We start from the raw sequence: 72089 nt of genomic DNA on the forward strand, positions 1-72089 counted from the left end.
GAGATAGCTACCCCAAGCGAAGCTAACAAAACAAAAAAACAAAATTGATTATTATATAAATTATAACTTTAATAAAATAGAACTTTTAATGTAAAGAAAATATACCTATTCCAGAGATCCAAATTCTCAGCCAAATAAAACCAATCTTGTGGCACCCGATCGTTAACTTCTTTGCCCAAAAAATCTTCACACAAAATATATATCAAACATACTCTAACTGCATCAAAGTCGTCAAGTGCTAGGAATGTTTGATTTAAAATTAAACTTTTCAGGTCGCCGATTTTCACCGAACTATTAGTATGGTCCGGAAATAGCCGTTCACGCAGTAAACATCTTTTTTTACTGCTTATTAATGTTTCCGACCCTTTTCTCCCAATGTTTTTTGGATACTCCCCAAAATTGAAGTCGGTAATCAAACAAAACTCTTCTGGCCCATAAACCATTTTGGTATTGCCTACTCGAAAATATAAACGTTTTATTCCATCTGGAGATAAAACAGGGTCCGGCCGGATCTGATGAAGGAACATTTTGTGAAACAATAAAGCGTCCCCTTGTAAACGAGGGACATCAATAAAATAGCCAAAGACGGTATCTCTGAAATAACACGTCGGGCATCATCTAAAACTTCAAATACTTCCCATATGTTACCGCCAGAGCCTTTTAGGTTCGCAAAGGCTTTCGTATTCATTAAACTAAAATGATGTTGCAAAAAAAAACACAAAAACAAATTAGATAACTAAAAAATAATTTTTTTTTTAAATATATGATTACGAACTGCAAATACAATTTCTTAATTACTAATATATATATATATATATATATATATATATATATATATATATATATATATATATATATATATATATATATATATATATTTCCGATAAAAAACAATAACATACACATATATAAACAATTTTCCAAGTTATACAATAAATATATTTACGATAGAAAACAATATCATACATAATTATATAAATATTTTATTAAACATATTTTCAACTTAAACGACAAATATATCAACGACAAATTTTCAACTTAAACAAATTTTCAACTTAAACGACAAATATATAAACAATTTTTATCTTTCTAATTAAAACTAACATTTTATAACCATATAAACAAAAAAATTTAAAAATAAAACGACAACCAAACTAACAATTTTGCAAGTTATACGACAACTTTATACAAATTTTCAACTTACACGACAAATACTAACAATTTCTAACAATATATATACGACAAATTTTCAACTTATACAAATGTTATACTTATACGACAAACACAAACAATTTCTAACAATATATATACGACAAATTTTCAACTAATACAAATGTTATACTTATACGACAAATAAATATATATACAAACGACTATTTTGCACTTTATATAAACAATTATACGATAAGAATATATACAAGATTTCAGGTTATACAACAACTAAAAAAACAGCAAAAATAACAAATTGTAAACATTATCTACGCAGTCTCTACTTGTCTCTACTTGCATTTAAACTTCAAGTTACTAAAAAAAATATTAAAACTATCAAACACAACAAAATTACCCTTTTTTACACACTAAATAATACAACAAATTATAAAATAAAGAGATTGTTGACATTAGAAAGAGTTAAAATCTAACCATATTTGCGGAATTGTTGACATAATCCTCTATTTTCTCCAAAAACTAGCAAAAATTCCGAGAGAAGCCCAAAGTTAGAGAGAGTTTTTGTGTAGAGAATGGTGAAAAATGAAAAAAAAAAAAAAAAAAAAAAAAAAAAAAAAAAAAAAAAAAAAAAAAAAAAAAAACGTTTTTATAGTCAAAACGAGGGCATTTCGCAGATGAGGCAGTCATTTCGCAGATAGGGCGTCTCATCTGCGAAAGTACAAGTACCTAAAGCACAACTGTGCTTTAGGTACTTGTACTTTCGCAGATGAGAAGCCCATTTCGCAGATGGGACCTTCTCATCTTCGAAATTGGTGGTCAATTTTGTAATTTCGATTTTTTTTGGCTATTTTTGTAATGCAATTAGTGTAAATGGCTATTTTTGTCATTTTCTCTTAAAAAAATATGATCTTTGATATATAACGAAAAAATACAATATCAAAATTAAAAAAATAAAATAATAGTATTTTTTTAATAGTAGTTTACCATATAAAATACAATGTCAATATCAATAAGCTAGCTTATGAAGATAACTTATTGATATGGTAGCTTATAAACTTTTTTTTAATTTATGGTAAATTACTTTTATAGTTTTAACTGATACTAAACAATAATAAGCTATCTTATTTTTATCAAATAAAAAGTTAACTGAACATGATTGTTTTTTTTTAACTAAAACACATTTCACATAAATAATGTAAAAAATTAGATTTTTTATGAAATATAAGTAATTTATCAAAAGCAAGGTCAGGACAAAGATTTGATGGCATGTGAGTGTTGGAAAGTTCTATTATTTATTTTTTAACATGTAAAAGCCAAAACAATAGGGAATAAATGAATGGCAAATTTAATTTAAACTAGGGAAGAACCCCGCTTTGCGGGGTTGTGTGTCCCTTAAATCAATAGAATGATGAATTTTGAATCCTTATTACAGCAAACATTTTGAATCTTTTTATCACAGATAACAAGCTCTATTGGTGGGCATTGACTCAACAACATCATTCTGGGGACCAACTATAAGTGTCCATATAGAAAAAAAGGAACCTACAAACCACGAGAAATGAGATGATTTTTAGTTGGATGGAATGAAATTTGTCATTTTTAGATAACCATCTTTCAATTCCTTCCTGAATCCTCCATGTCATATTAAAAAAATGTTAAGTTATTATTAAAAATTAAACAAAAGCCAATCTGAAACCTGGCTACCCTTAGATATATTACATTTTTAGTATGCAAATTTATAATATTATATACAGTAGTACATAAACAATAAAGTAACCAACTTTACCAAATATTCAAAAAAATAATATTATATTATTAAACAAAAGTGTTGTTGTATAAAATTCTGGTGGATGCCTAATCTGAAACACAAAAAAAAAAAAAAAAAAAAAAAATTAATGTCAATTATGAAATAAAATTATAACTAACTTGACCATAAAAAGTCAAAAAAAAAAATTGTTACCATTTTCTCATTGAACGGAGACAATTAATTCGGTAAGCAAAACATGGCGACTTACACTACAAGAAAAAGACCCTCTTACGACGCACAAACTACGACACTCGATGATTTATGTTACGCAAAAGAAAGTGACATTAAAAACGTGTTATCTTTTCAAAAAATTTAAGAATTTATGTCACGCATTATTCCGTGCCCTTAAATTTTCTAACAAAAAAAAAAACACGGAGGGCGCCTCTATCAAAATGCGTAACGTCTAAGGATGCCGCTTTATAAATTTGAATGGAACGCGCGTTCCATCCTTTAACAGGGGGAAATGAAATCCTAAAATATTAAAAGCCCCACCTTCCTTTTTTTCTCATTTCCCTCTTGCCCTAATTATCGACGCCACCTACTTCTTCCCTATCACTTCGACCATCGTTACTTGCTATTCCCGGTCGTCCGTCGATTAAGGCAACAGTAGACTTGCCTTTCCATGTAAAACCTGGACCTCATTTGCAGGTTTCCATGTTTGGATTAGCTTATTCTGCTTCTACCGCCTCAATTAGCCTCAACCTTAGTCATTCTCTCTTTTCTCAAGCCATCTCCCCCTGCCGCCACATACTGCTTCGTTTTGCGACCAAAGCTAAAGAAAACAATTTTGATACATATCGATAAGTTTGTTGCCTCATCCCATAAGATGGTTGGTGGGCGGCATTCTCAACTTATACGGTCATTAAAGGTGCTTCACACCGCCTTGCCTTCACCTTCATTCACCTCATTCGCTTTAACCAATTGGAAGCAAGCCACCGCCACAGAAGACTTTATAGTGGGTTTTGCTTCTAGCTTTTCCACTTTCATGTAACAAGATTCCACCTCCTGCTTAGTTTGGAGCGTTAATGGTGAATCACTATTTATACTCCTTCCAATTGATCAACATGGCCTTTCACCAACCTCCTATACTACCGCCTCTCCCTTCTTTTATTCTCACATCGATACTTTGTTTCTTTTGTATGAAACACACATCTTTCTTATACTTCATACCTCCGCCATGGCTCCCAACTTTCCCGATTTTCAATCGGTGCCTCCCTACGATTGGTACAATTTGAGTCGGCGACATTCTCCCTTCTATTATTCTCACCTAATTGGATTTAATATCAACATCGCCATTTTAGTTGTATTGTTATCTTCTCAATTTGAGTGGTTCGATTAATATCCCTTGAACTAACTTGTCGCCTGTCGGGATGTAGGTAACTTTTTATATCATAATCTCTACAAAAGCCCTAATTTGTTTTTTCTCGTTGCCATACGTATTGCTTCCTTCATTCCGTGTCAGTTGAGTGTTCGTCTGCTCCCCCTCTTCACGCTACCGTCTTATGATATTAATTAATCGGTTATGTTGATTCAAGAAACCGTGGTTATGATTTGGTGTTCATCTTTTGCAGGAGATTCGTTTCTGCTACCTAATTCAGGTCTTTGGCTTTCAATTTTGGTTGCTGATTAACAAGTCTGAAAAATATGTTGTTGTGTAAAGATCAAAAGGCCAAGTTTTTAGAGGATTGGAACATCTGGTTGAAAGGGTGGTTGGTTCCCAAATTGATTCACACATCTACCACAATTCTCTGGATCGAGTATCAATCTATAAGGATCATTCTTGTGGTAGGGATCAGATCCCTACAGAAACCATTCAGGTGTGTTAGTTCAAATTGTAAATAGTTCATGCTAATCTTTTAATGGAGTAATCTCTTTGAAAAATTGTTGCAGATCTTGTCTGACCACAAGAGTGAAGTTTGGTTTGTTCAGTTCTCTAACAATTGGGATTATTTAGCATCTTCATCAAGTGATTATACAACAATTATATGGAAGGTAACTATTATGTCCTTAACAAAATCGATACTCTAGAGATTCTATTCTTAGAATATTTGTTGAATTATACGTTACATATAAAAGAAATGTAATCAAATGGGATAAGATACAAATGCATAAATAGATTCTTTCTTCATGCACCAGAATTAGGAGACTAATTTTAAAATCCATAACACTTGTCAGTTCCATTGTTTAGGGAAGTTAACCTTCTTAACTATGCACAACAGGGGAGTTGGGCACTTAGTCTCATAATGGCTTGTGTGTCTCCAACTGCCATTTTAGGTAAGACATATATATACCTGTGAATTTACCTAACTATCCTTAACTTTCATCAGCTCATTATCCTTAAGTTTATTTTCTGATAATTATGAGAGCAGGTGTATATCTGGAATTGAAGTGGTTGTGATCCAATTGAGGTGCTTTATGGTCATTCAATGACTGTAAACTGTGTGACCTGGATTCCTAGGAGACATCAAATGCTAGCATCATCTAGTGATGATCAAACCATTCGCATATGGGGACCAAATCCCTCACAAAAGATACATCTGAAGGGGCTCATATGAGATATGTAATCATAGCTTGTAATTATTATCAAGTCAGAACATCTGTTTCCTTTGTGAATGTGTTGTTGACTTATTTTTGTTCTTGTGCTCTTCTCACGTACTTAATTGATTTAGATGCAGTAGTTCGTGGATGACCAGAAGGGCTGCTCCTATATTGAATCCACACCTCTTCATTATATTAGATGGATATGACAAGCTCAAATCCAAAACATTCAACCTAAATTAAAATGTTCAGAATCAAATTATTAGTTAAAAATGTTGAATTAGATTATGTTTCAGTAAATTTTAATGTCATCTTTTCAGGTTCCAGTTACAAGTAGCAAAGGAGCTGGACCTTCTATGTTAGAAGGGAAAAGTGGCTATGGTTCAACCACGCAAGACTCACCAAAATTCACATCTGGAGACTACCCTGCATCTACCCAAAAGTTTTTCTAGAAAATCATGTGGAAGCTGAACAAGTTCATTGCTAAGGAATCATTGCCCACATATCCCGTGGGCTTTGCAATTGAACCCGATAAAGAAAATGGGTCATCTTCAAATATTATATGGAAATCTTGCACCTGAAGGCTCAGTAGCAAAGATCATAGGAAAAGAAGGGTTATATTTCTCTGGTAATTATCTCATTTTCACATTTTGTTTTGTTTAATTTGTAGTTGGTTTTATTAATAATGATTTGGGAGACTTTTTTTAGGTCCTGCATATGTCTTTGAGGGGGAGGAAGCCATGATTGCAGCCATCTCTGAAGACCCTATGAGTTTTAAGGTTTACTTTTTGGACTCTATTCAAGAAATATCAATGTATTTTCAATTATTTGTTTATTATAGAACATTCTACTTGTATTTGTTTCTATTACAATGTTTGAATAGGAAAAAACGTCTATTAAAGTATAAGCAAATGAAAGTAAGATGTTATAATAAACTAATTAAAAGCATGTTGCTATTTCTTGAATTTAGTCCCTTTTTTTATTTTCTTTATTTGAATTTTTAAATAAAATCTTGTTTCAGGGGAAAGTGGTTGTTATTAGAGGAGAAGGTCCTAAAGGGGGCCCAAGTATGCCTGAAATGCTGACACCAACAAGTGCAATAATGGGTGCAGGTCTTGGGAAGGTAATTTTTAAGGTTTCATTGAAAATGGCTTAAAAAGTTATAATTTTTCTTGTTTCTAACAAATTGTTTTTAAAAGCTATTTAGATTGTGTATATTAGTTATATATTGATGAGATAAAATTTTGTGAAATTTTGCAGGAATGTGCATTATTAACTGATGGAAGATTTTTAGGTGGTTCACACGGATATGTTGTTAGACATATTTGCCTTGAAGCACAGGTTTCATCTTTTTCCTTTTTCTAACTTCTAACCCCATGAAAAATTACACCTTAACAACCACCCAATGGGGAGTTTGTCTTGTCAACTTTACTTTGGAGGAATTCAAGGTCAGATTCTTGATAGATATTTTTATCATAAGTCAATTTGTTATTGACTTTTTTCGAATATGCTAAAAAATGAATCTTTTTCTTTTTTGGTCCCCGTTTCACTGTTTCATAACGCTTTTAGTCCCTATGCTGTTATCTAGACACTTCATCTTTTGAGATTGAAATCTTACTGAGATGAAGAAGATGGGGTCAAAACGGTCATTTTACATGACTTCCATCTCTATGTTGCAGAAACTTTTAGAAGAAGAATCAGCAACAATTGACAAGATATGTAAAGAGGAAGCAAATGTGTATGCTTCTTTCTTCAGGTCCTTATTTTCAGCTTCAAGAATCAAACCTTTTCCTCCAATCATATTTATCTTATTAGAGGGGCTTTGTTTCTACTATATGCCAATATGCTTTCCTGAGACTCTAGTTCTTTTCGTTTCTACTTGGTGGATGCAGGTTTTTTCATACTATATCTTTATGGTTAAGGTTAAACTTATGGATGCAAGTTTTTTCACACTACATCTTTATGGAGGATATATTGGATAGCCTTGCAATCTCAGTATCATAGGTAAATAAATGGAAGATACATCTCTATTTCATCAAATTATCCCTTTATTATGTATTTATATTGTCTTTGTGTCCAATTCAGGTGTGTATTCTTCTAATTGTCTTTTGCAGGTGGTTGGAATTGGACCTAAAGTTGGTTGCTGATATAGGAATAGTGGGTGCTCTAAATGTAGGAAAAAAACATGTTTTTAAGTGTTATTAGTGTTGACATGCAGTGTTGTTTGACATGTAATGTTAGGTCACTTGTTTGACATGTGATATTTTTTTGAAATGAATTATCGTTCTTATGTATGGTATTTTATTTTTGTATTATATTAATTTCAATCTGTTGTTTATTTGAAAATTAGTAATTCTATCAAATATATATATTATTAAAACATTCGAAATTATGACACGCAAATACGTGTCATCTTCACTTATGACAGGGGCTTTAATGATACGCAGTGTGTGTCCTAAACACGCGTCGTGAGGTTACGACACGTAAATGTGTGTCTTCTTCCTTTATGACATGGGCTTCCTTGATACGCATTGGGTGTCGTAAATGAGCGTCGTAAATGCGTGTTGTAAATGTGCGTCATAAATGCTCGTCGTAAACAGACGACGCGCAAAAGCGTGTCGTCTTTTGTTATGACAGGGCCTTCCTTGACACACATTTGCGCGTCGTCTGAGCGTTTTACGACACACATTGTGCGTCGTAAAAGGCTGTTTTTCTAGTAGTGTTAGGCGGTTCAACCAAAGCAAAAAGTGGGGGATTCATCTTCATAAAACAAACTCAATAATCAGTGAGTGACATTACCCTGAAGAAGACCATCACAAATCTGAGGAGTTACATCACGAACATCAGCAGGGCCATGAGGTATAAACACAACAGATGATTTAGATGAAGCCCTAATTTCTTTAACGATATCAAAATATTGAGTAACCAAAACCATATCCATCACATCTTTAGTTGTTGTCCCATGCACATTCACTGAAAATCCCAACACACTGTCTCTTAAACAATAAACAATCGCATATCTCTATCGTCCAATACCCACTCCGGACAAATACTTTGATTTAACCTTCTTTATCTGAAGTATCTTCTCAGCTTCAGCCTTCTCAGTAACTACCATCCTAAACCTTGCAATTAATATCAACAATATTTAGAACGCCAATTCCAGTTTAGAAGCAAACAAATACACATACACATACATACTTTCAGTTGTAAAATTTTGATGACTTACCTCTATCTTTGGTAGGATTGATAGTTGTAGAAGGTCGAAAGAAGTGTGACTAACTTTACCAAAATTACCATACTACAACGAAGCTTGCTATAAGAAGAAAAAACAAATCTGGTTAGTTAATTTCCCCTATCTTTATATATGTCCCTAAAAGTGAATAGTAGTGATATGTAAAATTGATAACAATAAATAATTATTTTAAATGAGATATGTCAATGTAAGAACCCAAAACAGATACAAAGCTACAAATATAGAAGGAACGCAGGAAAAATGAAACAGTTAAAGGATATAACATTAATTTCCTATCTATCACTTTTTATCAGATGGATAGATAGATACCCCTGTGGTTAAATCTTAAATGTGAATGGAACTCATTCGAAAATGTACCTCTATATATGCTTTAACCATCTGAATCTAGAAACATAATTGATTGATAAATCATTCAAACAACCATGTAATAAGGTTTTACCACTATGTAATCATTCATCTAGAACATTATTTGAATAAAATAAAGATTGCAAATATCAAGATGGTTGATATTGATTTGGATATATACTATTGTATTCATAAAATTAGATGTGAAAATACAAAAAGGACATAGATACCTCCATATTAGTTCATCTCCAACATAAGATAAGACCGTAAGAATCCATAGGCATTGGACTATTTTAATTACACCATTGCTAATCCATTATTAATGTAACTACTCCCTTAATTCCAAAAATAGACATAAACTTTTCAAAATTGGTACATAGTTTTTTTGGAATCAAGTCGGTAAATTGGCCAATCCGTCAAAAACCATGTCAAACATGAACATGAGAAATTAACTATTATTTGCAATTTTCATGGAATGGGTGGCTAATGTTTGTAGGATGTTAACAATTGATTAACATAGGTCAATCACATCATCAGGAGGGCGATTAATGATAACACTGTTAAGTAGCTAAAATTATATAGAAGAACATTATATCCGAGTAATTAAGCATGTGTGTCTGATGTATATGTAAGCAATCAAAATAGTTGATACTTTCCAGAAGAACGACGATCACATGGTATCAGCAAAACTCTAGGTACTACATTTAATATCTAGAATCCAACAACTACATTGGGAATTCAAACAAAAAAAATTAAAATGGGTCTTGAATACATGAGAAAGTAGAAAGAGAAAAAAAATTAAACGAACCCTTTTTTGACAATATTGGCATCCGAAAATTGAGAAGTATGAATGTAGTTTGACACAAAGTAATGTAGGATTCTGATTCTGTTGTTGTACGTGATGGGATTTATACAAACAATCCTATGTGTGCATGCAACCCTAGAGTTGGATCTATGTTTTCACTATTAGTTATAAAACTTTATGAACACAAAAAGAAACCTGGCATGCTAGTACTATTTTTGAAATCCACATAGAAAAATAGAATACATACCTCTTGTTGTTATATAGCAATAACAACTAGTTCCTTGAATGTCCTTAGCTCTTGAAAGCAAGTACCAAAAGTGTAGTACCTCTAATGGCTCACAAACACACTAGGTGAAAGGATGAATACGGGAGAGAGGAGAGAAGGGTATCTTGCCCTAGATTTCATCCCTTTTAGGGTTTCCCAAGGCTTGGACGAAATCTTAGTGCCTTAGGGTGCTATTTATACTTAAGGCTAACTAGGGTTTCAAGGTGTAAACCCTAATCCCTTAGCTTAGGGCCTAAGCAAGTCCATGGACTCCTTTCCTTAAGCCCTTGGACGAAAACTCCTAGATCCTTCTAGGATTTTTGTTCAAGCCTTAATAAAGGTGATCCAATGGCCCAAAGCCTCAACTATTGAATAATTACAAAATAGCCCCTGCACTTTCAGTCAGTTCCTTTAATCCCAAAATTAATTCTAAATTAATTTCTAATTAAATACTAATTAATAATGTGATTCCAAATTAATATATTATTCATATAATATATTAACAAATCATATTGATATCCTAGTTTATTAATCTTAACAATAAACTAACCTCTCTCCTCAACAATCATCCTGTCTAGTCACTAGTGTGAAGGCAACCCAAAAGGACCATGCACAATCAGGTAAAGTACATACAAAAATAGTTATGGACTTAGACACTAATCCAACAGTCTCCCACTTGGATAAGTCTAATAACTATTCTGCGTATAACCTCAGATCTTGATTAGCAATCGTAGCTTTCAAAAGCCACTGTCATCTCTGATCTTATCAGAAGCGTGTCCTTTAGATAAGGGATCATATATTCCTCCATTCTAGATATCATATAGACTTGAGACATGGATTTTGATCATTCTCTCAGTCTATGTTTTGTTTCCCGATTTCCGATATATGACGACTGACAACAGACTACAATTGAACACATCAAATTAGTCCCGGCTTGGCCAAGAGCTTATGTGCCATCACTAAATCATCGAGGGGCCCACAGATATTGCTTTCATCCTACTTTGGATAAAAGGAACGGATAAACTTTGATTCAATGCTTGCTTGCACTCACTCACCGAATCACACACAACAATATGTTTTATAACACCAAGTTACTGGTGCGTTTACATATTATCAATGTGTAACCGACTCGCAAGATACAACTCACACATCTCAGTTTCAAGAATATAAGATATAAGGTTATGGCCATTTTATAGGCCATAACCTTATACCCCTCATATAGATCGGCTTCGTGAATGAGGCCTACTAACGGTAAGACTATCAGTTTAAGTTATACATATATAATATTAGACTTTTAATGTTATACATAGTATAAGGATGTATTTTACACTTTTAAAATACTAGGTGGTGTAATTTTATAAATTACACTTTTAATTTAATTAAATATATACCATATCATTATGGATTTATTAACTCTCTTTTAATTATACACTTAATTAATTTAATAAAACCATAAGGGTGTAATTTGAACATTTCAAAATTAGGGTTTTAGAATTTAGACTTTTTCAAAATTAAACCTTTTAATCAAACAATTTAAATTCCAAAACTTGAGGGCAAGTTTTGAAACTTTTCAAAACATAAGCAAGAACATTCTAGATCAAATTACAAATAATAATAATTAACCAATTAATTAGTAATTATCTAAATATGACTTGATTCAATTTCTTGCAAAATAATCTATCAAATAATTCAAATAAATCAAGTTTATCACATAAGGAAATGATTATCTAATTAATTTGACAATTATCTTTTACTTTGGAAAAGATATCTTTTAAATTAAACAATTAATTTAACATAATCCCTTAAATCCCCTAGATTTCGAAATTATGGGATGGGATAAATCAAAATCTTTAATTACCAAATTTTAACATTTAAAGGATAATTACAAGATATGACATAATCCAAATCCCTAAAATTTAATATCTAATCATGGGGAAAGAGGCAATTTCGAAATTCTAGGGATAGACAACCCTAAAATCGAAATCTTGGGGAAAAAGAAAAAGATTTAGGAAATCTTACCAAAAATTTCGAAATCTAGGGTTTAGAAACCCTAATTTCGAAAATCAAGCCCCCAGGGTTTATTAGCCATAAACCATAATATGTCAATTTCATACATTTGAATAAAGCTAATTGAAAACAAAAACCAATGTCTCTGATACCCCGTGTGAAGGCAACCCAAAAGGACCAAGCACAATCGGGTAAAGTACATACCAAAATAGTTATGGACATAGACACTAATCCAACAGTACGGAAAACCAAATCCTCCACCATGGTTAATTGACTGATAGATCTGTTAGCTGGTGATTTTCCTATTATATCATACACATTACTTGAAATTGATCGATTTTGCAAAATAAAAGATGGAATAGCAGCATTTGATTTGGAAGGTTGAAATAAACCAATCATATACACAATATATAATCGAAGCAGTTGATTACCTGGTCTTAGAATTTCCAATCCTGCTTCCCACTTCGGATGGTAAACAATCCCGATACGCCAGCCCAAACATATCATCTTCAACAAACACTATCTAAAATTCCAGGGTTTTCAAAAAGAAAAAAAATTTGGAGATGATTATTAGGAAGGAACGAAAAGAAAAACAGAGAGAGCAGTTGTATCACCTTCAAATTGTGACAACACCATGTTCATCGATAGTTGACCTCTTATTCTTTTGTTCGCGTGACCACACAACTGATGGGTTTTGGTCATAAGACATCCTATGTGCTCATACAAACCCTAATGCTTGGATCTAGGTTTCTCTATTGTACATGATTTGAATCCAAGACTATAAACCCTAATTCTAGCATATGGAAATTAATATTAACATATAATTAGGTTTAAGATAGTACCTTGATTGTTATGTAGCAATAACAATCCCAATTCTTCCTTGAATTGACTTTGGAAGGCTTAGAGTCACAAGTGTCACTCCTCTAATGGCTCACAAACACCATAAGCAAGAGGATGAAGAGGAGAGAGGTTAGAGGCTGCCCAAAACCCTAGAAGGCTGCCCAAAACCCTAGAAGGTTGCTTGTCCACGTTTTTGAGCCTTAAGGGTTCTATATATAGTGAGGCTATTAGGGTTATCTAACAAGGAAACCCTAATTTGGTTGCTTAAGCCCTAAGCAACCCATAAACTCCTTTAATCAAGCCCATGGACGATTTCCTTATGGGTTTCCCCATAGAATTCGTCCACCTCTTGATTCAAGGCAATCCATGGCCCAAATTGCAATTATCCTATAATTACAATTCCAGTCCCTTAAGTTTAACTAATCTCTTTTAGTCACAAAACTAATTACCAATTAATTATTGACTAATATTAATTAAACAATATGATTTCTCCTTTAATATATTATTCCCATAATATATTAATAAATCATATTTAATCCTTTCTCTCCATAATTCATCCTATCAAGTTGCTTTGGTGAAGGCAACCCAAAAGGACCATGCACCATCGGGTCAAGTACATACCAAAATAGTTATGGACTTAGACACTAATCCAACAACAACAACACATGAGAATCGAGAACCCACGTGAGTTCGATTTATGCCTTCGGCCTATTGAATTCTTTCAAACAAACACGCATAGTCTCATTTTTTTTCTTTGACCATACTGTAATCGAAAACAGGTAAGGTAATAAGGCGGTGATGATAACCCCCATAGCTAAAATCCAACCGGAAATCACAAAAACCAAGCCGAGATGATTAAACCCAGCCAAATAACCAATACCAGATACTAGGAAAAGAAAAAGATCGAATTTCTTACCTTGTAGTGAGTCCGGTGGGAGCGGTCGTCTTCATCAAGCCCTAATCATAGGTCCAGATGGGAAGGTTGATGGTGGTGGCGATCAAATGCACTCATGTCTGTATACACGGTGGTGGTGAGTAGTTGTGTATAGGCGTTGGTGGTGAGAGGGTTTTGGGTGTCAACTGCGAAGAAAAAATGATGCACATGAGAGAGAACAAAGAGTGAAGGTGAAATATGGGAAGGTACGAGGTGAGACATTTGAGGCGGTGAATTGTTACGTGGAGGGAATAAACTAATCAAAGTGGCGGTGGTAAAGGAGAAGATGACTCGTGTACACCATGAACAATACATGCTGAAGAAAAAAAAACAAAACAGAAAATAAATAAGTGGTCCCATAGGAACAAAATATTGTTTCTAAAGGGACTTCTAAGTTAATATATTATATAATTAAAAACAATTTATTGCATGTTTTAGCCATACATAACATGTTTGAGTATTATATTATTTGTCTATTTATAAAGTATACATGAGAGATGCTTCAATAATTAATGATACTAACTTTTAAATTTTGAAGTTTTTGATTTTTTAAATACTTCTTGTAGATCATAAAGCAACGTAAATTATAAATCCGGGTCTATCTCAATAGAAAACAAGACAAAGTTACAAAAAAGAAATGTGCATGGTCCAAACATGATGACTTCGATAGTAATCTTCCAAATAAGTAGGTTTTATCAAGTGGCTTTTGGGTCTATGGTACGAACGTGGTTGTTTGAAGGTTCTAGACTACATATAATAATGGAACCAAATATTTAAATGTTTAAGATTAGAAATTATACAATCCAACACCTACAAATGGAGGATAATATTATGATTTATCTTATAAATAATGAATGTTAAAGAATTGGAGATGTCCAAAGATGTTATATAGATATTATATGTTTGACAAAATAATTAGTTGTTAGTAAGGAGATGGAAAATTATATCTTTTATTTCTGTAAAATAACAGAACATTTAAAAACTCTCAAAAGCAAATTAAAACAGTTTTTAAAGTAAAAGCCTTTTGTTTAAACTAATAGCTTTCATTTGATATTTATAATAATAATAATAATAACTAAAAGTTCATTAAAAAAATCATTAAACATACCTGATATTAAATCATTACAAAATAGTCATTATTAGTAACCAATAATTTAGTGACGGCCTAATATCTAGTTATGCTACAACTTTAGTGACCCACTAGTCACATTGAATAGTGAAAGTTTAATGACCAAAAATAAGGTCATAATATTTAAGACTTAGCAATAAAAAATAATGGTCATTAAGTATCCTTCGCTTTCTGAACCTACCTACACAACACGTATAAGGCTGAACGGTGTGCTACACATCTTTCTGGTGCTACATAGATTCAATATAAATGATTTATTGTTTTAACTATGAAGATTTGGTATTAGGGTGTGGTGTTTAGGAATACTATCGGTAAAATAGGAGGAAAAGAGATTGATTTTCAACAGAAAAGGATGAGGGAGCCAACGTTGGAAACTCCCCGCCAACAAAAAAAAACACGGTGTGGTGTTTACCGGTGGCAAACATGCCAAATCAGCAACCATCGACGGTATTAATTTAGGACACGTTTTGGCCTAACCATTGTGACAACTCAGTAGGTGTCATTAAATTATAAAACGACCTAATTTTGTGAGATCGTGAGACGCATTTTTTTATTTTTTTAGTTAATTCAAGTTCCGAAAATAATATTAAAATTTTTTTTTTGGATTTTTCTATTTATTTTTCATTTTAAAATTTTTTTTTTAGAATATGTACAGTGTAATAATCTATTAGAATATTTCACGTATTTTTAAAAAAAAAAAAAACGGGATTTTTTTATTTTTTTAGTTAATTCAAGTTCCAAAAATAATATTTAAAAACATAATTTTTAGATTTTTCTATATATATATATATATATATATATATATATATATATATATATATATATATATATATAGAGAGAGAGAGAGAGAGAGAGAGAGAGAGATTCAAATGTTTCTACTATATATTATATGCATGTAAGATTGATTAAATGCTGAAGATTAATTAATACTCATTATATCTTCAACATATAATATGCATTAATTACTTTATTAAAATAACTAAAATGATTGTTCCATAATCAATCCTACATGCACACAATAGATAGTTAGAACAAAAATGCTGTGATTTTTTGATAAAAAAAAAATCAAAAAAAGTTTTGTGATTTCTTGGTATTTTTTTATGCATTTTTAGGGTATTTTTGTTTTCCAAATAACCTTATATATATATATATATATATATATATATATATATATATATATATATATATATATATATATAGGGTTAGGTTATTTTGTTTTCACTATCTATTGTGTACATGTATGACTGATTCTGGACCAATCATTTTAATTATTTTAAGAAAGTAATTAATGCATATTACATGTTGAAGATATAATAGGTATTAATTAAATCTTTAGCATTTAATATGCATTAATTACTTTCTTAAAATAACTAAAATGATTGGTCCAGAATCAATCATACAAGCACTCAATAGATAGTGAAAACATTTGAACCTAATTCTCTCTCTCTCTCTCTCTCTCTCTCTCTATATATATATATATATATATATATATATATATATATATATATATATATATATATATATATATATATATATATATATGAAAGGCCAAGATTAGCAAAAAGCTAAAGCAAGGAAAGAGAACAAAACGATAGAAACAAAGCACAGGAAAACAACAAATTAACAGAGAAGATGATTAAAAGGAGAACAGCTCCAATTAGCCCAACTTCCACACCCGCGAAAACTCCTATGACTGCAACACGTGTTGATCTTCAGAAGATCTTGTTCATAGCAATACTACATTTTTAACACCTCAAGTATGTTCTCCAAAGTAATCTTCTTTGCTTCTCCCTTTGGCATGGAGTCAGCTAACAACTTCCACCAGTTGAATACCCCAGTATTTAGTTGTCTGACCACTAATATGGTCTTCTGTATGTTGCTGCAGTCACAACTATCGAACACCATTTCCTCTTTAGAGATCTAATCCATAACTTCCACTAGTTTTGGACTTCCAGAAATAGTTGGTGGTTTGGATGCCATGAAGTCCTTGTACTTGCATTCATCTTTTTCAATTCCTTCGTCAGGGTTGTTGCTCCTAATCTTTCGTGGTTTAGCTTGGCTTACAATCCTGGTATAGTTTTCTTCCTTTGATTATTCCTAATTAAGCTCAAGTTGCCCAACTGGTGCAATAGGTTCATCCCTATGATTCTTTAGCAGCCGTCTCACCACCTCCCTTTTGTTGGCTAACATAGCCTGATTCATTGCTTGGACTATTGCAATCATGATAGGTTCAACTACTGGCATGTCTTCAGGTATATACCCATTCACACGAGGCTCAAGCTGTTGGTTTCTGTAAAGTTGTAACATCCTCATTTCCAGGTATTAGATTTAATCCTTAGAAGGCAAGTTTCCCTTGGAACACGGCAAGTTGATAGCCTTAACTCGACGCGTTGAAGGCTTTTGGACCGCGCATCGTTTGGACCAACTCGACGAGTTGGTGAGGAAAACTCAACGAGTTGGCGGCTGGTTGAGAAACCCTAAATTTTAGGGTTTGCACCCTATATAACCTCCTTAACTCCTTGAGGCTGATCTTTTATCAGCCTCCAAACCCAATTATCGGCTTTGTGAACCCTAATCTTCATTCCATCTCATATTGTGAGTTAGTGTGGCATTTTGGAGCAAAAGAAGGATAAGATTGAGAGAATGAGGAAAGGATCTAGCAAGCTAAGATCTGATATTTAGGTTGGCACTCTTTTGGACCATTGTAAGTATTCAAACTAAGGACTCATGAGCATTCCATATACGAACTAAGGGTTGGGAAGGGCATACCAGACTCGTACTGAGGGCTTAGCGGTATTCACTCGAAGGACTGATAAGACCGGGGAGCAAGCCAGACATAAGTTGTGGGCCGAGGGCAAGCAAGACTTATGATGTGGGCTAAGGGGTAATCTAGTCTGTCAAGCTATGGACCCATTACATGCTTAGTATATTTGGGCTATTTAATATGTATCGGTATTTTGGGGGAACTTATTAATCCTTGGGCTTACAATTTTGGATTATGTTTCAGGTACTTCAGAGGATCACAGGAAGGCGAAGGCGTGATCGTGCTCCTCCTCATATTTTCTTTTACAATACTGGGATTTCTCTGATGTGAAACTTATTTTGAAAACAATTTGTAAACAATGATGGTTTGGTGTTTATTTTAAAAGTTTAAAGCTTTCAAGAATTTTACGAATGTTACAAGTTGGTATCAGAGCGTTGGTTTTAGTGAATTGGAGGAACACTCGTGTGAATCCAGTCTCAAACTAAGGAAAAGATTTTCAAAATTATCTTCAAATGGTTTTCAAAATACTCAAGGAGGACGTGGAGAAGACCGCGTTCCAGGCTCGTTATGGGCATTACGAGTTCATGGTGATGTCATTCGGGCTCACTAATGCGCATGCGATATTTATGGATTTGATGAATCGGGTATTCAGGCCGATGCTTGATTGTTTAGTTATCGTGTTTATTAATGATATCTTGGTGTATTCCAAGACCAGAGAGCAGCATGAGGAGCATTTTCACGAGCTTCTGGGGGTTTTTAGGCAAGAACGTCTTTATGCTATGATCGAGAAATGCAAGTTTTGGTTGTGAGAGGTTCAGTTCCTTGGACACCTCGTTGACCAAGATGGGATTTTTCTCTATCAGGACAAAATCGAGGTGGTGATGTAGTGGCAGGTCCCGAAATCTCCATCGGATATCAGGAGTTTCTTGGGTTTGTCAGGGTACTACCAGAGATTTATTCAGGATTTCTCCAAGATCGTGATACCCTTCACTCATCTGACGAGGAAGGGGGTGGATTTCCGGCGGGGCCCTGAGTAGCAGTCAAAAATTGAGACACTTCGGCAGAGACTTTGCGAGCCCGCAATTTTGACCCTACCTGAGAGATTCGAGGATTTTGTGATTTTCTGTGATGCGTCCATCACCGGGTTGGGGGCAGTCATCATGCAGAGAGGACGGGTGATAGCTTATGCGTCGTGGCAGCTGAATCCGCATGAGACGAGATATCCCTCACATGATCTTGAGTTGGGGGCGGTGGTTTTCTCCCTCAAGATTTGGAAGCATTACCTTTATGGGGTTCGTTGTACTATCTACACGGATCACAAGAGTTTGAGGCATATTATGGATCAACCAAACTTGAACATGAGGCAGTGTAGGTGGCTGGACGTAGTCAAGGATTATGATGGCGAGATCCTTTACCATCTGGGTAAAGAGAATGTGGTAGCTGATGCCCTGAGCTACAATTCGGTTGGATCTTCTGTTCCAGTGACATCTATGGGGATATCTGGGGATTCTCCACTTGTGAGATTGAATATGGAGGCTCAGACTGGGGGTGTTCAAGAGGAGAATTGGAAGATTGTGAGGATCATGGGTGAGATTACCAGTTTTGTTTAGGACAGTCGTGTTTTGTTGACATGTTGCGATCGGGTATAGGTTCCTGTGTCTGGTGGGTTCCTGTGTCTATCCATCTGGGGACCACCTAGATGTATTGGGATCTGAGGTTGAGTTATGTGTGGCCATGCATGAATAGGGAGATCACCTGGTATGTCAAGAGGTGCTTGACCTATAAGATGGTCAAGGCCGAGCATTATAGGCCGCATGGCAAGCTGTAGCCTCTGGAGATTCCCATGTGGAAATGGGATCGGATTTCGATGGACTTCATCCCTAAGTTGTCGAAGATGGCAAAGGGTTATGATTCTATTTGGGTCATCGTTGATCTACCCAACTGGTCAAGCAAGCTTTACTGATGGTGGATTAATTGACTAATAGTGCCCACTTTTCTGGCAATCTAGGAGATCTCGTCGGCCGAGAAGTTGGCCGATGTGAATATTCACGAGATCTTCGCTCGCAATGGGGTTCTGGTCTCTATTATTTCAGACCGTAATGTTCGGTTCACCTCCCGATTTTGGCATAAGTTCCATGAGGAACTAGGCACGAGGCTACACTTCATCATATCTTATCATCCGCAGACGGACGACTAGAGTTAGCGGACCATTTAGACTCTGGATATGTTGCGAGCACGCGTTGTTGATTTTGGTGGGAGTTGCGACTCCTACCTACATCTTGTAGAGTTCTCCTACAATAACAACTTCTATTCTAGCATTGGTGGTTCACCTTTTGAGCTCCTGATGCGTTGTAAGCATTTTAACACTCCTAAGTGTACATGCAACCCTAAATACCTTGGATCTATGTTTTCTCTATTATACATGCAAATATGAATATTCCAAGGTATTACCCTATCTAGCATACAATCTATTGATACTTGGGTAATATAACAAGTTAGAATACATACCTCTTAATGTAACTTGACTCCATGAAGCTCGAGAGCCTAGTGCCCCAAGTGTGACACCTCAAATGGTTCACACAACATCACCAACACATGGAATAACCATGAGAAGAAGACACTCATGCTTAAATCGGCTAGCCCTCATATATGTATCACTAGAGCCAATTTCTTGAGCTAAAGGGGTCCTTATATAGTGTGCACATTAGGGTTACACCATGTAACCTATGAATTTACCCATTCCTTATGCTCTATAGGTTTTAACCTCCATGGAGTATCCATGGATCACCACATGGGTTAAACCCAACACAAGGAATCATGGATCATAAGCCCATATATATAAGAATGAATGATTTACACAATCAATCTCCATATATTTAGTTAGTCTCTTTTGATCACTAAATTAAGTCCAAATTAATTCTTGATCAATACTAATTAAATAACATGATTTCATATTAATATATTAGAACTTATAATATATTTATATGTCACAAATGTCCTCTTCTCACAAACGGTCTATCCAGATGTTTCGATGCCATGCAACCCAAATGGACCATGCCGATTCGGGTAAAATACATACCAATTATTGTTATGGACTTAGACACTAATCCAACACTATATAGGCAGAGATGTCGCACCCCAGTTTATTGGAGCAAGGTTGGTCACAAAGTCATGGGTTAGACCAAGGTGGGTCTACAGACTATGGAGATGATCAACAGATCATGCAGAGATTTCAGAGTGCTCAGAGTCGGCCGAATAGCTTTATCGACCGACGTCGATCTGAGTTAGATTTTCAGGTCGGTGACATGGTGTTGCTGAAAGTCTCACCTTGGAAAGGTGTGATTCGCTCCAAGAAGAGAGGTAAGTTAGGCCCGGATATATTGGACCATTCCAAATTGTTGCTAAGGTTAGCAAGGTTGCTTATAGATTGGATCTTCTAGAGGAGCTCAGTCAGATTCATAGCACTTTCCATGTTTTGCAGTTGTGGAAGTGCATATCGGACAAGGATGCAGTGGTATCATTGGGTGATATTCAAGTTGATGAACCCCTGAAGTATGTCGAGAGGTCGGTAGCTATTCAGGAAAGGAAGGTAGAGGTTATGCATAGCAAGGATGTACCTTTGGTAAAGGTACAATGGTAGCATTAGAGGGGATCTGAGTGATCCTGGGAGCCGGAGGCTGAGATGCGGGAGCATTATCTCGATTTCTTCACCACAACAGGCTTGTAGGACGAAGCCTAGTCCAAGTGGGGGAGAGTTTTAACATCTCAATTTCCAGTTATGAGATTTATTCCTTAAAAGGCAAGTTTCCCTTGGAACTCGGCGAGTTAATGGCCTCAACTCGACGTGTAGAAGACCTTTGGGCCATGCATCTTTTTGGACAAACTCGACGAATTGGTGAGGAAAACTCGACGAGTTGGCGACTGGTTGCGAAACCCTAAATTTTAGGGTTTTCACCTTATATAACCTCCTTAAGTCCTTGAGGTTGATCTTTTATCAACCTCAAAACTCTATTATCTGCTTTATGAACCCTAATCTTCCTTCCATATCATATTGTGAGTTAGTGTGGCATTTTGGAGCAAAAGAACAAGAAGATTGAGAGAATGAGGCAAGGATCTAGCAAGTTAAGCTTTCATCTACAGTTTAGCATTCTTTTGGACCGTTGTAAGTATTCAAAATCCAATTTTTATCTATCTATGTAGCTAGATCTTGAGTTTTGTCCCTTTTTCTCCTTATTCTTGGATGTCGCAATGGATGGACTTCATAAAGTTTGGAACTTTGTGAATCTCCAGGTAAGGTGAGCTTAGAGTGGGTTAAATCTAGTCTTTAGCCAAGCTTTGATGCCATGCATGGAGTTTAGGTTATATTGCCCTATTTTGACCCATTTTGGGTTCAAGACATGCATTGGACATGCATGTCTATAAAGCACCAACCTTTGGGACGTTTTTGAGTCTGGAATCTCTTCTAGAAAAGTTGGGTTCCATATTTCAAGGATTTTGTGCTTAATGGTTAAGCCTTTGAGTTTTCAAGCCATGTGGAAGGGTTTTTGAGCATTTAGAGTAGCCCCATGATAAAGTTGGAAACTTTATCCTTTTAGAAACATTTGGAGTTCAGATCTGAGCCTTAAAGTCCTTGGAATCGAAGAATCATCTGAATGTGTTAAGTTGCGAAAAAATCGGCGATTTGTCCAGCCAACTAGGTGAGTCGGATAGGATATTACCCGACTTTCTAAGTACTGTAAAACTCGATGAGTTCATAAGGTGCACTTGACGAGTTGGGTCAACATCGACTGTTGACCTTGACCGTTGACTTTGGCTTTGACCATGGTTGACCAATTTGGACTTTTGAGGGCATTTTGGGTATTTTGAGATTTTGATGGGTTGGTCATGATGGTTGTAGGCTTTGAGTCTGGAGTTGAGATTTAGAGTTAGATCTTATCAATTCAGCAACTTGGGAGGAGAATTTTCCTCACTTTACTTTCGGGTCGAAGGCACCAAGGTCGGCCCAGTGGTTTGATAACCTGACATTGTTAATATGTTGAGTATGGTATAGATATGCATGCTAGTCTTGATATGCTAGTTTGGTAGATCTGTAGGACTACCTGTGATATTTTTTGTTTATCTCTATATGATATTATCTGTTATATGTCGACATATTGTGTGGGTTGGGTTGAGGTTTTAATGCTCCGTGTTGTAGCCAACAAACCCTAGAGTATGCTAGATATGAGTTGAGGGACAGGGAGGGCATGCCAGACTAAAACTGAGGACTCAGGAGCATTCCAGATACAAGCTGAGGGTTGGGATGCACAAGCTATACTCGTACTGAGGGCTTAGCGGTATTCAGTCGAAGGACTGATCAGGCCGGGGAGCAGGCCAGAGATAAACTGTGGGTCGAGGGCAAGCTAGACTTATGTTGTAGGCTTAGGGGTAATCCACTCTGTTAATCTATGGATCCATTACATGTTGTTATTATATTTGTGCTATTTTGATATATATCAGTATTTTGGGGGAACTCACTAAGTTTTGGGCTTACAGTTTTGGATTATGTTTCATGTATTTTAGAGGATCGCGGGAAGGCGAAGGCTTGCTCGTGCACCTCCTCATATATTTTTTTTACGATTTTGGGATTTCTCTGATGTGAAACTTATTTTGAAAACGATTTGTAAACAATGATAGTTTGGGGTTTATATTAAAAGTTTAAAATTTTCAGGAATTTTATGAATGTTACAAAAGTCTCAAATTATGATATGATGAGTCAAAAACTTTATATGCTGACTACCAATGCCAAAATCAATATCAGCGTTAGCGCCTCAAAACCTTATCAACATCCGTGTCTAGATAATAATCTTATGTAATCTTTTTATAGTAGGCAATTATATGGATATGTATAGAATAGATAGCATATCTGATATCTTGGTGATAAGGACCAGTTCTTATTATAGATTAGATACAATTCCTTGATTAAAGGGATATACTAGTATAGTTTAGTATATATTCAACATTAGGGTGAAAACCTAATGTGAGTCTTGGTGACCGTGTTTGTGACCTTCGTTCTCTTGGTGAGAATAACACTTTTCTTGGTAAAAGATATTTTTGTGATTAACTTGTGTTCTTTACATTTTTTGTTCTTTATTTTGTTTAGTTAGGTTGTTCTTTGTTAATTATACTTGAACTGTATAAGATCGATACAAACCTTCAATTGATATCAGAGCGGGTTTTTGATACACTCAAGTAATTATGTGGACCTCTTACAATCCCAAATCGATTGCTTGCAACAAGATCCCTCTTTTTGATGAACTCTACTTCACCGCCTAGAAATCAAAGGCCATAGATGCTCTCTAGATCATGGACTATGACATGCTTGACATCATCAACAAGGGTCCCATCGCCGTGATAAATTAATCATCCAATGATGGTGCATTTAAAACTGAGGTAAAGAAGAAATATGTTCTTTGATAAAACGAGGAAGAGAAAAGGGTGCTAAATCTTGATATGAAGGAAAAAATTACTATTGGAAACTCATTCGCATATTTTGCCTATCGTTTGGTTCAAAACTACTCAACTACACATGAGATGATGATAACACTATCATCTAATTTTGAAAAAGAAGATCTCTCAGATGATGAAGTTTCAAAACATAAGTGTCTCATGGATTAATGAAAACGTTGATACTCTTGATGCTGATCTTTCTCAAGCTGCTACAGACCTTAAGTCTGACTGGGACACAACCTCAGCATATTAGGTAAAAAATCTTGCTAACTATGCTTCCATGAAAAACATCAAAAAAAGATCTCCTCGTTGATCAGTTGCATTTTGATTTATCTGTTTCAAACGAAGAAACTTATTCTCTCAAAATTGAGTTAAAAAATATCAAAGAAAAACTCTCCTTTTTCGAAAAATCTCTTTCTCTTTGAAAAAAATAAAACACATGTATCTCATTAAACAATAATTTTATTCACTCTAAAAAGGAAAAAGCTATTGGTCATCCTAGATGCATTCAACTTATTTTAAAGAATCGGGCTTCTTCTCACCATAATGTCACGGGAAATATTAATGATCAGACTTCTGATCAGTGTGTGAAAATTCATGGGGCGATAGAAAAGGTGTTGTTTCCTTAATCAAAAATGTTGATAATAAACAAAATTTTTATAACGCTGATTGTCTAGTTAAAGACTTTAAAAGTAGATTTGTAAGTACCTATTTATAAATAAAAATTTAATTAATACTCATTACAGCACAGACTCAAATGGTAACACCAAATGTGTATCTACTTTATCTGCTCTTGATCCTTCCTGCCAACCTCCTCATCATGAGTGTGTTCTGTCCTCCACTAAAATTTTGATGAAATTTCCTATATCTAATGGTGAGGTTGATTTGCTAAAAGAAATTCTTAGCATTTTTCCTCAGTGCTCCGTTAGCAACTCTAAAACTAGAGATCAATCAATGTCTTCTATTATAGATGACTTCTCAATATCTCGTGAACCTCATGACAAAATGCCATCTGAGCATACCATCGATGACATTCCTTGGTCCAGAACTAAGGCAAGCATTTTTAAATAAAATGATCAAATTTCTTTGGATTTAATAGTTAAAAAGAAAAAAAAAATCTAATACAAAAGGAAAGAATCCTAGAACTAGAGTTTGTTATCGATGTGGTGATGCTTCTTACAAAGTCAGCGAGTGCACTTTTGAGAAGAGCTTCATTCATGCTGACAACATAATAACTCCAAATGATAAGTGGATCGAAAAAGGGAAACTCTTTAAATTGTCTCCCTGATTCTTGTTATCATATTTCTTTTTCTTAAGAGACCCATTGCATGATGGGTCAGTGTATATGAATTGTATATTTTAGTTTTAGGGTAAAGAAAATATTTGGTATTTAGATACCGGTTGCTCAAGGCATATGACCGGATTCAAGTCCTTTCTAGAAGATTTCATGAAGAAAGATGGTCCAATTGTTACATATGGAGATAATGGGAAGGGGGATATAAAGGGATATGGAACCATCAAGTGGAATTCTGTTATATTCAAGAATGTCTCTTACGTGAAAGGTCTTCATCACAATCTCATTTCAATCAGTCAATTGTGTGATGCTGGTTATGATTTCACTTTAAAAAGAGAGAATGAATGATATTTGATCAAAAGAATGTCACTGTTTTGAATGCAAATCGACATAATGGCATTTATGTTTTAGACATGTTCTCTGCTGACAATTCCTTTCATCGCTGCTTCTTCTCTCGTTCTCAGTCTCATCTTAATTGTCTATGGTCCAAGATATTATTTTTGGATAAGGTGTCTAAGTCCATAACTATATTTAGTATGTACTTGACCCGACTTGGCATGGTCCATTTGGGTTGCATGGACATATCAACTATTGGATAGATAAAATGAGAAAAAGGACACTTACGATTTGTTAATATATTATAAGTTCTAATATATTAATATGAAATCTTATTATTTAATTAGTATTGATCAAGAATTAATTTGGAATTAATTATGTGATCAAAAAGAGACTAATTAAATATGTGGGGATTCATTTGAAAATCATTCATTCTTATATAGTGGAGATTGATTTGTTCTACTTAATCAAGCATAAGTCAGAAACCTTTGAAAAGTTCAAAGAGTTTAAACAGGAAGTGGAGAATCAGCTTGGTAGGAACATTAAGATGCTCCGGTCCAATCGAAGAGGAGAGTATCTTAGTGCAAAGTTCTTTGACTATCTTAGGGAATGTGGAATTGTTTCACAATTGACACCTCCCAGAACACGACAGCTGAATGGTGTGGCTGAGAGGCGTAATCAGACTTTGTTAGACATGGTACGTTCCATGATGAGTCGAGCTTTGTTACCAATCTCGTTCTGGGGGTATGCCTTAGAGACTGTCGCCCATATCCTAAATCTAGTCCTCACCAAGAAGGTTTCCAAAACACCTCACGAGATGTGGACTGAGAAACTTCCCAATTTAGACCACATCAAGATTTGGGGTTGCGAGGCTTTTATGTGGCGTGAGACTCAGGACAAGCTCCAACCTCGAAGTGAGCGATGTATTTTCATCGGCTAACCACATAATTGTTTTGGTTACATCTTCTACAGACCTAGTGAGAATGTGGTCTTTGTGGCAAGAAGAGGGTTCTTTCGTGAGAGAGACTTCATAAGCCAAGGAAATAGTGTGAGGCAAATTGATCTTGAATAAATTCAAGAGTCAAGCGGTGAAGGAACCTCAAACCCTAGCAATCAACTTGAGGAGGAAAATCCTGTTGATGAGTCCGTACCTCTGAGGCGTTCCACAAGAGTTAGGAATCCGCCTGAGCATTAGTATCGTTTTCATATTACTGCAGAAGGTGATGAATTTATCAGTGATAGAACATTGGTAAATCTGGATGATCCTAACAACTTTAAGGAAGCCATGGCAGGCCCTGAGTCCGCGAAATGGAAAGAGGCCATGGACAACGAGATTCAGTCCATGTATGACAATCAAGTTTGGAACTTGGTTGACAATGTACTCGCCTTGATATGGCCTTTGCTTTGAGCATGGTCAGCAGTTATCAAGGGAATCTGGGCAAGGCTCACTGGACTGCGGTGAAGAATATTCTCAAGTACCTACGAAGGACTAGGGACTGGGTCCTTACCCTTGGTGGGAGTGATGACTTGAGAGTAGTGGGTTATAGTGATGATGGCTTCCAGACTGATAGGGATAATTTTCGCTCTCAGTCGGGTTGGGTCTTTACCCTAAATGGAGGAGTGATTACTTGGAAAAGTTCCAAACAGGAAACAGTGGCTGATTCAACTTGCGAATCAGAGTACATAGTAGCAAGCGAGGCGGAAAAGGAGGCTATATGGCTAAAGAACTTCATTGGAGACCTTGGAGTTGTACCGGCTATTAAGGAGCCTGTGGAGATTTTTTGTGACAACGAGGGTGCTGTTGACTTAGCGAAGGAACCAAGGGATCACGGGAGATCTAGGCACATCGACAGAAAATACCATTTAATTACACATCGGATAGAAGAAGGAATCCTCGTGGTGAAGAGTGTATCATCAGATGAGAACCCAACAGATCCCTCACGAAGGGACTGTGTATGGTTAAGCATTTGCAGCATGCGAGGTGCATCGGGCTAAAGGATGATATTAGTTTTATAGATTAGATAGCTATTTCGGAAACTTGTAAAATGTAAATTGACATTTGATGATTGAATAAAAGTTATTGTTTATTTATAAGTAAGGTGTTGCTATCTTGTGTTAATTATTTAGTATTGTTTCAATTTTGCATGTTTTGACTTCCAAAATAATTTCTTTATTCAAACTCTCCACAGTCAGTCATATGTTGGAAGTAGATACGAATCAAGACTGTCATGAATTGGGTTTGTAGATGTCTAAGGTGCTAGACATAGCAAATGGTTACTACAACATTCATGAATGCTCATAAGTTCTGAGTATTAGACACAACCCACGCTCACTTGTATCACTTCATGAAATTTATCTCGAGTGATCATGAGACGGTAGCATCATATAAGTCTTCAAAGCTAGAGATATGAGTTGTTGACTATGAGTTGGTTATACATTGATTGTACGAAAACGCATTGGTAACTCGATGTTATAAAACGTGCCTTTGTGTATGATTCAACAAGTAGTAGAATAAGCATGTGAGTCGAAGTTTATGTGTTCCTTCTAGTACTTGGAGGATTAGAAGCGATATCTGGGCCCCTCGATGATTTTGTTTTGATCTATGTATCGGGCCCGGTCGGAACCAAATTGATGTGTTCAGTTTAATTCTATGTCAAACAAATTGGAAATCGGGAAACAAACTGCTAGACAATAAGTACGACATTGTTCCATGTATTTGTCCAACTGATATCTAGAACAGAGGATTATATGATCACTTTTTTAAATGAAGCATCATCATCTCAGTTCCGCGAGACTTTGAAAGAGCTACGATTACTGGTCGGTTCTTGAAGTCATATCTGTAACTATAGTTATTAGAATTATCCAAGTGGGAGACTATTGGATAATGTGTCTAAGTCCATAACTATATTTAGTATATACTTGACCCGACTTGGCATGGTCCATTCGGGTTGGATCGACATCTCAATTGTTGGATAGACAAAATGAGAAAAAGGACACTTACAATTTGTTAATATATTATAAGTTCTAATATACTAATATGAAATCATATTATTTAATTAGTATTAATCAAGAATTAATTTGGAATCAATTTTGTGATAAAAAAGAGACTAATTAAATATGCGGGGATTGATTTGTAAATCATTCATTCTTATATAGTGGGCTTATAGTTCATGATTCACTAGATTGGGCTAGGACCCATTGGGTGCTCTATGGATGTTCCTGATGGGTTTTGAGCATTCTAACACTTCCTAAGTGTACATGCAACCCTAATAACCTTGGATCTATGTTTGTCTAATTATCATGCAAAGTTGACTTCCAAGGTTATATTCCTATCTAGCATACATGGGGAACAATTTTTAACTTGAATGAAAGATATAATAACTTACCTTGTTGTTGCTTATGTTCCTTGAAACCTTGTGAGCCTAGCACCCCAAGTGTGATGCCTCAAATGCTTCACACAACACCAAATGCTCTTGGAAAGACTTTTGAGAGAATACACACTTCTTGAAATCGTCTTAGCCCTCTTGTTTCATATGTGTAGCCGATTTTGGTGGAGAATGGGATTCTTATATAGTGTTGACACATCTAGGGTTACACCATATAAACCCTAATGTGTCATGACTCTTCATTTCCATGACCCAAGGGTTTGTAACTCCCATGGAGCATCCATGGAGTATCGTATGGGTGGAACCTAACTTGATAATCCATGGAGCCTCTTAGCCCACTATTCAAGATATGAATGATTTACATAATCAACCCATATATTTAATTAGTTATCTTTTGATCACTTAATTAATTCTAAATTAATTCTTGATCAAACTAATCAAATAATATTATTAATATATTAGGACTTATAATATATTAATAATCTCCAAGTGTTATTTCTTTCATCTAGTTTATCCAATTGCATGGTGCCATGCAACCCAAATGGACCATGCCGGGTCGGGTCAAGTACTGACCAGAAATAGTTATGGACTTAGACATCTTATCCAACAGCTCCATGGAGATTATAACCCATGGATCATGGATGAAAATGAAAAGCCATGCACATTAGGGTTTCCATGGAGATTATCCAACAGTCTCCCACTTGGATAAGTCTAATAACTATAACTCCAGTACTTCAGGAACCGACTAGCAATCATAGCTCTTTCAAGGTCTCTCGGAACTGAGAAGATGTCGATACGCCATTTAAGATAAGTGATCATATAATCCTCTGTTCTAGATATCAGCCGAACAAATACATGGAACAATGTCTTACTTATTGTCCAGCAGTTTGTTTCCCGATTTCCGATTTGTTTGACAAAGAACTTAATTGAACACATCAACTTAGTTCTGACCGGGCCCGGTACATAGGTCAAAACAAAATCATCGAGGGGCCCAGATATCAGCTTCTAATCCAAGAAGGAACAGATAAACTTCGACTCATATGTTTGTTTTACCACTCATTGAATTATACACAAAAGCACGTTTTATAACATCGAGTTACCAATGCGTTTTCATACAATCAATGCATAACCAAGTTGTAAGTAACAAATCATATCTCTAGGTTTGAAGACTTATATGATATTACCATCTCACGATCACTCGAGATAAATTCCATGAAGTGATTCCAGTGAGCGTGGGTTGAGTCCAATGCTCAGAACTTATGAGCACTCATGATTGTTGTAGCCTTGTCCAACGCCGTAGACCTCTGCAACCAATCATGACAGTCTTGATTGGTTGAATAATATGTTATACCAAACAAAATTATTCTGGAAGTCAAAACATGCAAAAGAAATATAGTAAACGATCGACAAGAGATAGCAACACTTTACTCATAAATAAAACACCTTTTATTCATCATCTAATGTCAATTACACTTTACAAATTTCGAGGTTATCTAACTACTAAATCTAATATCATCCTTCAGCCCTATGCTTCGAGCATGCTGGAGATGCTTAACCCAAGTCAGTCCCTTCGTGAGGGGATCTGTTGGGTTCTCATCCGATGATACCCTATTTTCCACGAGGAGTCCTTCTTCTATCCGATGTCTGATAAAATGGTATTTTCTGTCGATGTGTCTGGATCTCCCGTGATCCCTTGGTTCCTTGGCTAAGGCAACAACGCTTTCACAATCACAGAAAATTTCCATTGGCTCTTTAATAGCTGGTACAACTCCAAGGTCTACAATGAAGTTCTTCAGCCATATCGCCTCCTTTGCTGCTTCGCTAGCGGCAATATACTCTGATTCACAAGTTGAATCAGCCACTGTCTCTTGCTTGGAACTCTTCCAAGAAATTGCTCCTCTGTTTAGGGTAAAGACCCAGCCCGACTGAGCGGAAATTATCTCTATCAGTCTAGAAGCTAGCATCACTATACCCTACAACTCTCAAGTCATCATTCCCACCGAGGGTAAGGACCCATTCCTTAGTCCTCCGTAGGTACTTGAGGATATTCTTTACCGTAGTCCAGTGTGCCTTTCCAGGGTTCCCTTGATACCTGCTAACCATGCTCAGGGCAAAGGCTACATCAGGTCCACGTCATTGCATACATGATCAATCCTACAGCCGAAGCATAAGGTATTCGACTCATTTCTGCAATCTTAGCCTCAGTGCTAGGGCTTTGTGTCTTACTCAATCTGGCGTTACTCTGGATGGGTAACTCTCCTTTCTTGGAGTCCTGCATGCTGAATCTCTTCAGCACCTTATCCAAGTAGGTACTCTGACTAAGTCTAATTAGTCTTTTACTCCGATCTCTCATGATCCTTATCCCTAGAACATAGGCAGCTTCTCCTAGTTCCTTCATAGAGAAACACTTCCCAAGCCAGGACTTAACTTCCTGCAAAGTTGGGATGTCCTTTCCTATGAGTAGTATGTCATCCACATACAATACCAAAAAGCTAACTATACTCTCACTAGCCTTGACATACACGCAAGACTCATCTTCACTCCTAGAAAAGCCAAATTCCTTGACCTTTTCATCAAAGCAAATATTCCATCTGCGAGGTGCTTGCTTCAATCCATAAATGGATTTCTCAAGCTTACACACTCTATTAGGGTACTTGTTGCTGACAAAACCTTCTGGCTGACTCATGTAAACATCTTCAGCCAACTTTCCATTAAGGAAAGCGGTTTTGACATCCATTTTCCATATTTCATAGTCATGAAATGCAGCTATGGCTAACAGAACCCTAATAGACTTAATCTTGGCTACTGGAGAAAAGGTCTCATCATAGTCCACTCCAGGAATTTGAGAGAAGCCCTTTGCAACCAGTCGAGCCTTATAAGTGTGTACTTTACCATCCATGTCGGTCTTCTTCTTGAAGATCCATTTGCACCCTACTGTCTTACGACCTGGTACATTCTCAACCAAGTTCCAAACTTGATTGTCATACATGGACTGTATTTCGTTGTCCATTGCCTCTTCCCACTTGGATGACTCAGGGCCTACCATGGCTTCCGCATAACTGTTAGGTTCATCCAGACCTATCAGTGTCTCATCACTGATAAGTGTATCACCTTCTGCAGTAATATGGAATCCATAGTAATGCTCAGGAGCATTCCTAACCCTTGTGGACCGCCTCAGAGGTACAGACTTGTCAATTGGCTCAACAAGAGTTTCCTCCTCAAGTTGAGTGCTAGGGTTTGAAGTTCCTTCACCGCTTGACTCTTGAATTTCTTCATGATCAACTTGCCCCCCACTGTTTCCTTGGCTTATGAACTCTCTCTCTCTCTCTCTCTCTCTCTCTCTCTCTCTAAAGAAAGCCCTCCTAGCTACAAAGACCACATTTTCACTAGGTCTGTAGAAGAGGTAACCAAAGGATTGCTATGGGTAGCTGATGAAAATACACCTCTCGCTTCGAGGTTCGAGCTTATCATGAGTCTCGCGTCTCACGAAAGCCTCGCAACCCCAAATCTTGATGTGATATATTTTAGGTACTTTACCAGTCAACATCTCGTGAGGAGTTTTGGCAACTTTCTTTGTAGGGACTAGATTAAGGATATGGGCGGCAGTCTCTAAGGCATACCCCAAAATGAGATTGGTAGCGAAGCTCGACTCATCATGGAACGGACCATATCCAACAAGGTTCAATTACGCCTCTCAGCCACACCATTCAACTGTGGTGTCCTGGGAGGTGTCAATTGTGAGACAATCCCACATTCCCTTAGATAGTCAAGGAACTCTGAACTAAGATACTCACCACCATGATCGGATCGAAGCATCTTAATGTTCCTGCCCAATTGATTCTCGACTTCCTGTTTAAATTCCTTAAATCTTTCGAAAGTCTCTGACTTATGCTTGATCAAGTAGACATATCCATATCTACTGTAATCATCAGTAAAAGTCAAATAATAATGATTAGCATCCCTTGTGGCATGTTTGAATGGTCCATACACATCCGTGTGTACAAGGTCTAACAAACATTCACCCCTCTCACACGAGCCTGTGAAGGGTGACTTTGTCATTTTTCCAAGTAAGCATGATTCGCAACTATCATCTGACTTTAGGTCAAACGACTCCAAGACTCCATCCTTTTGGAGTTGGCCTATGCGTTTCTTGCTTATATGTCCAAGACGACAATGCCATAATGATGCTTTATCCAAGTTATTATTGTTAATAGAATCAATACACATCACATTATTTCCTAAGTTATCTACAACAGACACAGCTTCATACACACCATCACAAGGTAATGCTTTAAAATAAATAACATTATTAAAGAAAGCATCAATAGAACCAACTTCATTATTAAATGAAAAGGTAAACCCTTGTTTGTACAATGCATGAAAGGAAATAATGTTTCTTGCCATTTCTGGCGAATAACAACATTTATTCAAATCTAAATTTAACCCACTACTTAGCGACAAAATATAAACTCCACTCTTGGTGACAGGTGTAACTTTCCTATTCCCTATGATTAAGTTTATTCTTCCTTGCTCCATATTCTCACTTCTTCTTAGTCCCTGCAAGTCACAACAAATATGAATACCACAACCGGTATCAAGGACCCAAGATTTAGAATGGGGTGTGTTATTAGAAATGATAGTGTAAATACCTGCATGGTTGGCTTTAACTTTCCCATCCTTCACATCTTGCTGGTATTTTGGGCAGTTCCGCTTCCAATGTGTTTTTTCATGGCAATAGAAGCATTCAGCCTCTTTTGGGTCAGAAGGAGTGACGAAACCTTTCTTGGTTCCTCTTGAAGAAGAGCCATCAAGGGTTCGAGCCTTGGTACCCTTTGAAGAGATCTTTCTCTTCTTCCCTCGACTTTTCCCGATTGCCAAAACCGGAGTGGAGTTTGGAGTAGGAGTGTTAACAACCGACTTCCCCTTAAGACCTGTTTCAGCGGTCTTGAGAAGTCCCTGAAGTTTGCTGAGTGTGACCTCTTCCTTATTCATGTGATATGTCATGCGGAATTGATAATAGCATAATGGTAAGGAGTGCAAAATGATATCTATTGCAAGCTCCTCAGGGAAGTTCACATTAAGCTTCAGCAATCGATCCACATACCTTTGCATTTTCTGCATGTGGCTCGTGACGGATTCCCCGTCCTTCATCATGGTCGTTATCATGGAGCAGATGATTTCATACCTCTCTTGTTGTGCACTTTGATGGTATCTTTCCATTAGATCTTGGTGCATTTCATAAGGGTAGAAATCCTCATAGGACTTTTGGAGTTCCGCTGTCATCGTGGCCATCATGATGCATGCCACTTTGGTAGCATCCCTTTCATGTGCCTGAAAGTCAGCGATCTCTTGGGGAGTTGCAGTGGTCTCATCAATCTCCTTAAGCTCCTTTTCAAGGACATATTCTTTGTCCTCGTAGCGGGTAATCATCCTGATGTTTCTGATCCACTCATTAAAGTTGGATCCATCAAAAGTGACTTTCCCACAACAGTTCATAAGGGTAAAGGAGCCATTAGGATTAGAGCCAAAAGCAGCATTGTTTAAAGACATCTGAAGGAAGTGGACAAGATTAGTTTAGATATTAAGAGAGTCCTTAATAAAACACCCAAATGTAATATTAAGGCTAGGATCCAATCACAATATATTATAACTTAGAAGAGGTATGCCGTAATCCACGCTATAACATATTTGAAAGGTAGGTGAATGACGATTCACCAATTTCTACCACGAAAACCGAAATATTAAATATTAGGTTTTGATTGGTTCTTAGAAATTCCTAGATTCTTTGAGATTCAATGAACTTTTCAAAGGCATGTTTCAATCTCGAGTGTGCCCTCCAAGTTTTGTGACTGGGATACCGAGGGTCACAAAACGAGGTGTGAAGTAACCATGCAAATCACTTGGTACCCTTAAAGTTTATCACTCAATCGATGTGCCAGTAAACCACACACGCTCCACTGATACTATAATAAACCTTAATTCACCCTTTACCTACCTTGTTAAGTCCAAGTTAGTGTGCCGGTTAACCACACACACTCCACCAACGACTTAAACAAAGTGTAAAGTGTAATTTCATGGATTAGCACCTTATTCACATTTTTTCTAAAGTAACTAAGATTGGGAATTTAATAAAACATTTAGTTACTTTATAATATTCATCATACTTTTAATGAGAATTTATAAGTCCTTGTCCTACCCGTTCGGCTAACGACCCTCCACCAGTCAAGCGAGCGGTGGGTGAGAGTGGACACCCATTAAGTTGCCATTTTATAGGCAACAACCTTATACCCACCTTATAGACCGGCTTCGTGAATGAGGCGTACTAGCGGTAAGACAACTTTAATCTTATACATACATATATATATATATATATATATATATATATATATATATTATTAACTTATAATATTATAAGTATAAGTGTTGAATTTTAACTTTTAAAATTCTAAGGGTTGGAACTAAAGTTTTAATCAAGACTTTACTTGTTCCAAAACTTGAGGGCAAGTTTTGTAAACTTTCAAAACTTTTCATTTCTTGTAACTTATGAGTTTAATATAGTAATAAAAATGAAGACTCTTCATTTTTCTAACTCTTGTGTTCTTTTAATGGTTTTACTTCAAGTGACTTTTGGTTTTCCATAACTTGAGGACAAGTTATGGACTCCATTAAAACACATTATGATCAAGAATTAAACTACCGCATAGGTTACAACTAATTCCTATGATCATCTAAACATCCTAAGATCCAGAACATGAACATGAACACTATCATGAATCAAAATTACACTTAAAACTTTGTAACTTTGATAACTAGTTGTTGTAAATGGATTAGGAAAGACATTACTCCATCTAAAATCAGTTTTCTAGTACCAAAACAGTTTAGGGTAATGTTTCTAGTCCATTTCCAACAACTAAAATCGAAAATCTGCACTCTGTGGCTCCTACTCGCCGAGTGCATGAACCTACTCGGCGAGTAGGTTGAAGAGACAAGTGAACTCGGCGAGTCTCCCCATGGACTCGGCGATTTCATTAGGCAGACAGCAAGCTTTTCGACTTTTTTCAACTTTTAAGCACAAATAACAAACAAACAAGTCTAGGCTTTGATACCACTGATGGGTTTTGAGCATTCTAACACTTCCTAAGTGTACATGAAACCCTAATAACCTTGGATCTATGTTTGTCTAATTATCATGAAAAGTTGAATTCCAAGGTTATATCCCTATCTAGCATACATGGGGAACAATTTTTAACTTGAATGAAAGATAGAATAACTTACCTTGTTGTTGCTTATGTTCATTGAAACCTTGTGAGCCTAGCACCCCAAGTGTGATGCCTCAAATGCTTCACACAACACCAAATGCTCTTGGAAAGACTTTTGAGAGAATACACACTTCTTGAAATCGTCCTAGCCCTCTTGTTTCATATGTGTAGCTGATTTTGGTGGAGAATGGGATTCTTATATAGTGTTGACACATCTAGGGTTACACCATGTAAACCCTAATGTGTCATGACTCTTCATTTCCATGACCCATGGGTTTGTAACTCCCATGGAGCATCCATGGAGTATCTTATGGGTGAAACCTAACTTGATAATTCGTGGAGCCTCTTAGCCCACTATACAAGATATGAATGATTTACATAATCAACTCATATATTTAATTAGTTATCTTTTGATCACTTAATTAATTCTAAATTAATTCTTGATCAAACTAATCAAATAATATGATTAATATATTAGAACTTATAATATATTAATAATCTCCAAGTGTTATTTCTTTCATTTAGTCTATCCAATTGCATGGTGCCATGCAACTCAAATGGACCATGTCGGGTCGGGTCAAGTACTGACCAGAAATAGTTATGGACTTAGACATCTTATCCAACAGCTCCATGGAGATTATAACCCATGGATCATGGATGAAAATGAAAAGCCATGCACATTAGGGTTTACATGGTCTAACCCTACATGTGGCACACTATATAAAGAGCTCCATAGCTAGCAAAATCGACCACTAAGGCAAGACAAGAAGGGCTAGCCGATTTTGTGATCAAAGTGTTCTTCTCTCAAGTTATTCCAAGAGTTGTGGTGTTGTGTGAAACATTTGAGGCATCACACTTGAGGTGCTAGGCTCACAAAGTCTTAAGGAATCCAAGCAACTACAAAGGTATTTCATTCTACTAGTTTTATATTACATGTACCCCATGTCATGCTAGTTAGAATGTAAACCTTGGAAAATTATTATTTGCATGAATATTAGAGAAAACATAGATCCAAGGTTTCTAGGGTTGCATGTACAACATAGGAGTGTTAGAATGCTCAAAACCCATCAATTATCTCACTTAAACTTCAAGAACATATCAATGATTTCTTGGAATCAGCTTGTAAAAGGAATTCCCAAGATGCGGTTTGTTAAAGATAAATTATTTTCAACGTGTGAAAAGGGAAAGAAAACCAAGTCCTCCTTTAAGCCAAAGTCCTGCTCCTCTATCATCAAACCTTCTCATGTTTTTCACATGGACCTTTTTGGAACAGTCCCAATTAAGTCAAGAGCTGGGAGAAAGTATAATCTCGTTATTTTAGATGAGTTTTCAAGATTTACTTGGTAATCTTTTTAAGGAAGAAAAGTCATGCAACTGATGAAATCATCTGTATCATTAAGAAATAGGAAGTTCTTTATGATCATAAATTCAGATAGTTACATGGTGATCATGACACTAAATTCAATAATTCCTCCCTAGAAGAGTTTATCTCAAACTTAGGAATTTTTCAAAAGTTCTCTGCTGTTAGAACTCCACAAAAAAATCGTATTTCCGAAAGAAGAAGTAAAACTATCATTGAAGATGGAAAAACTATGGTCATTGAAGCTGGACTTCCTCTACCATTTTAGGCTGAAGTTGTCAACACAACATGTTATACCCAAAATTGTTCCATCATTGCTAAGCGTCATAGGAAGACTGCCTATGAGCTACTTAGTGGAAGGATATTGGACATCTCTTACTTTTATGTGTTTGGATGTGTTTGGTACATTTTGAATCAAATAGATCAACGATCTAAGTTCGAAGCCAAAGGTGATGAAGGAGTATTTTTTGGGTTACTCTAGTGTGTCTAAGGCTTTCAGGGTATTCATTCTTTCAAGAAAAACTATTGAGGAAACTGCACATGTTTCATTCGATGAAGACTCTTTCATTTATGATCAGATTGGGTATTATTCATCCATTCTAAATGAACTTATCCTCATCCCATGAGACCATCATTCTGAATTATTACCAAATGTCACTGAGCTTGTTGTTCCTAATGTTGATCAAATTATCAGCTCTGAAGCTAACTCTGAAGATCAATCTATCATTTCCAAATAAGTTGAGCCATCTAATTTGGAAGAATGTTCCAAATAATATGAATAAATGTTCTAATCCTAGAATTCTTCAAGATCATACTGAATATCAATTAATTGGAGATGAAAATTATAGGATTTTCACTCGTAGCAGATTCAATAGAAACTTAGGCATGTTTGTGAATTTTGTCTCAACGATTAAATAGAAGAATGTAATTGATGCCCTAAAAGAAGCTGACTGGATCAAGGCTATGCAGGATGAGCTGAATGAATATGAATGTCATTGTATGTGGACTCTTGTCCCCAAGCCTCAAGGAAAAACTATCATTGGTACTCGCTGGGTGCTCAGAAACAAGATGGATGAAAATGGGATCACTAGAAACAAAGCAATACTTCTGGCTCATGGATTTTTTCAACTAGAAGAGTTAGACTATGAAGAAACATTTGCCCCTGTTGCTAGACTTGAAGCACTTTGTCTATTTCTTGCATTTGCTTCATTCAAGAACTTTAAAGTCCATCAAATGGATATCAAGGCTACTTTCTTACATGGGGATCTTCAAGAAGAAGTCTTTTTAAAGCAAAATCTAGGATTTGGAAGTGAAGAATGTTCAAATCATGTTTATTGTCTTCATAAAGCAGGTTGTGGTTTAAAGCATGCGCCTAGAGCGTGGTATGACACATTGGCGAGTTATTTTCTTGAAATTGGATAAAGAATAGGAAAGATTGACAACACTTTGTTCATCAATAGTTCGGGATCTCACATCATTCATGCCCAAGTGTATGTCGAAGATATCATTTTTGGATCCACAAATGAGAACTTATGTTCTGAATTCGCTGAGATCTTGGCTAAGAAGTTTGAGCTGAGCCTGATAGGTGAACTAACTTTCTTTCTAGGTTTCTAGGTTAAATAACTAACTTATAAAATTTTTGTTTATCAAGCTAAATACATTTCATACATGCTGAAGAAGTTTGGTTTTTCTGATAGCAAGCCAGCAAAGACTCCAATGTCCTCATAAGCGTCTGTTCTCGTTGATCTAAATGGCGTTGATGTAAATTTCAACCTTGTAGCAAGGAATGATAAGTTCACCACTCTATCATATTGCCAGTCGTCCTGACATTATGTTTGTCACCATTTTGTGTGCACGTTAGCAAGCCACTCCTAAGGAATATCATCTTCTTGTTATAAAAAGGATTTCTCGTTACTTAAAGCATACACCCAATCCCGGGTTATGGTATCCTCACAATTCTGTGTTAAAGCTATTGAGATAAACTGACTCCGATCATGGTGGATGTGGCATTGATCGTAAAAGCACTTCAAGAGGGGATCAAATGCTTGGAAATAGATTGCTAATTTGGTCCAGTAAGGAGCAAACATTAGTGGCTTGCTCTACCACTGAAGCTGAATATTTAGCCGCTAGAAGGTTTTGTGCTCAGATTCTATGGATTCAAAATCAGCTTTTAGATTATGGTCTAAACTTCTTAAAGATTCGTATATACTATGACAACACCAATGCTATTAAGACGATATAGAATCCAGTTTAACATTCCAAAACCAAGCACACCGATATTCTTCATCATTTCATCAGTGACACTGTTCAAAAAGAAAAAGTGGAGTTGTTCTACATCCCATCCACTGATCAGTTGAATAACATTTTCACTGAGGCATTGGACGAGAAGAGTTTGAACAAATTGATTGCAGATCTTGGCATGCATTCAATGACTTAATCATTTTCTAACTCGTTTGAAATAACTATACATAGTTTGCTTAAGCTTTGCTTCTAATGTTTACAAGTATTCTATTTTCTCTATAATATCTATCTTTTAGGCCTATCTATGATTTATCTGCACCTCTTCCTTTCAAATTTAGAAAGAGCTGGATTTATCCAGAATGTTCTGAATGCTCTAGTTGTTGAGAAGAATATTGGAATCAAGTCTTCTTCTTGTTGACAATACTCTTTCTCTCCTCTACTCATTGTTATGGATGTAAGAATCAACCATCAGTGAAGTGAGTCTTACTTTCATCTACTGAATCATCATCTTATAAAACCTCGAATGCTCTCATGTTGATCTTTTCAACATAATGGTTACATGGATTTGAGCTAGTTAACTCGTAGGTTACAAAAACTGGTTTATACTCCTTTCTTGCTCTTGGTGAACATGAAGCTTGGAATCCATCTTCAATATCTCAACGATAAATTGCTTCATCATTCTTGGTTTGTAGTGATTTGTATTGTATATTAATGTGTTTGTTCTTGCTTGAATTTTCTTTTATATCCATAATTGAAGGACATATATCTTGAAGAAAGTAAATTGATTAAAGAGTATTTACTACCAAAGATCTCTCTTTAGTGATTCTACTCAAAAGATTTTCTGCTTTTATGATTCTTCTGAAAAGGCTACATAAAGAGTCTCTGAAAAAGTTGTATATTCCTTTTTAACTATTCTTATGTTGACTATTTATTACGCTTTTATCTCATTGCATATTGTTTCTTGTACAACGTTAAATGAATTCACGATGAACTTCAAATTTCTAGACTACAACCTAACTCTATTATATGGAAGTTGAACCACTTCTTGTTGAAGCTGCCAATGTTTATGATTCACGCTGATTCCACCTCAACTTGAATAAAACACTACATTCTCTCCTTAATTTCTTCTAAATAACACTATATGATTCACTTTGATATACAACGAACCGATAAAAGTTCGAAATGTTGTATCGATGGTTAGTCTATTTAAAGTATACTATCACATGCACCAACCCCTTCTTGCCCTTACACTCTTCTTTAAAGCTTTATGATTCAACGTAATGTACCATACACTAATGAGAACTTGAAAATTTTGTGCCAATGGTTAAGATAAAACACCATAGATTATCACACACATCAATCCATTATCTCCATATATTCTTCTTCTTTAGAATTTAATGATTCAGTGTATGAAGCCAGACATTGATGAAAATTCGAAAAAGTTGTGCCAATTGGTATATCATTGTTCATGATATATTATACGCACCTACCCATTGTTTCCCAAGAATTCTTCTATTAAAGAAGTTAATGATTCATTATATTAGCCATACACTGATAAAACTTCGACACTTTATGCTGATTGGTACATTTCATACCGTAATGTATTACTCGTATCATTCCACTCTTGCCCTTTTTTTCTAATAAAATTGATTAATGATTCAGCGTATGAAACCACACGCTAATGAAATCTCACAATACTATGTCAGTGAATGGTAGTTTAAACCCATACTATTAGGAGACATCACAAACTCACTGGATTACCAGTGCAACTCTGATACACTGATCGCTTCGTTCATATATGTTGTTGATGTCAAAAAAGGAGAGAGGCTAAGGAGTGTTATATCTAATCTGAAGTGAGGCTAAATCTAAGGGGGAGAAGATATCCATTGAGACTCATGATACACTGGTACACTGGTTGTCTTGATGCGACAGTAAAGATACTAAACGACGATGCCGACTAATTGTCTATTGGAAAAGTATTGAATATAAAGGTGGTAATCTTAACATATATGCGTCAAGGGAGTTAAAAATTATCTCGGGGGAGAATTCATTGAAAGTGATAAAATTTACAATGGTTCTTTTGATGACTTATCTAAAGAAAATTAGTTTTGACATCATCAAATAGGAGAGATTGTAAGCTCACACCTTATGATCTGATGAATCAAGTACTTTATACGCTGACGTACCATCACCACCAACACCAACGCCAACGCCAACATCAGCATCAATGCTAGGGGTAACAAATCAGGCCATCGTGTCGTGTTTTTTTCTGACACAACACGACATGACAAGGTTTTATGTAACACGAACACGACACGACACAATCTTGGGTTTTTTCAAACAAACACGAAAACGAACCGATTAAAAAACGACAAACACGATATGACACGACAAATATAACATGAAATAAAAATGAATGTATTTAATTAATTTATATATATATATATATATATATATATATATATATATGTGTGTGTGTGTGTGTGTGTGTGTGTGTGTATACATACATAACACAAAAAAAACGACAAACACAAAAACACGACAAAAAAATGTTAAATCATGTCAAATTTTGAACATGAACACGACATCGTTTTTTTACACTTGACACGAACACGAACAGGAATTCAAATTTCATTTTTGTCTCAATTTCGTTTCATGTCGTATATTTTGGTCGTGTCGTGTCATCAATTGCCACCCTTAATCAACGCTAACGCGTCAAGACCTTATCAGTGTCAGTGTCTTGATAATGATCTTATGTAATGTTTATATATTAGGAAATTATACATACATACATATATATATATATATATATATATATATATATATATATATAATAAATAGCAGATCTGATATCTTGGTGATAAGGATCAATTCTTATTATAGATTAGATACAATCCCTTTATTAAATGGATATACTAGTATAGTTTAGTATATATTCAACATTAGTGTGAAATCCTAATGTAAGTCTTGGTGACCGTCTTTGTGACCTTTGTTCTCTTGGTGAGAAGAACCCTTTTCTTGGTTAAAGAAATCTTTGTGATTAACACGTGTTCATTACATATTATGTTCTTTAGTTTGTTTAGTTAGTTTGGTCTTGGTTAATTATACTTAAAGTGTATCCGATCAACACAAACCTTCAATGTCCATTACCATTTCCTAATCCGCTTCATGTTATCACCATGACGATCTATACACCCAACGATCATTCAGGGAACAAGGTTTTATTATGATAGAGAAGGTTTTAGTTATGTTTAGACGCTCAATCCTCCATATCACTCGGAAAAGTTACATTCTTGTTCAAATACATTAATTAAACTTTTAGAATCTTGAACACATATATTTTCTTAATCTAGGTTAGCAATAGACCATAAATCTAGTCAAATAATAGAAATTTAGCCAACCTAAAGCATGCTATAAATCATTTAGCACATAACAACAAATTAGACATCTTATCCTAATGTAATACAGTGCATGTGTTAAATTAGTTATGCTACCTAAAATAAAATGGACACACACCTCACAATTATTTCTTAGCATTCTAGGTTTATGTCTAGAAGTCCTCAAATATTCATTGTTCACTTAAACTAATGTTTTGATACCAACTGTGACGTCCCCATTTTTACAGTCAGACTAGACCTTTTTATTTATGCTTATATTAAAACAGAGTATTCTTTATATTGTGGAATTTGTCCCATAAAAAGTGTTTCTGAAGAAATGTTTTTCATTGATTTATTAAAGTTTGGGATGTCATAACTGATACAAGAAACATAAGCATAAATGTAATCATTACATGCCTTACAACATCCTTTAAAACATGGCCTATATTTCCTTGAATCTCTCATCATATCGAAACATCATTATCTTTGTATTGCTACCTATGATACAAAGAAACTGAGTGGGTCAGGTTGGGAAACCTGGTAAGTACATAAGACTTTCAACCAATAATATTATAATCTTTAATTATATATTTTTTAGCAAACAAATAACTCAGTTACCCGTTCCCATTATTCTCACTTCCTAATCCTTAAATAATGATCTCGAGGGATCATTCCTAAAGGATCTTTAATCAGCAACGGTCATCATCTATTCTTTCTTAAATATCTAGGAATAATAGTACAATAGTACTATGGGCACATCACAATAGTATGATAGTACTTTGGGTAAACACAACAGTAAGATAGTACTTTGGTCACAGAACAACATGTCACAACTTATTATTTCGCACAACCGTTTACTAACCAATATTTTCCTAGATGACTAGGCACAACTGTACAATAATAGTTTGGGTGAGCACAATAGTATGATAGTAATTTGCATGAGCACAAAAGTAAGATAGTAGTTTGGTCACAACTTATTCTTTCGCACAACCATTTACTAACTTATCACATCCCATCATTTATTATTTCATGCAACCCTTCGCTTTCCTATCACATCCTCTTACTTATTTGTCTCACACAACCCTTCACTACCTAATCATATTTTAAGTATGATAAAATATACATATATAGTTTAATCAAGTAGTAGCTATATCAGGTTACACATGGATATTTAACATAGCTACCCAACAAACATAACATTTAAGCAATTAGAATACTTGTATCCATATGTAAGTTTGAAGGTAATTATGTACCCACTTGAAAAGAGCAAATGATTGGTGAATTTGGAAGCGTTCTGCCTAACATTTGCGCTTTTCCTTTGATATGATCTAGGTACGAATGTCACTAAGTAATAATCTTATATTCATCATGACTAATGATAATTTACATTCCTTAATAATCTCAATGTTTACTAATCTATAGTTGATAAGGAGCAACTAGGTAAGATCATATCGGAGGTAGGGTCCGTTTGGTATACATAGTATACTTTTTGGAAATCCCACTTTAAACACCTCACTTAATCTACCCTAGATATCATCCCCATAAGTAGATCAATCAATATGATGGCATGGAATTACTTATAAATCTTGTTTATAGATTAATAGTAAAGACTATGAATATGAGTATAATTTACACTTGAATTAAGCTACGTGCAGCTTAATTTATAGAGGTTTAGCGAAAACAAGGAAATTACATGGACAGAACTCCAACCCGAATACTCCTTCTCGTCGGATTCCTAAATATGCTAGAGCGTCGCCAAAATATTCAGAAACCCAAAAAGTTAGACTAAAGAAAAGAAATATGTTTGAGAGAGAATGGTTGAAAATTCATGAGCAATATGAAGGAATTCGCAACATACATATAAGGTTTGGGGCGCGTATATATTATTGGGCGTGTCGTTCCTTTTGATGACGTAAATGTCTTCTTTCCCGGAACGTGTCACCACACCGGTTGTCCACCTTATTGCTTCTAAAAGCTCACCACATGTCACAATACTGGTGAGTCACGTGTTGAATTTTTGTGGTGCCATGTCACCATGCCTCCTGAAGGAGTCGGCTACCCGACCACATCACATGACACCACCAGGTGGATCCACATCATCAAACCAGGTAATTTCTAGTAGATCTTTAAATGACCATAACAATTTTATACGAGCTCCGTTTTCACATTCTTTATTTCTCCAAAATCCTCTCGATGAGCTCTATAGCTTTCACTAAGGTCTCAACAACTAATTCTCACTCTAACTAAAATTCATATTTAGACCGGTTTACGCTGTTAAAGTCCATGAAAAATTCATAACTCTTTCATACGAACTCTATTTTCAAATGTGCTTAAATCGACATACTTCTAATCATGAGATCTTTAATTCTCATTTAAATTGTTCTAGCTAACAATCAATTGATTTGAATTTCGATTTCTATGTTCGCACTACTGCATTGAAACATTGAAAAATCATAATTTCCTAATACAAAGTCAGATTTGGATGTTCTCTATATGCACGCTCTCATTTTTATGATTTCCACAACTTTCATGTAGATTTATTAGGCTAATAAGTAACATATCTGAAATTCACTTTTTACAACATGCAAAACTTCAAAGATGGATAACTTCTTCGTGCAATGTCAAATATCAAGATTTTTTATATATACATAATCCTTGTAACATCTACTATATATAACTTTGGTTAGGATTATTTATCCAAAATAACTTCAAATAAAAATGTCATTTTTATCCTTATTATATCTTCATTGTCGATCCCGAATATGCGGGCATTACATTAGTGTTAATTGCAACTTTAATAATTATATTTATGGATGGTAGTTTATGGGTTAGGAGTTTTTTATTGGAACCGGAAAATGAATTTATTAACTAGTGTTATAAACTCTCTTGAAGGAATTCGAAGGCAATTCCTATGGAGTGGCGGTGATAATAAAAGTAAAATAAAGTGGGTAGCTTGGGAACATGATATTGTTCCAAAAAAAAAAAAGGGGAGGCCTCGGGGATGGATATATTTGACCACTAAACGTATCACCCATAGTTAAATGGCGGTGGAGATTTAAAGTTGACCATTCACCTTTATGGAGTCGGATTATCAAACGATTACATAACATTCACTTAAAACCGAATGATTGTATATCTAGAAAAAACAGTTACAGGAGTGCAGAACAATATTACTAGAATTAAAGACATTTAACTAAAGTTGGGAGTGCCTATTGGGACTATAATCAGAAAACAAGTTAATGCTGGTAATAATACTTTATTTTGGCGAGATAATCGGACATGACATGGCACTTGCAAAGACCTTTTCACTAATCTGTCTAAACTTGAAAAGATTAAGAAGTGTCTTGCAAATGATAAAGTGCAAATTTGTAGTCATACTTTGGATTGGAAGATCACACTTTTATCTGATGATCAATTACATGAAACGTTGTTGATCTTGTCTATAATTAGGACGTTTCAACCCACGGTGTCCCTTGATTCCTGGATATGTGGTTTATCCTCTAATGTGATATTTTTGGTGGATGTTCTTAGATGCAAGATCGACTACGCTTCCTCTCACAATAGAGATTGTATTGTTAGTTGGATTTCAGATTTCCCCATCAAAGTAACTAGCTTTGTATAGAGAGCTAGTCTTAGATGTATCCCTTTAGCAACTGAGTTAAAACAGAGAGGTATGCCAATTGAATCAAATACATGTAGTATGTAACACCAAGTTCCAAATATATTCTTTTTTATTGTTATCGACAGGATTGGGTGATGATAGCACCACGGCGTGGTGTTATCTAATGGAAATGCAAAGTTGAGCATGCGCCACGACGTGACAATCTGTTGGCCATGACGTGACGATCATTTTATGATAAACCCTAAATATGGGGTTTGTGCCCTATTTAAGGGAAGTGAGGGCTATAGCTTGCACACCCTCAGCTTCCATCACCTCCGTTTCGCCCTCAAGAAAAAAACCTAGCCTCCTTTTGATATTTGTGAGCTTGTGGGGTGTTTTTGGTGACTTAAAGAAGAAGGAGTAGCTTTTGGTTCATAGATGCAGCTTGTAAACCTCATCATCATCTTCTAACACATACTTTGGACTTTTGTGAGTATTCATGCTCCAAGCATTATGATTTTACGTGCTTAGATGTATACTTTCTTGTGTTTTCTCTATGTTTAGGCTATTTGGAGTGTTAGGATTCCATAAAGTTGGCAACTTTATGGATCCTTAGACTCCCTTTGCGGTTTGAGATGTTAGATCTAAAGTTTGTTAGAGTTTTGAACTCATTCATGAGGTTTCTACCTATTTTCACCATTTGTACCCTAACCTAAACTCAAGACTTGCATAGGACATGCATACCTATAAAACATCGATTTTTATGATCCTTTAGGTGTAAGAAAGCCTTGTAGGAAGTATGGATGAGTTGTTTAAATGATTAAGAGCTTAAAGAATTAAGTTGGCCAGAGTAGCTCTCATGATGTGGTGAACTGACCTCCACGATGTGGCGAGAGGTGGGCTCATGACTGTTTTGTCCTGAAGTCACTATGACATGGCAGAAGCCTGGCTACATCATGGCGACCGACTGTAAGACCTTTAGCTATTGACTTTTACTATGACTTTTGACTTTTGACCACGTTGACTTTTGGGTCAACTTAGGGGATTTAGGGCCATGATTGAGGATCTGTCTCTATTTGATAAATATGTGACTCTTAGTTTCGGTTCTTGTCTTCTAGTGGGCTATGTAGATATCTGATAGCTGGTGAGGTGAGTTTTATCTTACTGCAGTATGTGTCATTGTGTGTAGGATGTTGTTACGTTGTAGTGATCTGTTAGACTGGTAGATCTACTATGATTACCTATGCTTTCTTGTAATTGTTTTGGTGCATATGTCAACATATTTTGTTGGATTGAGGTGGTACTGATTTGTGTTTTAGGCCAACAAACCCGAGAGTAGTCCAACTATATGTAGTAGGCTCAAGAGAGGTCCAACTTTATGTTGTAGGATCAGGAGGAGATCGAACCTTTTATTGAGGCCTGATATGCATACATTGTGTGACAACCCAAGTTGCCCCGTTACATTTCCCCGTTACCGTTAACGGAATATTCCACTGTATAAAAGTTCCGTTAATTAGAGGGCATCAATTTAATAAACATTCCATTTGATTACCTCTAACATGCCGTTAAGTCGTGATAAAAGGAAATAAAAACACAGGACACACATTTTCATTCATTTGGAAAATGTCAAGTTTTATTATTACGACCATTAAATCGGGTGCGACCAAAAGCCCCATTTAACGGCAGTATCGGGTAAAATTTCATTGAGCCCCGACTGTGAAACCTATTTATGGGTGAGTGGAGTCCATTGGAGACTTTTTACACTCTCTCTCTAAACTCTCTCTCTAGACCCGTTTTCGCCCCGAATTCGCAACCAAACGCTTCCATATTGTAAGTCCACTTACCCTAGCCTATTCTAAACATATTGATTCATGTGTATGGACCAAAATACAGATTTAGAAGCAATGGAAAAGGAGTTTACGGCCTAAGCTTTTTCTTAGGCCGTAAACACCTAAAACAAGGCCAAAACCACCCAAACTTGTCCCCATTGGCTAGGAAATAAATTGAGGTAATAGCCTAGGAGTGTTTTAACATAAAAACTCATGGAATTAGGGGGTAAAGGAGATTTTACGGCCCAAGCACAAGCTTAGGCCATAAACTCCTCAAAATCATGTCAAAAGTGCCCCAAAACACTCCCAAACTCATCCTAGGGCTTGTTACATAATTTAGGGACTTATCCTCTTGAGTTTAGACCCTTGAAACACTCCAAAATGAATTAAAGAAAGGAGTTTATGGCCCAGACTTGGTCAAGGCCGTAAACACCCTAATTCATGCCCAAAAGTGTAGTTTTTCCCCCCAAATGACCATAGGCCATTTCTATAAAATGCTAGAGAGGAATTAAGGGCTTAAACACAAGGAAAATGAGGAATTTCTTGGAGTTTACGGCCCAAGCATTATCTAGGCCGTAAACTCCCCAAAAACCCTCTCATATGTTGGTTTTAATCACCCAAAATGGCATCACACTTCATTAGAAATCACTAGAAAGGCATTAGGGGCTTAAAACTTCACTAAACTCAAAGATTGAGAGTTTACGGCCGTAAACTCCCTTGGGAGAGTTCCCAGGCCGTAAAATCCTATAAAGTACCCTTAGAAGCCTCAAATCCAATCAAGCCTTTGAGGAAAAGTGCTTAGAATAATCCTATGAACAAGCTAGAAGCATCAAACACCCAAGAAATTGACCTCGGGAGTTTACGGCCGTAAACTCCCTTAGGTTGGGCCGTAAACTCCTTGTTTGGTCCATATTGATGCTTTAAACCCCTTTACACACTAGATATGTGAGTATAGCAAAGTCCCACAGCTGATAGGAGACCCTTAGCACCCTTAAACGCTACCCGGGACCCCAAACACTCAACCGGGAGTGTTTTCCACTCCTTTGAGTGTGTATAATTGTTTAATTAGTATATTATATGCTAATTGTATGTGAACATATGTTATCATATGTTAAAATAGGTCCTAGTGTGTGTTCAAGTCCTTGCGTGACCCCGAACGCCCAAACGACACCTTCGTCGGACCTACTTACACCAGGTGAGTTCATACCCCTGAATGAACCTTTTAAATGCTTTTAAATGTTTTTATAGGGGGGGATTACAAGTTAAACATGCCAGTTATCATATCAATCACATGTGATTGATAACCCGCATGCACAAGATTTTACCACTGTACACTGTTTTACCGAGTAGGACACTGTAAATGGATTTCAAAAAGGGTTTTTAAATTGTTCAAATTCTTACTTTCATAGCTTATCAAAGATTCATTTTCAAACTGATTTATAAAAGATTCCCAAAGATTTCTAAAGGTTTTCACACCTATTTTATCAAAGAATACAAATGCGATTTTCCTGAGTAATAAAGTCTTCAAAGGTTTTCATGAATACTTTTAATTGTTAGATACCGCTGCTTCGCTTATACTTATTTTATACTCCTACTCTGTAACGCTTTCTCTTATACTTGAAGTCACTTATACCTGATAACGCTTATACTTATTCACCCTCTTAATTAGTGATACGAGTCTACTTCGCTTATACTTGAGATCGACTTTACTTCACTTATACTTGATACGCTCTTACTTCACTTGTGGTCATCTCCACTTCGCGATGCGCTTATACTTATTCGACACTTATACTTCACGTGCGACCGATCTTACTTCACTTGTTAGACACTCCTACTTCACGATGATCACTTTTACTCGACACCCACTCAAGCATAGTTAGATGTATGTCTGTACTTGTGTAGACACATATAAATAATGGTTGATGGACTTAGGAAGGTTTGTCCACCCTATTTCCTTTTCTTCGTTGAGATGTGGTCTGGTGGTATCGAATATCCTTCCGAAGGTCGTTTGATTCATTAGTTATATACTATGTTTACAAGCTTAGACATACGGGTTATTTCAGTCAATTCAGTTAAGAGTCTCAACCTCTATTTTATATACTTTCATTAGAAACCCACTATTGGGAAGTCTCTACCTCTAGTCCAGCACTTTCATTTGGAACCCACTATTTGGGATGCATCTTCAGGACACGGCCTTCTCCGTCATCTAGTTGGTAACCAGAGTCTCCTGTAGGGAGAGCGGACATTGTGTGTATAGATCTATACGGGATTGACAACCCCGCACCCTGACTGCTAGCTACAGTCCACGGCCCACCAAGCCAAGGGGTGACAAATGTCACATTATATAGATGCCTGTAGGGCGTCTGGAACTCTAGTCAGTATGGTTACGAGTATCCTGGGTTACCTTATAATTCATGGCTTTAAGGTAACGGTATTTCGTCAGCAATTTACACTGTATGCTGATGTCACTTTTCAGAGTCACACTGTTTCGACCTTGTTAGCTGTATCTTTCATTTGATACTGTCTGGGGTACATAGTCTCTGTTTCGACCTTGCTAGCTGTATCTTTCATTTGATACTGTCTGGGGTCTATAGTCTCTGTTTTGACCTTGCTAGTTGTATCTTTCATTTGATACTGTCTGGGGTCTATAGTCTCTGTTTCGACCTTGCTAGCTGTATCTTCCCATTGATACTGTCTGGGGTCTATTGTCTTTGTTTCGACCTTGCTAGCTGTATCTTTCATCTGATACTGTCTGGGGTCTGTAGTCTTTGTTCTGACCTTGTGAGAGATACCTTTCATTTGGTATCGTTTTCGGTCTATATTCACTGTTTTAGACCTTACCAGCTGTACCTTTCATTTGGTACCTTCTGGGGTCTATGTCTCCCCTTTGTCAGACTGAACCAGGCGTGTCGTTAATTCGATACCCTCCTGGAGTCTATGATTCTTTGCCTTAGTCAGCAGTCCTCACTGCTGAGGCATATGTTATTCCCTGATGTCCCTTGCTTTCTTTAATAATCAAATATAGTATTTTGATAATAAGAGCAATTAAGGGAAAACTACCTCTTACCACAATACACTAAACAATCTTGGTTGAAGGCTGCTTTATTTAAAGAAAATATAGGATTTTCTGGAAAGAACACTAATGCACTGAAAACACTTAAACTACCACTTATTAAAGTTATTTGACTAAATGACACTAAATACTTATGAACTCACCAGCATTTGTAAAAATGCTGATACTCGCTTTTCAAATAACTTGTAATCTCAGGTCAACAATTAGACAGGTACATCCCCGAAGCTGCTGATGAAGATGGCTTAAGTACATTGCTGCACTTTATATATGTTGCTTGTATTACTTGATATTATGTAATGTAACCATGTAAAATTATTACTATTAATGCAATGTTTTGTTGTACTTTGATTACTATATGCATGTGTTGTGATACTTGACATGACGTCATCCACCCCAGAACGTTTCCGCCGTTCCAGTTTTGGGGTGTGACAGATTGGTATCAGAGCATTGTTTATAGTGAGCTAAGTATATCAATTCATAAAAGATATACAGCCTATAAATGCAATGGGATAAAACACTCTGACCAAGAATTATACTTTAAAATATAACCATATTTTACCAAAGTATAATAACATCCAGAATCTAAACACTTGAACAAAAGTATCACAAAAAAAAAAACAATAATAAAAGTCTTCGGATGTGGAGCACTACATTCAAACCTGGGCAGTTATGTAATCGTAAGCTGGGATAAATGTAACTTGATCAACTACATTTATCCGAGATGCGATGAACGTGTGCTCGGGAGTGATAGTGGTGTGCAGCAGATCTGAAACTTACCAAATAGGAATTCTAGAGCCAAACATAAAGTTAAAATACTATAGGAGTATTTTAGAACGCTAAAAGATTCACACTAATCCCAGAAGTCATATTCAGAAGATAAGACTCAAACAAGAATTAAAATACCATAGGGGTATTTTAGAATCCATAAACAACCTTGCGTGAATAACTAAAAAGATCCCTATTGATATACCTACAACTACAAAGGGTATACTCCCAAGGTTATATATAATAAGGATCCCATAGGCTAAGAATGTGTGGTTTCGCTCTATCTCCTTTTCCTCGTTGGGATGTGGTTCTGGAGTAGTATCACATATTCGAAGGCCTATCGAATCTAAGCTATATATGATTTGTATACCCTGTGTAATCGTAGCAGGACTCGATATGGATCATACAGTGAAATGTTAATAATCTCTTAGGATTCTTTAGACATTTCCATTCTCGCGCGAACCCCGTAGAAAACCCTACTCACTTCAGTGCTTGACAGAAGAGTTGATTTCGACCCCGAGGAGATTCATTGAGAAGATTTCCTGTTCGGAAATAAATGAACTGGGTCGAGACTATTGAATGCACCAAGTGCCCATATTCTCTTAGGGACAGTGGTGAGAGATTCGCCTAAACTTCGGAGATTCCTAGTCATCCATCATGAAGTGATGACACCCACAGTTGGAATCAGAAGGAAGGCGGAGTAGAAATTCAATAAGTCCATACAAGAAGAGAACCCTAGGAAACTACCCGAAGGAAGCCAACGCCGATTCCAGTCAAAGATACGAGGCATACCGAGGGAGCTAGTACATGGAACCCGGGAATTGTCTTTTCCTCGTATTCGTCACGATAATTCACCCTTAAAATAATGCAATTTAGTGAGTTAGTGGTTACACTACTCACGCTATGTGTTAGGTAAATCGTCGTTTCCCGTTGCCAGATACACGATTAGGGCGGATCCCCGCATCTCTAATTCAGAGAATTTTAGCTATCTGCCCTTGTGAGCCTCTCTTTCCACGATTTCATTCCGAACCGTTCTCAAATCTCTCCAGGTCGGAGAGTGAAACCTTTCCCAGTATAAAGGTAACTTAGTAGGAACGACTCGCATCTTATGGCCTTTTTCGATACTTATACACCTACCTTGATTACCAGGACTGCATCATAGGGATGTAGGTCGACACTCAGACAACCAGTACCAGTGGCACGGGAAAAATCTACGCCTAATGCGTTCAGGACAGAAATGTCCAGGGTTATTCGTCGTCTCTCATCTCTTTGCATTCCTTTCCGTGTAGGAAAACCATGCCACCAAAGAAGCGTAACCAACCCGCAAGCAAGAAACCTGCCCTCTTATTCGATGAAGCTACGTTCCAAGCTGCAGTCTCAGCAGCCGTAGCAGCTGTCATGGCTCACCTGAATGCTAACAACGCCAATGTTAGCAAGGGCCCTGTCAGGAATTCCAATCCTGGCAATGGACGGCAGCAACCCACTATTCCACACTCAGCCACCCAAGAACCTCCACTGAACCCACTAAAGAGAAAACTCAAGATAGAGGAGGGAAGTACCTCGGCTCCAGGACCTTCCGAAGGGCAACGAGTTGAGGCAGTCGATACTCCTGTCAATCCTTCCCTCCCGACCTCAAGAAGACCATACCTAGGAGACCTTCCCCACTGCAGCAAGTGCAGCTACCATCATCATGGTGCCTGCCGGGAACTCTATTGTGCTAGGTGCCACATGATGGGGCATACTGCTCGCGTCTGCAGAACCCCGGTTGAGCTCATTACATTAACCACCAATGTGGGGACCCGTACAGTTTGCCACCTATGTGGTAAAATGGGACACTTTAAGAGGGACTGCCCAACCGAAGAGAAAGACAAAGACACAGAAGGAGCCTGACACTACTGCTTAGGGAGAAGCAGCAAGGAAACTCGTTAGATTTTGGTACGTCTCTCGATCTCGGATGACTAAACTAAGAACAATAAAAGACTAATTCAAATATAAATTCTTTCCAGTAAGGCGAAGGTCGTAGCACTGTTAAAGAAATTTAAAATTCATTGGGTAAAACTATAGTGGCTAAACATATACGTTACGACCATGTGTATCTAAGATGGACAGACCTAGAGTGAGCGAATGCCGCCTCATTTCCTGTTCCTCGTTTGGTTGTGGATTTAGGGCGGGGTCGCTCAGTCAACAGTCCTCCCCACCTTAAATATACATGACTAGTATATGTGAGGCGATTACAGAAATGCCTCATGAGAATCCATTCAAGAAAGGATACTCTATTTGGAAGCACTTAGAACTCACTATAGTTCCGCGTCGACTCTAATCGGTCCAAGTATCCGCGGTAGGGATACATAGGACGAAACCCCGAGACGCCTAGAACTTGTGTGCCTGTTCGGCACATGACTCTATCGATCTTCATTATACATCATGTCGAAGTGTGTTAACTTCGACGACTCTATTAAGCATGGTTTGACTTCGTGCAACCATGTGTACATTCTTTGTGCTGTGAGCTTTCTCCATAGCCATATCGGCAAATAAAGGTTCCTCCGAACCTGAACCTAACACAAATAATCACATCTAATGCAATTCGTCAATCGTCCCTCTTATCTCAAACCTTCCAAAGTACTCAAGTGAAGGTACCCCGCACTGTGGACCGACCCCTCATAGTCGGATGAATGCCAAAGTGAAAGGCACTACAGATACCTCAGAAAACGACAACCATCCGAGGCATACTCCGTAGAGTCCCCTGGGAGACCCTTCTCACCTCACACATCAGGTTCGTGAACCCAGAGAATAGAACTCATGAGGCTGACCACTAAAACCAGGTATACTGCTGGCATCCATCAAGTATTGGCGGCTAAGCCAAGCATGAGCTCTACCACGAACCATATTGCAAAACACTTTCACCCTAATCGATAACATAGGGGCCGAAATCAAGAGAACTACTGCGGATTGAGCTTGTAAAGTTCTGAGTGAAGAGACCCTATGCCCACTAGATTTGACTTAGACCGAGAAAACTTAGAACCTTCGGAAGAGTAGTTGCAACTGATGCTCTGACTACTCAGGCACCTTGCCCACCCAGTTATAGGCAGGTAGTGCTTATCATCCTCCACCCTCTCACAAGGAGGAAAATCTTCGTCGCCCTGTAGACGATGAATTGTATTTTCCGAGGTAAACACTAGGATACCGAGAACCACAGGGGAACCTTCGCAGCCAAGAATACTTGGTCGAGTGCGAAGGTAGTTGCGTTAAATCTCATGACCCGGATCCCGAAAAGATTATAGACTCGACACCAGCCTTGGTGTTAGTCGAGGGATTATGCAGGAGCACGCACTTCCCACGCTAGAATAAACCACAGTCTTAGAGATTCCTTGGACTAATAGGTGTTCCCCGAATACTATCTCAAGCAGAGATAGTAGAACCACCTCCCGAGATAGTCCAACACTCGTCTGGTGAAGCCCTGTCTCCCCGATTCTCAGGGTTTCCGTATCTCAAGTGTCGTTAGTGCAGGTCAATGTTGCACAAGCTTGAGATAGACACTCTACAACAAACTGGTGACCATAGTCACGCAACCCAATCAACGATCTAGAAAGCCTCCATCAGCCAGATGGCAGAAAAACACGAAACTGAAGACCACTTGAGATTCCTAAGAACCAACCTGAAGGACTACGCTACCAGTACGAGAGAGAACGTTAGGAACTTCGAAATGGTGGTCACGCCAGTGATGATCTTGCCATAGAAGTACACTATGTTCTAAGTACTGAAAGACTCTACCCTTCCGAGAGCGTAGGACCCTCCGAGAATACTCATGGAGACATGGTCCAACCCTTTTCATGACGCTACTACCTTCGGATATGCCACAAGATTCACACCCGATCGATCCACTTTTTAGACTTGACACGTGACTTCCCGACAACACTCGTCGTGCCTCACTCATCCTGATAGAATCCATCGAGAACCCTGACTTCATAAATACACCAGTCGGAACCCGCTAGCTACACTAGACGGAATCTGCATCCCGTATGTGAGGGTCTGTGAGAATGACAAACACAGACTAGAGATCACTTGGGAATGCAAGGGCAACCGTGTAGAAAGTACTCCCTTACCTCTACTTGGCCATTCATACCTGCTTCCTTGTCTAGACTTGAATTTTGGGACGAAATTCCCTCTAACGGGGGGATGATGTGACAACCCAAGTTGCCCCGTTACATTTCCCCGTTACCGTTAACGAAATATTCCACTGTATAAAAGTTCCGTTAATTAGAGGGCATCAATTTAATAAACATTCCATTTGATTACCTTTAACATGCCGTTAAGTCGTGATAAAAGGAAATAAAAACACAGGACACACATTTTCATTCATTTGGAAAATGTCAAGTTTTATTATTACGACCATTAAAACGGGTGCGACCAAAAGCCCCGTTTAACGGCAGTATCGGGTAAAATTTCACTGAGCCCCGACTGTGAAACCTATTTATGGTTGAGTGGAGTCCATTGGAGACTTTTTACACTCTCTCTCTAAACTCTCTCTCTAGAACCGTTTTCGCCCCGAATTCGCAACCAAACGCTTCCATATTGTAAGTCCGCTTACCCTAGCCTATTCTAAACATATTGATTCATGTGTATGGACCAAAATACGGATTTAGAAGCAATGGAAAAGGATTTTACGGCCTAAGCTTTTTCTTAGGCCGTAAACACCTAAAACAAGGCCAAAACCACCCAAACTTGTCCCCATTGGCTAGGAAATAAATTGAGGTAATAGCCTAGGAGTGTTTTAACATAAAAACTCATGGAATTAGGGGGTAAAGGAGAGTTTACGGCCCAAGCACAAGCTTAGGCCGTAAACTCCTCAAAATCATGTCAAAAGTGCCCCAAAACACTCCCAAACTCATCCTAGGGCTTGTTACATAATTTAGGGACTTATCCTCTTGAGTTTAGACCCTTGAAACACTCCAAAATGAATTAAAGAAAGGAGTTTATGGCCCAGACTTGGTCAAGGCCGTAAACACCCTAATTCATGCCCAAAAGTGTAGTTTTCCCCCCAAATGACCATAGGCCATTTCTATAAAATGCTAGAGAGGAATTAAGGGCTTAAACACAAGGAAAATGAGGAATTTCTTGGAGTTTACGGCCCAAGCATTATCTAGGTCGTAAACTCCCCAAGAACCCTCTCAAATGTTGGTTTTAATCACCCAAAATGGCATCACACTTCATTAGAAATCACTAGAAAGGCATTAGGGGCTTAAAACTTCACTAAACTCAAAGATTGAGAGTTTACGGCCGTAAACTCCCTTGGGAGAGTTCCCAGGCCGTAAACTCCTATAAAGTACCCTTAAAAGCCTCAAATCCAATCATGCCTTTGAGGAAAAGTGCTTAGAATAATCCTATGAACAAGCTAGAAGCATTAAACACCCAAGAAATTGACCTCGGGAGTTTACGGCCGTAAACTCCCCTAGGTTGGGCCATAAACTCCTTGTTTGGTCCATATTGATGCTTTAAACCCCTTTACACACTAGATATGTGAGTATAGCAAAGTCCCACAGCTGATAGGAGACCCTTAGCACCCTTAAACGCTACCCGGGACCCCAAACACTCAACCGGGAGTGTTTTCCACTCCTTTGAGTGTGTATAATTGTTTAATTAGTATATTATATGCTAATTGTATGTGAACATATGTTATCATATGTTAAAATAGGTCCTAGTGTGTGTTCAAGTCCTTGCGTGACCCCGAACGCCCAAACGACACCTTCGTCGGACCTACTTACACCAGGTGAGTTCATACCCCTGAATGAACCTTTTAAATGCTTTTAAATGTTTTTATAGGGGGGGATTACAAGTTAAACATGCCAGTTATCATATCAATCACATGTGATTGATAACCCGCATGCACAAGATTTTACCACTGTACACTGTTTTACCGAGTAGGACACTATAAATGGATTTCAAAAAGGGTTTTTAAATTGTTCAAATTCTTACTTTCATAGCTTATCAAAGATTCATTTTGAAACTGATTTATAAAAGATTCCCAAAGATTTCTAAAGGTTTTCACACCTATTTTATCAAAGAATACAAATGTAATTTTCCTGAGTAATAAAGTCTTCAAAGGTTTTCATGAATACTTTTAATTGTTAGATACCGCTGCTTCGCTTATACTTATTTTATACTCCTACTCTGTAACGCTTTCTCTTATACTTGAAGTCACTTATACCTGATAACGCTTATACTTATTCACCCTCTTAATTAGTGATACGAGTCTACTTCGCTTATACTTGAGATCGACTTTACTTCACTTATACTTGATACGCTCTTACTTCACTTGTGGTCATCTCCACTTCGCGATGCGCTTATACTTATTCGACACTTATACTTCACTTGCGACCGATCTTACTTCACTTGTTAGACACTCCTACTTCACGAGGATCACTTTTACTCGACACCCACTCAAGCATAGTTAGATGTATGTCTGTACTTGTGTAGACACATATAAATAATGGTTGAAGGACTTAGGAAGGTTTGTCCACCCTATTTCCTTTTCTTCGTTGAGATGTGGTCTGGTGGGATCGAATATCCATCCGAAGGTCGTTTGATTCATTAGTTATATACTATGTTTACAAGCTTAGACATACGGGTTATTTCAGTCAATTCAGTTAAGAGTCTCAACCTCTATTTTATATACTTTCATTAGAAACCCACTATTGGGAAGTCTCTACCTCTAGTCCAGCACTTTCATTTGGAACCCACTATTTGGGATGCATCTTCAGGACACGGCCTTCTCCGTCGTCTAGTTGGTAACCAGAGTCTCCTGTAGGGAGAGCGGACATTGTGTGTATAGATCCATACGGGATTGACAACCCCGCACCCTGACTGCTAGCTACAGTCCACGGCCCACCAAGCCAAGGGGTGACAAATGTCACATTATATAGATGCCTGTAGGGCGTCTGGAACTCTAGTCAGTATGGTTACGAGTATCCTGGGTTACCTTATAATTCATGGCTTTAAGGTAACGGTATTTCGTCAGCAATTTACACTGTATGCTGATGTCACTTTTCAGAGTCACACTGTTTCGACCTTGTTAGCTGTATCTTTCATTTGATACTGTCTGGGGTATATAGTCTCTGTTTCGACCTTGCTAGCTGTATCTTTCATTTGATACTGTCTGGGGTCTATAGTCTCTGTTTCGACCTTGCTAGCTGTATCTTTCATTTGATACTGTCTGGGGTCTACAGTCTCTGTTTCGACCTTGCTAGCTGTATCTTCCATTTGATACTGTCTGGGGTCTATTGTCTTTGTTTCGACCTTGCTAGCTGTATCTTTCATCTGATACTGTCTGGGGTCTGTAGTCTTTGTTCTGACCTTGTGAGAGATACCTTTCATTTGGTATCGTTTTCGGTCTATATTCACTGTTTTAGACCTTACCAGCTGTACCTTTCATTTGGTACCTTCTGGGGACTATGTCTCCCCTTTGTCAGACTGAACCAGGCGTGTCGTTAATTCGATACCCTCTTGGAGTCTATGATTCTTTGCCTTAGTCAGCAGTCCTCACTGCTGAGGCATATGTTATTCCCTGATGTCCCTTGCTTTCTTTAATAATCAAATATAGTATTTTGATAATAATAGCAATTAAGGGAAAACTACCTCTTACCACAATACACTGAACAGTCTTGGTTGAAGGCTGCTTTATTTAAAGAAAATATAGGATTTTCTGGAAAGAACACTAATGCACTGAAAACACTTAAACTACCACTTATTAAAGTTATTTGACTAAATGACACTAAATACTTATGAACTCACCAGCATTTGTAAAAATGCTGATACTCGCTTTTCAAATAACTTGTAATCTCAGGTCAGCAATTAGACAGGTACATCCCCGGAGCTGCTGATGAAGATGGCTTAAGTACCTTGCTGCACTTTATATATGTTGCTTGTATTACTTGATATTATGTAATGTAACCATGTAAAATTATTACTATTAATGCAATGTTTTGTTGTACTTTGATTACAATATGCATGTGTTGTGATACTTGACATGACGTCATCCACCCCAGAATGTTTCCGCCGTTCCGGTTTTGGGGTGTGACACATTGTATATGTATTTTTGTGTGTGGTATTTTGGGGGAACATACTAAACTTTGGCTTATAATTGTGGATTTAAATGTTTTCAGGTACGTCAGATGATCGGGGCAAGATGAAGGCGTGATCGCACACATCCCCGTGCTAATTTATGTCTTGGGAGATTATTTTGATACTCTGATTTGGATTTTTTTTTGAAGCTAATGTTGAAGAAACATATCACATCTTATCGTGGTGCTCTTTTGCTGAATCGGTCTAGAACTAGGTTAGGTGCTATGTGGTTGTTTTCAATTTTGCAACTCGAAACAAGTAACTTTTTAGTGATTTACCTCTTCGATGTTTTATTTTTAAATGAATATGTAACACCCAGTTTCGAATCGCTTCATTATTCGGGGCTATGGCCCGATCATCAGTTATCATAAGGCTTCGGGCCTTGAGGTAGAAATGATTTGGACCTTTTTGGATGTGGGTATTATAGATTATATGATCCAAGAGGTCGATGGTGTTGCGGAGCCCAAGGGTATATTTGTGATATGTGTAGTTCGGATCTTTATGAATTTTGGGTTGTTGTTCGGGAGGTTTTAAGGTGTAGATGAGTTGTAGAAGTGTAGGGCTTCTTGTGACCTCTCCGTGGATATAAAGTTTGTCGGAAACGGACTTAAAACAAAGAAGTTAGGGCCAAGTGAAGTTTTAGGGTTTGGTGCTGAAGGGAGTATGCCCAACGTACCCCTTAGTACGTCCGACGTACTGAAGGACGATCTGCGACAATTTACTCATTACACCTCACGTTCACAATGAGTAATCCCCGCATGCTCATTGAACCTCCAAAACCCTAAAACTTCACTTGTACCTAACTTATTTGTTCTAAGTCCGTTTCTGACGAACTTTCTACCCACATAAAGGTGACGAGAAGGCCTACACTTATAACAACTCACCTCCGCCTTAAAATCTCCTGAACAACAACCCAAAATTCATAAAGACCTGAACTGCCCAAATTATGAATATACCCTTGGGCTCTGCATGTCACACCCCGAAAACCAAAGGCGGAAACATTTCCGGGGTTGACTCCACGTTGAGTATCAAATCCAATGCACATAGTAAAACAGTAAACACAAAACATTACATTACATAATATTGTTTACATCTGTTTGAAAGAAAGGTTATACAAGTGTTATATACATATATCATATGAACAAAAGTAAAGACGAGTCTTTAGAACGCTCCGTCTTCTCCAAAAGGTGGCGGTGTACCTGTCTAACGCTGACCTGAGAATAGAAGCGGTTTGAAAATCAGCATAAAGCTGGTGAGTTCATAAGCGGTTTAGTTTTGAAAAGAACGAGTTTCCTTTGCTTTCCGAAAAAGTTGTTGTTCAAGAAAATCCCATATTTTCTTATGAACACAGTTTAGTTATCTTTTGTTACAAATTCGAAAACGGTTTGTTATGTCATTCCAGGAAAATCCCATATTTTCCTAATAGTTTAGTTATTCGTTTGTTACTTTATTCGTTTCTAATTTCGTTACTAGTTGTTATGTTACTTCAGGAAAATCCCATATTTTCCTATGTGTTGAGGTTGGTTCTTAAGTTTAATTTCGAAGTACTAATGATTACCATACTCGTAGTATTAGTTAATTATTCTAAACTCTTAGTTATTCTACATTCAAATGTCTATCATCTACTAACTTAGTTATATTTTCGAATATATGGATTCACCAGAAACGTACATTATAGTATTTTCGATTATTCGGATGATTTCCAAAAGAGTACATTAGTTGTATTTTCATATCTCCGGCGACATTCTAAGGCGGATGTATTCGAAACTCAGTAGAGGTCCAGAGGCGTACTTTCGTATTAGATTCGAAACTCTGGTGACATTCAAGGTGTACACTAACTGCATATTCAAAGTCTTGGTGTCATCCAAAGGCGTTATTTTGCATTCGTAGTCCTATTTCTATTCGTATTCGTATTCGTTCTATCCTATTAGTTATATTCGTATTCGCATTCGTATTCGTACTAACCTAATAGTTATATTCGTATTCGTATTCGTACTCGTATTCGTACTATATTATTGGTTATATTCGTATTCTTATTCATATTCGTATTTGTACTATCCTATTGGATATATTCGTATTCGTATTCGTATTCGTATTCGTATTCGTACTATTTTATTGGTTATATTCGTATTCGTATTCGTATTATTTAATTGGTTATATTCGTATTCATATTCGTATTTGTATTCATACTATTCTATTGGTTATATTTGTATTCGTATTCATATTCGTATTAGTCTTAGTTTATGTTAAATATGATTTCTTTTGCAAAAATGTAATATAATTCAAAACACTTTTTATAGAAATCTCACTTTAGTCTGACAGTATACCCTGCAATTCGAATCATTAGTTATCACGATTTTCGATATTAGAAACATACATGAAATAAAACATTTGGACTGAAAATACGTTTAAGTACAAGATTTCCTTGTACTTTTGCTTGTATTCCCCCCCCCCCCCTGAAAACATTTGAAAAACATTGAAAAACATTTGAAAAAGGGTAGGGGTATGAACTCACCGGTTGAGAAACGCGTCAGTTTGGATCCTAAACGTTAGTTCTGGGTTCGCGAACGCACAAGATTCCTATGGATTATCAATTGATACACATTTGTATCTAATTAGGACTTGATTAATTTATTTGTTAGGGACATACGCTTCTAGTTGCGGAAACACCCCATTTTGAGTGTTTGGAAGGACTCGGGTGGCGTTTCAGGACTTGTATGACTAGGGGATGGATTTTACTCTTCAAGAGTAAACTCATAGGAGTGTTTTCAGCCCTAAAGACCCATTCCCCATGAGTTTACGGCCGTAAACTCATGGTGGGGTGGTTTATGGTGCAAAATGGCTTGTATCAATTAAGAGGGAATTTCTAGGGTTTGATTCAAGGCTTGGAAATGTATTTTGAACAAAGTAAGGACCATTTGAGGAGTTTACGGTAGTAAACTCTATGTTTACGGCCGTAAACTCTTATACACATACTCAAAGTGTTTCTTGGTGGTCTTCAATTAATCATATGTGATTCTAATATTTTTTCAAGCCTTAAATGGATTTTTGAGGGACTTTTGGAAAGGATTTTGGAGTTTACGGCCCATGAACACCCTAAAGGCCGTGAACTCTTATGAAAGGGTGATTTTATATGTTTTAAGGCTTCTAAATTGTTTGTAGACACTTCTAGAATTTATCCCAATGCTTTAGGTGTGTTAAAGTGGCATTTTAACACATTTAGAGGAGTTTACTCTCCATGAACAATGAGTTTATGGTCCAAGCATGTTCTTGGGTAGTAAACTCAAGTTTACTCCTCTAAATTGATCTTCAAGGTGTTCCAAGGCCAATTCCATAATTTTACAAGTCGTATCTAACCCTTATTGGTGTTTTGGAAGGTTTTAAGGGCATAAAAACCCCATTTATATGAGTTTACGGCCCAAGCATGTTCTTAGGCAGTAAACTCATGTTTACTCTTCAAAATTCATGTTAAGGGCATTCTAAGTCCAGTCCATTAAGCCATTAAGCCATATCTAAGCTCCAAAGGTCGATTGGAAGGGTTTTTGGGCTCCAAAACCCATTTTATATGAGTTCACGGCCTAGGACTGTTCCAGGGCCGTAAACTCATGAATGTGGTCCTATTCCATGATTTGAACTCGAATTTGAAGGCTAGAGGGGTTGCATAACAAGTTAGGGGAAGTACCTTGGTGATTAGAAGCCTTCAATTTGAGATTTGGACCCTTAAACTTGGATTTAGGAGAGAGGTTAGAGAGAGAGTAGAGAGAGGAAGCAAAAGCTTCAAATGAAAGCTGGAACACGTTTAAATAGGTCCAAAAACTTAGACACGATGGAATTCTACCCGATACCGGCATTAAACGGGGCTTTTGCTCGCACCCGATTAAGTTTCCGTAATTCGACGGGATAGAATTTAGAAATTTCAAGTTAATGATTTTGGGACATTTTCATGAGTTTTAAATGGATTTCAACACTTACGAGATTAAAATAAACTTATAGTTTATATATCTTAGTCCAAAAACGAAAACGGGACGAATCGATAAAGGCGGATTCTTTTTTATGCGCGGAACGGATTCGGCGATGGACAACTTCGGGTTGTTACATTATCCCCCCGTTAGAGGGAATTTCATCCCGAAATTCAAAGGTTACGATACAACTCATGAAATGAAAAGAGATGTGGGTGGATCAGCTGCTCCGGGTTTTCACGCTCCCAAGTGGCATCGGGTCTCCGCTTGACGTTCCAGCGAACCCTCACTATCGGGACGCGTCTTGGTTTCGTTGGGTAGATACTTCTTAAGGACCGAGACATGAAGTACCAGAGGAATGTTACTAAGTTCTGAGGGTAGCCGAAGTTTGAAGGTTACGAAATCGTTCCTACGAGGATCGCGAAGGGTCTAATGTTACTAAGTTACAGGTTTCTATAGGTATCTCTGGTGCCGACTAGTTCCCTATCGTCTTAGCTTGTGGAAGGTTCACGGGTATGACTGCTTTGCTTAACTACATAACCAGGGAAAATGGTTTGACTGAAGGGCACCACTACGAACTCGTGGTGATCATATTAGATCCTGATCGCAATATTGGATATATCATCTTCCCAGAGGTTCGGCTACGAGATAGTTCCAAGAATTAGGTTAATACGAGGCTTGACTAGACGTTCGGAAGGAATTCTCGAGGATTCTTGGGAAAGGCATCGGGGAAAGAGTTGCAGACTTCCTGTTTCCCGAATATCACACGGACGGGGAATGTATGGGAAACTTTCTAAGCTTTGATGCACGAAGATGCGAAGGTCGGATTTAGGTTTGATGCCGAAGATCATGAGAGTCGGGTCAAAGAAAAGATTTGGACGGATGACCCTTTCGAGAATAAGAATAACAGCATGAATGAGACTTAGTCATTCCATGCTTAGATTGCATCAAAGCTCTCCATGAAAAGTTTATCATTAGATCGAATGGAAAGGAATAATTATCCGGATTAAGGATACGATCTATAGGTATGACGTTAACATTCTCTTTCTCACTGGTTGGTCATCTTGACAGTACACGTTTCAATTACTAACGAAGGATTTAGTTTAGTAAGATATTTGAATGAATGGTTACGAAATTCTTACAGCATTAGAATCGAAAAGGGTTACGGGCACAAGATTTATCGAGGAGGAGTATACACGTGGCAATGGTGGGGTCAGCGGCTGTCCTTTCTTGTCCCATAGTTAGGACTCTCCCAGTGTTGCCAGATGTTACTGTCTTAGGACAGTTTCGTTTATAATGCCCGACCTCTCCACAATTGTAGCAGGTTTGACCGATACCAGCTCCGGAAGCTTGACTAGTTGATGGGGTTGGGGTTTTGCAGCTTCGCGCAAGGTGACCTTCCTGGCCACAGCTTTCACAAAACTTTGCACAACAAGGGCCAGGGATGCGATGGTGGTAACTACATCGATCACACCACGGGAGGTTACCGGCATATCCGGTGACAGGTGCTTGGGATGAGGAACCTACAACAGATACAGCAACAGGGGTAGTGGCAGCATGGACTGCCACTATCTGTTGTTTCTTCAAGGGTTTTGGGGAAGACTGACTCTTCTTCTTCTTTTTCCAAAACTTTCTTTTATCGCCACTCTTTTCTGTTGGCTCGGAAGTGGTGTAAGTTTCTTCTTCGTCATCATTGTGATCGATTAGGGTTTGCGCTAGACATTTGGCGCTGTCATAGGTATCTGGCTTCGCAGCTATAACGTTCCCTTTTGTTGGCTGGGTTAATCCCCAGATGAACCTCTCAATCTTATTGCTCTTTGGGGTAACCATCCCCGGACAAAGAAGTGCCAAGTCATCAAATCTGGATGTGTAGGCGGCGATATCAGAGCCTTTCATCTTCAGGTTCCAGAGTTCATGCTCCAGCTTCTGAATTTCACCTTGAGGGCAATACTCCGCACGCAGAAGTTCCTTCATAACTTCCCATCCCATAGCATTGGCTACAGGTATAGTCAAGGATTTGACTCAGCCGTTCCACCAAGTCAAAGCTTTATCGGTGAGCGTACAGGCGGAAAATTTTACCTTGTCGGATTCCGAACAGGCACAAATCTCGAAGATATATTCGATTTTTTCTAACCATCGAGTTAGAACAATGACACCCCCTGTGCCATCAAAGAACATGGGTTTTGTGTTCATAAAGTCTTTATAGGAACACTCCTTCCGGTGTCCCTGATTACCTTCCGGGTTTTGGGTTTGGGTACCACCACTGGGGTTTAGTTGAGGCAGGATGGCTGATATTGTGGCAATAATGGCTTCCTGAAGTGTTTCCAAATCGATTTGAATAGCAGGTGGTGGCGGCGGAGGGTTGTTGGTATTCTTCGAGCTGGGTCTCTTTCTTGGAGGCATCTTGATCTAAAAAGATCAGGAAAGAGAGGATCATAAGTCCTTTGAATTGAATCAAGAGATATGGATCAGGGGATATCTCATCAAGACAGATATAACATTATATTAAGCGATAAGGCAGGAAAGAGTTATCAAGGCAGATAATTTTATCGCTAGAGGAATGATCAAGGAACAACGCGTATACGAGGATTTCTACAAAGGATCGGATCGAGAAATACTCCCATAGTATTTCATGGTTCGATGCAACGACGGCTCGTTGTTTGGGGTATTGGGTAAGTTTTAGGTATGCTGCGTACCACAGTCACTCCCAAGCACATGTTGGCCGTGTATCGAATGAATATAGTTGGCCAGGCTATATTGATCCTAGACACGACTACATAGATGCCCAGGTTTAACCGCAACGTACAACACCCATTTACTTATATTTTGTTCTACTTGTAGTTACGGGTTTCGACGGTCGATATACTTGTACACTTTAGGAAATACTTATATTTGTAGAGTATACTTATAGTTCAGAACACTTAGGCCCCTTAATGTTTATAGTCTTATACCATGTAAGCTTTGGTATACTAGTTCACTATAAACAAGGGCTCTGATACCAATCTGTCACACCCCGAAAACCAAAGGCAGAAACATTTCCGGGGTTGACTCCATGTTGAGTATCAAATCCAATGCACATAGTAAAACAGTAAACACAAAACATTACATTACATAATATTGTTTACATCTGTTTGAAAGAAAGGTTATACAAGTGTTATATACATATATCATATGAAAAAAGTAAAGACAAGTCTTCGGAACGCTCCGTCTTCTCCAAAAGGTGGCAGTGTACCTGTCTAACGCTGACCTGAGAATACAAGCGGTTTGAAAATCAGCATAAAGCTGGTGAGTTCATAAGCGGTTTAGTTATGAAAAGAACGAGTTTCCTTTGCTTTCTGAAAAAGTTGTTGTTCAAGAAAATCCCATATTTTCTTATGAAAACAGTTTAGTTATCTTTTGTTACAAATTCGAAAACGGTTTGTTATGTCATTCTAGGAAAATCCCATATTTTCCTAATAGTTTAGTTATTCGTTTGTTACTTTATTCGTTTATAATTTCGTTACTAGTTGTTATGTTACTTCAGGAAAATCCCATATTTTCCTATGTGTTGAGGTTGGTTCTTAAGTTTAATTTCGAAGTACTAATGATTACCATACTCGTAGTATTAGTTAATTATTCTAAACTCTTAGTTATTCTACATTCAAATGTCTATCATCTACTAACTTAGTTGTATTTTCGAATATTTGGATTCACCAGAAACGTACATTATAGTATTTTCGATTATTCGGATGATTTCCCAAACAGTACATTAGTTGTATTTTCATATCTCCGACGACATTCTAAGGCGGATGTATTCGAAACTCAGTAGAGGTCCAGATGCGTACCTTTGTATTAGATTCGAAACTCTGGTGACATTCAAGGCGTACACTAACTGTATATTCAAAGTCTTGGTGTCATCCAAAGGCGTTATTTTGCATTCGTAGTCCTATTTCTATTCGTATTCATATTCGTTCTATCCTATTAGTTATATTCGTATTCGCATTCGTATTTGTACTAACCTAATAGTTATATTCGTATTCGTATTCGTACTCGTATTCGTACTATATTATTGGTTATATTCGTATTCTTATTCATATTCGTATCTGTACTATCCTATTGGATATATTCGTATTCGTATTCGTATTCGTACTATTTTATTGGTTATATTCGTATTCGTATTCGTATTATTTTATTGGTTATATTCGTATTCGTATTCGTATTTGTATTCGTACTATTCTGTTGGTTATATTCGTATTCGTATTCGTATTCATATTAGTCTTAGTTTATGTTAAATATGATTTCTTTTGCAAAAATGTAATATAATTCAAAACACTTTTTATAGAAATCTCACTTTAGTCTGACAATATACCCTGCAATTCGAATCATTAGTTATCACGATTTTCGATATTAGAAACATACATGAAATAAAACATTTGGACTGAAAATACGTTTAAGTACAAGATTTCCTTGTACTTTTGCTTCTATTCCCCCTGAAAACATTTGAAAAACATTTGAAAAAGGGTAGGGGTATGAACTCACCGGTTGAGAAACGCGTCAGTTTGGATCCTAAACGTTAGTTCTGGGTCCGCGAACGCACAAGATTCCTATGGATTATCAATTGATACACATTTGTATCTAATTAGGATTTGATTAATTTATTTGTTAGGGACATACGCTTCTAGTTGCGGAAACACCCCATTTTGAGTGTTTGGAAGGACCCGGGTGGCGTTTAAGGACTTGTATGACTAGGGGATGGAGTTTACTCTTCAAGAGTAAAGTCATAGGAGTGTTTTCAGCCCTAAAGACCCATTCCCCATGAGTTTACGGCCGTAAACTCATGGTGGGGTGGTTTATGGTGCAAAATGGCTTGTATCAATTAAGAGGGAATTTCTAGGGTTTGATTCAAGGCTTGGAAATGTATTTTGAACAAAGTAAGGACCATTTGAGGAGTTTACGGCAGTAAACTCTATGTTTACGGCCGTAAACTCTTATACACATATTCAAAGTGTTTCTTGGTGGTCTTCAATTAACCATATGTGATTCTAATGATTTTTCCAAGCCTTAAATGGATTTTTGAGGGACTTTTGGAAAGGATTTTGGAGTTTACGGCCCATGAACACCCTCATGGCCGTGAACTCTTATGAAAGGGTGATTTTATATGTTTTAAGGCTTCTAAATTGTTTGTAGACACTTCTAGAATTTATCCCAATGCTTTAGGTGTGTTAAAGTGGCATTTTAACACATTTAGAGGAGTTTACTCTCCATGAACAATGAGTTTATGGTCCAAGCATGTTCTTGGGTAGTAAACTCAAGTTTACTCCTCTAAATTGATCTTCAAGGTGTTCCAAGGCCAATTCCATAATTTTACAAGTCGTATCTAACCCTTATTGGTGTTTTGGAAGGTTTTAAGGGCATAAAAACCCCATTTATATGAGTTTACGGCCCAAGCATGTTCTTAGGCAGTAAACTCATGTTTACTCTTCAAAATTCATGTTAAGGGCATTCTAAGTCCAGTCCATTAAGCCATTAAGCCATATCTAAGCTCCAAAGGTCGATTGGAAGGGTTTTTGGGCTCCAAAACCCATTTTATATGAGTTCACGGCCTAGGACTGTTCCAGGGCCGTAAACTCATGAATGTGGTCCTATTCCATGATTTGAACTCGAATTTGAAGGCTAGAGGGGTTGCATAACAAGTTAGGGGAAGTACCTTGGTGATTAGAAGCCTTCAATTTGAGATTTGGACCCTTAAACTTGGATTTAGGAGAGAGGTTAGAGAGAGAGTAGAGAGAGGAAGCAAAAGCTTCAAATGAAAGCTGGAACACGTTTAAATAGGTCCAAAAACTTGGACACGATGGAATTCTACCCAATACCGGCATTAAACGGGGCTTTTGGTCGCACCCGATTAAGTTTCCGTAATTCGACGGGATAGAATTTAGAAATTTCAAGTTAATGATTTTGGGCCATTTTCATGAGTTTTAAATGGATTTGAACACTTACGAGATTAAAATAAACTTATAGTTTATATATCTTAGTCCAAAAACGAAAACGGGACGAATCGATAAAGGCGGATTTTTTTTTACGCGCGAAACGGATTTCGGCGATGGACAACTTCAGGTTGTTAAACTGCAACACCATCGAACTCTTGGATCATCTAATCTATAATACCCCCATCCAAAAAGAGCCAAATCCTTTCTTCCCTAAATCCCTAATCCTTATGATAACTAATAATCGGGCCACAACCTCGAATAATGAAGCGATTTGAAACCGAGTGTTACGACTCTCCCTCACTTAAATTCGATTTCGTCCTCGAAATCATTCCTTACCATCCTCGCCATGCCCGACATCATGAGGGACACAACCACAACCTTGAGCATACAATACCTTCCCAACGCAACCGAACCCACTCCGGGCAGAACTTATCCAACCCGAAGAAGACGAATTCATAATCCCATGTAGAAAAGCAACCCTACTTTACCTGAAATCTGAAATCTCAAAGTGGTCTGACTTCCTAACAAGACCCCATTCTAAACCAATTGCTAAATCCACTTCACTTATTCATCAATCTATTTACTCGACTCTTGATCACCTAAGACTCCTACTAGGAAAGAGAATCTTAGACCATCGGTTGCTGTCGACAACCTTTCACTTGCTAAAAGGGATTTGATATTCCTTCGAGAGAAGGCTCATCCTAATAATAACAATTTCATGAACACATTGAGCCTCAAAATACTGATTTCCCTAACTCTCGGTCTGATACACGGATTCTATAATCCTTAAGCCCCATAACTCTCGGTCTGAAACTCGAATTTTAGTTTGAGCGGTTTTTGGCTTACGCAACCTTAATGAGAGTTGAAGATCTCATTAATAGGAACTCAACGGTAAAAAGATAGACGAAAATGGAGTTCGTATGAATGAGTTACGAATTCTTCGCGGTCATTTAGCAGTCTAATCTCCTCCTACTATTAAATATAAGATCGGTAGAGAATTAGTCGACCAATGAAAGTTGTGTGCGAAGGTTATGAATTTTTGAAAATCGGCTGATTTCTACCCTGTGTGCGATGCCATGTGTCAGCACCAGGCTACAGCCATCCTGGCTCACGTCGTGAATATTAAAAATTCACGACGTGAACCTTCCTCCAGCCCCTATAAATAAGTGGTGAGGCCTACATTCA

The 72089-nt window shown here is 37.1% G+C and overlaps 1 protein-coding gene and 1 pseudogene across 9 annotated transcripts; one reads left to right on the forward strand and one right to left on the reverse strand.

The window, feature by feature from the left end:
- The first annotated feature begins 3439 nt into the window (after positions 1-3439).
- LOC145054413 (dihydroxy-acid dehydratase, chloroplastic-like) lies at positions 3440-7803 on the forward strand. 9 transcript variants are annotated; one of them, XM_079002582.1, is made up of 12 exons: positions 3440-4350; positions 4546-4791; positions 4865-4966; positions 5163-5248; positions 5344-5561; positions 5644-6140; positions 6221-6291; positions 6534-6635; positions 6773-6853; positions 7192-7268; positions 7405-7516; positions 7627-7803. In XM_079002582.1, the coding sequence occupies exons 6-11, from the start codon at positions 6053-6055 to the stop codon at positions 7514-7516; spliced, it is 531 nt and encodes a 176-aa protein (XP_078858708.1). In that variant the 5' UTR covers positions 3440-4350; positions 4546-4791; positions 4865-4966; positions 5163-5248; positions 5344-5561; positions 5644-6052; the 3' UTR covers positions 7627-7803. The 9 variants fall into 9 exon arrangements, 7 of the variants coding, with proteins under 7 accessions (XP_078858708.1, XP_078858707.1, XP_078858709.1 ...); XR_013684793.1 differs by having other exon boundaries at positions 5344-6140; positions 7202-7268; positions 7598-7803; XR_013684792.1 differs by having other exon boundaries at positions 5344-6140; positions 7202-7268.
- Positions 7804-8294: 491 nt separating this feature from the next.
- Positions 8295-8627, reverse strand: LOC145050532 (hypersensitive-induced response protein 1 pseudogene; annotated as a pseudogene).
- Between the last annotated feature and the right edge of the window lie 63462 nt (positions 8628-72089).

Source organism: Lactuca serriola, chromosome 5, assembly GCF_051521515.1.
Source record: "Lactuca serriola cultivar US96UC23 chromosome 5, Lser_US96UC23_V15, whole genome shotgun sequence".
NCBI classification, from domain to species: Eukaryota; Viridiplantae; Streptophyta; class Magnoliopsida; order Asterales; family Asteraceae; genus Lactuca; species Lactuca serriola.

What these genes read in the sequence shown, in the direction of transcription:
- LOC145054413 (XM_079002579.1), top strand. Translation starts at nt 6,053, where the DNA reads ATGGGTCATCTTCAAATATTATATGGAAATCTTGCACCTGAAGGCTCA. An exon ending in AGAAGGGTTATATTTCTCTG is followed by an intron (nt 6,141 to 6,220) that starts GTAATTATCTCA and finishes GACTTTTTTTAG; the next exon opens with GTCCTGCATATGTCTTTGAG. An exon ending in ATATTTGCCTTGAAGCACAG is followed by an intron (nt 6,854 to 7,191) that starts GTTTCATCTTTT and finishes TCTATGTTGCAG; the next exon opens with AAACTTTTAGAAGAAGAATC.